Raw genomic sequence first — 72,089 nt, 5'->3', positions numbered from 1 at the left:
TAAGTACAAGAGGACTGACACACTAACTTTCTATAATTTGAACCTCTCCTGTGAGCCCGGTTTTAGTTTCCGATGCTTCACTTCAGGTTTACTGTATCCCTTGGACCTTCTTATTGACGATGAAACACAGAAATTGCATCCGAATTTAATAAAAATGGCACAATGTCGACTTAAGTACAAGAGGACTGACACTCTCACTTTCTATGATTTGAACCTCTCCTGTGAGTCCAGATTTAGATTCTGATGCTTCACTTCAGGTTTACTGTATACCGTGCACCTTCTTATTGACGATGAAACACAGAAATTGCATCCAAATTTAATACAAAGGGCACAATGCCGACTTAAGTTCAAGAGGAATGACATTCTAACTTTCTATGATTTGAACCACTCCTGTGAGTCCAGTTTTAGATTCCGATGCTTCACTTCAGGTTTACCGTCTCCCTTGGACTTTCTTATTGACGATGAAACACAGAAATTGCATCGGAACTTAATACAAAAGGCACAATACCGACTTAAGTAAAAGAGGACTGACACACTAACTTTCTATGAATTGAACCTCTCCTGTGAGTCCAGTTTTAGATTCCGATGCTTCACTTCAGGTTTACTGTATCCCTTGGACCTTCTTATTGACGATGAAACACAGAAATTGCATCGGAATCAAATTCAAAAAACACAATGTCGACTTGAGTACGAGTGGACTGACAGCCTAACTTTCTACGATTTGAACCTTTCCTGTGGGTTCAGTTTTAGATTCCGAAGCTTCACTTCAGAATTACTGTATCCCTTGGACCTTCTAATTGACGATGAAACACAGAGTTTGCATCCGAATTTAATACAAAAAGCAGAATGCCGACTTAAGTACAAGGGGACTGACACTCTAACTTTCTATGATTTCAACCTCTCCTGTGAGTCCAGTTTTAGATTCCGATGCTTCACTTCAAGTTTACTGTATCCCGTGGACCTTCTCATTGTCGATGAAACACAGAGTTCGCATCCGAATTTAATACAAATGGTACAATGCCGACTTAAGTACAAGAGAACTGAAACTCTCACTTTCTATGATTTGAATCTCCCCTGTGAGTCCAGTTTTAGATTCCGATGCTTCACTTCAGGTGTACTGTATCCCTTGCGCCTTCTTTTTGACGATGAAACACAGAAATTGCATCGGAATTAAATTCAAAAGGCACTATGCCGACCTAAATAGAAGTGGACTGACACTCACACTTTCTATGATTTGAACCTCTCCTGTGAGTCCAGTTTTAGATTCCGATGCTTCACTTCAGGTTTACTGTATACCTTGCACCTTCTTATTGACGATGAAACATAGACATAGCATCGGAATTACATTTAAAAGGCACAATGCCGACTTAAGTACAAGAGGACTGACACTCTCACTTTCTATGATTTGAACCTCTATTGTGAGTCCAGTTTTACATTCCGATGCTTCACTTCAAGTTTACTGTATCCCGTGGACCTTCTCATTGTCGATGAAACACTGAGTTCGCATCCGAATTTAATACAAATGGTACAATGGCGACTTAAGTACAAGAGGACTGACACTCTCACTTTCTATGATTTGAACCTCTCCTGTGGATCCAGTTTTAGATTCCGATGCTTCACTTCGGGTTTACTGTATACCTTGCACCTCCTTAATGACGAAGAAACACAGAAATTGCATCGGAATTAAATTCAAAAGCCACAATGCCGACTTCAGTACAAAAGGACTGACACTTTTACTTTCTATGACTTGAACCTCTCCTGTGAGTCCAGTTTTAGATTACGATGCTTCATTTAAGGTTTACTGTATCCCTTGGACCTTCTAATTGACGAGTAAACACAGAGTTTGCATCCGAACTTAATACTAAAGGTACAATTCCGACTTAAGTACAAGAGGACTGACACTCTAACTTTCTATGATTTGAACCTCTCCTGTGAGTCCAGTTTTAGATTCCGATGCTTCACTTCAGGGTTACTGTGTCCTTTGGACCTTCTTATTGAGGATGAAACACAGAAATTGCATCCGAATTTAACACAAATCGCACAATGCCGACTTAAGTACAAGAGGACTGACACACTAACTTTCTATGATTTGAACCTCTCCTGTGAGCCCGGTTTTAGATTCCGATGCTTCACTTCAGGTTTACTGTATCCCTTGGACCTTCTCATTGACGATGAAACACAGAAATTGCATCCGAATTTAATACAAATGGCACAATGTCGACTTAAGTACAAGAGGACTGACACTCTCACTTTCTATGATTTGAACCTCTCCTGTGAGTCCAGATTTAGATTCTGATGCTTCACTTCAGGTTTACTGTATACCTTGCACCTTCTTATTGACGATGTAACACAGAAATTGCATCCAAATTTAATACAAAGGGCACAATGCCGACTTAAGTTCAAGAGGACTGACATTCTAACATTCTATGATTTGAACCACTCCTGTGAGTCCAGTTTTAGATTCCGATGCTTCACTTCAGGTTTACTGTATCCCTTGGACTTTCTTATTGACGATGAAACACAGAAATTGCATCCAAATTTAATATAAATGGCACAATACCGACTTAAGTACAAGAGGAGTAACACTCTAACATTCTATGATTTGTACCTCTCCTGTGAGTCCAGTTTTAGAGTCCGATGCTTCACTTCAGGTTTACTGTATCCCTTGGACCTTCTTATTGACGATGAAACACAGAAATTGCATCGGAATTAAATTCAAAAAGCACAATGTCGACTTGAGTACAAGTGGACTGACAGCCTAACTTTCTATGATTTGAACCTTTCCTGTGAGTTCAGTTTTAGATTCCGATGCTTCACCTCAGGTTTACTGTATCCCTTGGACCTTCTTGTTGACGATGAAACATAGAAATAGCATCGGAATTACATTTAAAAGGCACAATGCGGACTTAAGTACAAGAGTTCTGACACTCTCACTTTCCATGATTTGAACCTCTATTGTGAGTCCAGTTTTAGATTCCAATGCTTCACTACAGGTTCACTTTATACTTTGCACCTTCGTATTGACGATGAAACACAGAAATTGCATCCGAATTTAACACAAATCGCACAATGCCGACTTAAGTACAAGAGGTCTGACACTCTCACTTTCTATGATTTGAACCTCTATTGTGAGCCCGGTTTTAGATTCCGATGCTTCACTTCAGGTTTACTGTATCCCTTGGACCTTCTTATTGACGATGAAACACAGAAATTGCATCCGAATTTAATACAAAAATCACAATGGCGACTTAAGTACAAGAGGACTGACACTCTCACTTTCTATGATTTGAATCTCCCCTGTGAGTCCAGTTTCAGATTCCGATACTTCACTTCAGGTGTCTGTATCCCTTGCACCTTCTTTTTGACGATGAAACACAGAAATTGCATCTTAATTAAATTCAAAAGGCACAATGCCGACCTAAATAGAAGTGGACTGACACTCACACTTTCTATGATTTGAACCTCTCCTGTGAGTCCAGTTTTAGATTCCGATGCTTCACTTCAGGTTTACTGTATACCTTGCACCTTCTTATTGACGATGAAACATAGAAATAGCATCGGAATTACATTTAAAAGGCACAATGCGGACTTAAGTACAAGAGTTCTGACACTCTCACTTTCCATGATTTGAACCTCTATTGTGAGTCCAGTTTTACATTCCGATGCTTCACTTCAAGTTTACTGTATCCCGTGGACCTTCTCAAAGTCGATGAAACACAGAGTTCGCATCCGAATTTAATACAAATGGTACAATGCCGACTTAAGTTCAAGATTACTGACACTCTAACTTTCTATAATTTAAACCTCTCCTTTGAGTCCAGTTTAAGATTCCGATGCTTCACTTCTGGTTTACTGTATCCCTTGGACCTTCTTATTGACGATGAAACACAGAAATTGCATCCGAATTTAATACAAAAATCACAATGGCGACTTAAGTACAAGAGGACTGACACTCTCACTTTCTATGATTTGAACCTCTCCTGTGGGTCCAGTTTTAGATTCCGATGCTTCACTTCAGGTTTACTGTATCCCTTGGAACTTCTTATTGACGATGAAACACAGAAATTGCATCAGAATTTAATACAAATGCCACAATGCCGACTTAAGTACAAGAGGACTGACACTCTCACTTTCTATGATTTGAACCTCTCCTGTAAGTCCAGTTTTAGATTCCAATGCTTCACTACAGGTTCACTTTATACTTTGCACCTTCGTATTGACGATGAAACACAGAAATTGCATCCGAATTTAACACAAATCGCACAATGCCGACTTAAGTACAAGAGGTCTGACACTCTCACTTTCTATGATTTGAACCTCTATTGTGAGCCCGGTTTTAGATTCCGATGCTTCACTTCAGGTTTACTGTATCCCTTGGACCTTCTTATTGACGATGAAACACAGAAATTGCATCCGAATTTAATACAAATGGCACAATGTCGACTTAAGTACAAGAGGACTGACACTCTCACTTTCTATGATTTGAACCTCTCCTGTGAGTCCAGATTTAGATTCTGATGCATCACTTTAGGTTTACTGTATACCTTGCACCTTCTTATTGACGATGAAACACAGAAATTGCATCCAAATTTAATACAAAGGGCACAATGCCGACTTAAGTTCAAGAGGACTGACATTCTAACATTCTATGATTTGAACCACTTCTATGAGTCCAGTTTTAGATTCCGATGCTTCACTTCAGGTTTACTGTATCCCTTGTTCTTTCTTATTGACGATGAAACACAGAAATTGCATCCAAATTCAATACAAATGGCACAATACCGACTTAAGTACAAGAGGGGTAACACTTTAACTTTCTATGATTTGTACCTCTCCTGTGAGTCCAGTTTTAGATTACGATGCTTCACTTCAGGTTTACTGTATACCTTGGACCTTCTTATTGACTATGAAACACAGAAATTGCATCCGAATTTAATACAAATGGCACAATGATGACTTAAGTACAAGAGGACTGACACTCTCACTTTCTATGATTTGAACCTCTCCTTTGAGTCCAGTTTTAGATTCCGATGCTTCACTTCGGGTTTACTGTATACCTTGCACCTTCTTATTGACGATGAATCACAGAAATTTCATCGTAATTAAATTCAAAAGCCACAATGCCGACTTCAGTACAAAAGGACTGACACTTTTAATTTCTATGATTTGAACCTCTCCTGTGAGTCCAGTTTTAGATTCCGATGCTTCATTTCAGGTTTACTGTTTCCCTTGGACCTTCTAATTGACGATTAAACACAGAGTTTGCATCCGAATTTAATACTAAAGGTACAATTCCGACTTAAGTACAAGAGGACTGACACTCTAACTTTCTATGATTTGAACCTCTCCTGTGAGTCCAGGATTAGATTCCGATGCTTCACTTCTGGTTTACTGTATCCCTTGGACCTTCTTATTGACGATGAAACACAGAAATTGCATCCGAATTTAATACAAATGCCACAATGCCGACATAAGTACAAGAGGACTGACACTCTCACTTTCTATGATTTTAACCTCTCCTGTGAGTCCAGTTTTAGATTCCGATGCTTCACTTCAGTTTTTTGTATCCCTTGGACCTTATTATTGACGATGAAACACAGAAATTGCATCGGAAACAAATTCGAAGCGCAAATGCCGACTTAAGTAAAAGATGACTGACACTCTCACATTCTATGATTTGAACCTCTCCTGTGAGTCCAGTTTTAGATTCCGATGCTTCACTTCAGGTTTACTGTATCCCTTGGACCTTCTTATTGACGATGAAACACAGAAATTGCATCGGAATTAAATTCAAAAAGCACAATGTCGACTTGTGTACAAGTGGACTGACAGCCTAACTTTCTATGATTTGAACCTCTATTGTGAGTTCAGTTTTACATTGCGATGCTTGACTTCAAGTTTACCGTATCCCGTGGACCTTCTCATTGTCGATGAAACACTGGGTTCGCATCCGAATTTAATACAAATGGTACAATGCCGACTTAAGTACAAGAAGACTGACACTCTAACTTTCTAGGATTTAAACCTCTCCTGTGAGTCCAGTTTAAGATTCCGATGCTTCACTTCAGGTTTACTGTATCCCTTGGACCTTCTTATTGACGATGAAACACAGAAATTGCATCCGAATTTAATACAAAAACCACAATGGCGACTTAAGTACAAGAGGAATGACACTCTCACTTTCTATGATTTGAACCTCTCCTGTGAGTCCAGTTTTAAATTCCGATGCTTCACTTCAGGTTTACTGTATCCCTTGGACCTTCTTATTGACGATGAAACACAGAAATTGCATCGGAATTTAATACAAATGCCACAATGCCGAATTAAGTACAAGAGGACTGACACTCTCACTTTCTATGATTTGAACCTCTCCTGTGAGTCCAGTTTTAGATTCCTAAGCTTCACTTCAGGTTTACTGTATACCTTGCACCTTCTTATTGACGATGAAACACAGAAATTGCACCCGAATTTAATACAAAAGGCACAATACCGACTCAAGTACAAGGGGACAGACACTCTAACTTTCTATGATTTGAACCTCTCCTGTGAGTCCAGTTTTAGATTCCGATGCTTCACATCAGGTTTACTGTATCCCTTTTACCTTCTTATTGACGATGAAACACAGAAATTGCATCGGAATTAAATTCAAAACGCACTATGCCGACTTAAGTAAAAGAGGACTGAAACTCTCACTTTCCATGATTTGAACCTCTCCTGTGAGTCCAGTTTTAGATTCCGATGCTTCACTTCAGGTTTACTGTATCCCCTGGACCTTCGTATTGACGATGAAACACAGACATTGCATCCGAATTTAATAAAAATGCCACAATGCTGACATAAGCACAAGAGGACTGACACTCTCACTTTCTATTATTTGAACCTCTCCTGTGAGTCCAGTTTTAGATTTCAATGCTTCACTTCAGGTTTACTGTATACCTTGCACCTTCTTATTGACGATGAAACACAGAAATTGCATCCGAATTTAATACAAAATGCACAATGAAGGCTTAAGTACAAGGGGACTGACATTCTAACTTTCTATGATTTGAACCTCTCCTGTGAGTCCAGTTTTAGATTCCGATGCTTCACTTCAGGTTTACTGTATCCCTTGGACCTTCTTATTGACGATGAAACACAGAAATTGCATCCGAATTTAATACAAATGCCGAATTAAGTACAAGAGGACTGACACTCTCACTTTCTATTATTTGAACCTCTAGTGTGAGTCCAGTTTTAGATTCCGATGCTTCACTTAAGGTTTACTGTATCCCTTGGACCTTTTTATTGACGATGAAACACAGAAATTGCACCCGAATTTAATACAAAAGGTACAATACCGACTCAAGTACAAGAGGAGTGACACTCTAATTTTCTATGATTTGAACCTCTCCTTTGAGTCCAGTTTTAGAATCCGATGCTTCACTTCTGGTTTACTGTATCCCTTGGACCTTCTTATTGACGATGAAACACAGAAATTGCACCCGAATTTAATACAAAAGGCACAATACCGACTCAAATACAAGAGTAGTGACACTCTAACTTTCTATGATTTGAACCTCTCCTGTGAGTCCAGTTTTAGTTTCCGATGCTTCACTTCAGGTTTACTGCATCCCTTGGACCTTCTTATTGACGATGAATCACAGAAATAGCATCCGAATTTAATACAAATGCCACAAAGCCGACTTAAGTACAAGAGGACTGACACTCTCACTTTCTATGATTTGAACCTCTCCTGTGAGTCCAGTTTTAGATTCCGAAGCTTCACTTCAGGTTTACTGTATACCTTGCACCTTCTTATTGACGATGAAACACATAAATTGCCCCCGAATTTAATACAAAAGGCACAATACCGACTCAAGTACAAGTGGACAGACACTCTAACTTTCTATGATTTGAACCTCACCTGTGAGTCAAGTTTTAAATTCCGATGCTTCACATCTGGTTTACTGTATCCCTTTTACCTTCTTATTGGCGATCAAACACAGATATTGCATCGGAATTAAATTCAAAACGCACAATGCCGACTTAAATAAAAGAGGACTGACACTCTCACTTTCTATGATTTGAACCTCTCCTGTGAGTCCAGTTTTAGATTCCGATGCTTCATTTCAGGTTAACTGTATCCCTTGGACCTTCGTATTGACGATGAAACACAGAAATTGCATCCGAATTTAATAAAAATGCCACAATGCCCACTTAAGCACAAGAGGACTGACACTCTCACTTTCTATTATTTGAACCTCTACTGTGAGTCCAGTTTTAGATTTCGATGCTTCACTTCAGGTTTACTGTATATCTTGCACCTTCTTATTGACGATGAAACACAGAAATTGCACCCGAATTTAATACAAAAGGCACAATACCGACTCAAGTACAAGTGGACAGACACTCTAACTTTCTATGATTTGAACCACTCCTGTGAGTCCAGTTTTAAATTCCGATGCTTCACATCAGGTTTACTGTATCCCTTTTACCTTCTTATTGGCGATGAAACACAGAAATTGCATCGGAATTAAATTCAAAACGCACAATGCCGACTTAAGTACAAGAGGACTGACACTCTAACTTTCTATGATTTAAACCTCTCCTGTGAGTCCAGTTTAAGATTCCGATGCTTTACTTCAGGTTTACTGTATCCCTTGGACCTTCTTATTGACGATGAAACACAGAAATTGCATCCGAATTTAATACAAAAATCACAATGGCGACTTAAGTACAAGAGGAATGACACTCTCACTTTCTATGATTTGAACCTCTCCTGTGAGTCCAGTTTTAGATTCCGATACTTCACATCAGGTTTACTGTATCCCTTTTACCTTCTTATTGACGATGAAACACAGAAATTGCATCGGAATTAAATTCAAAACGCACAATGCCGACTTAAGTAAAAGAGGACTGAAACTCTCATTTTCTATGATTTGAACCTCTCCTGTGAGTCCAGTTTTAGATTCCGATGCTTCACTTCAGGTTTACTGTATCCCTTGGACCTTCGTATTGACGATGAAACACAGAAATTGCATCCGAATTTAATAAAAATGCCACAATGCCGACTTAAGCACAAGAGGACTGACACTCTCACTTTCTATTATTTGAACCTCTCCTGTGAGTCCAGTTTTAGATTTCAATGCTTCACTTCAGGTATACTGTATACCTTGCACCTTCTTATTGACGATGAAACACAGAAATTGCATCCGAATTTAATACAAAATGCACAATGCCGACTTAAGTACAAGAGGACTGACATTCTAACTTTCTATGATTTGAACCACTCCTGTGAGTCCAGTTTTAGATTTTGATGCTTCACTTCAGGTTTCCTGTATACCTTGCACCTTCTTATTGACGATGAAACACAGAAATTGCATCCGAATTTAACACAAAATGCACAATGCCGACTTAAGTACAAGAGGACTGACACTCTAACTTTCTATGATTTAAACCTCTCCTGTGAGTCCAGTTTAAGATTCCGATGCTTTACTTCAGGTTTACTGTATCCCTTGGACCTTCTTATTGACGATGAAACACAGAAATTGCATCGGAATTTAATACAAATGCCACAATGCCGACTTAAGTACAAGAGGACTGACACTCTCACTTTCTATGATTTGAACCTCTCCTGTAAGTCCAGTTTTAGATTCCAATGCTTCACTACAGGTTTACTTTATACTTTGCACCTTCGTGTTGACGATGAAACACTGAAATTGCACCCGAATTTAATACAATAGGCACAATGCCGTCTTAAGTACAAGAGGACTGACAATCTAACTTTCTATGATTTGAACCTCTCCTGTGAGTCCACTTTTAGATTCCGATTCTTCACCTCAGGTTTACTGTATACCTTGCACCTTCTTATTGATGATGAAACGCAGAAATTCCATCCGAATTTAATACAAAAGGCACAATGCCGACTTAAGTACAAGAGGACTGACATTCTAATTATTCTATGATTTGAACCTCACCTGTGAGTAAAGATTCAGATTCTGATGCTTCACTTCAGGTTTACTGTATCCCTTGGACCTTCTTATTGACGATGAAACACAGAAATTGCACCCGAATTTAATACAAAAGGCACAATACCGACTCAAGTACAAGGGGACAGACACTCTAACTTTCTATGATATGAACCTCTCCTGTGAGTCCAGTTTTAGATTCCGATGCTTCACATCAGGTTCACTGTATCCCTTTTACCTTCTTATTGACGATGAAACACAGAAATTGCATCGGAATTAAATTCAAAACGCACAATGCCGACTTAAGCACAAGAGGACTGACACTCTCACTTTCTATTATTTTAACCTCTCCTGTGAGTCCAGTTTTTGATTTCAATGCTTCACTTCAGGTATACTGTATACCTTGCACCTTCTTATTGACGATGAAACACAGAAATTGCATCCGAATTTAATACAAAATGCACAATGCCAACTTAAGTACAAGAGGACTGACATTCTAACTTTCTATTATTTGAACCTCTCCTGTGAGTCCAGTTTTAGATTCCGATGCTTCACTTCAGGTTTACTGTATCCCTTGGTCCTTCTTATTGACGATGAAACACAGAAATTGCATCCGAATTTAATACAAATGCCGACTTAAGTACAAGAGGACTGACACTCTCACTTTCTATTATTTGAACCTCTAGTGTGAGTCCAGTTTTAGATTCCGATGCTTCACTTAAGGTTTACTGTATCCCTTGGACCTTTTTATTGACGATGAAACACAGAAATTGCACCCGAATTTAATACAAAAGGTATAATACCGACTCAAGTACAAGAGGAGTGACACTCTAATTTTCTATGACTCGAACCTCTCCTTTGAGTCCAGTTTTAGAATCCGATGCTACACTTCTGGTTTACTGTATCCCTTGGACCTTCTTATTGACGATGAAACACAGAAATTGCACCCGAATTTAATACAAAAGGCACAATACCGACTCAAATACAAGAGGAGTGACACTCTAACTTTCTATGATTTGAACCTCTCCTGTGAGTCCAGTTTTAGATTCCGATGCTTTACTTCAGGTTTACTGTAACCCTTGGACCTTCTTATTGACGATGAAACACAGAAATAGCATCCGAATTTAATACAAATGCCACAAAGCCGACTTAAGTACAAGAGGACTGACACTCTCACTTTCTATGATTTGAACCTCTCCTGTGAGTCCAGTTTTAGATTCCGAAGCTTCACTTCAGGTTTACTGTATACCTTGCACCTTTTTATTGACGATGAAACACAGATATTCCATCCGAATTTAATACAAATGGCACAATGCCGACTTAAGTACAAGAGGACTGACATTCTAACTTTCTATGATTTGAACCTTTCCTGTGAGTCCAGTTTTAGATTTCGATGCTTCACATCAGGTTTACTGTATCCCTGTTACCTTCTTATTGGCGATCAAACACAGAAATTGCATCGGAATTAAATTCAAAACGCACAATGCTGACTCAAATACAAGAGGAGTGACACTCTAACTTTCTATGATTTGAACCTCTCCTGTGAGTCCAGTTTTAGATTACGATGCTTCACTTCAGGTTTACTGTATCCCTTGGATTTTCTTATTGACGGTGAAACACAGCAATTTCATCCGAATTTAATACAAATGCCACAATGCCCACTTAAGTACAAGAGGACTGACACTCTCACTTTCTATGATTTGAACCTTTCCTGTGTGTCCAGTTTTAGATTCCGATGCTTCACTTGAGGTTTACTGTATCCCTTGGACCTTCTTATTGACGATGAAACACAGAAATTGCATCCGAATTTAATACAAATGCCGACTTAAGTACAAGAGGACTGACACTCTCACTTTCTATTATTTGAACCACTCCTGTGAGTCCACTTTTAGATTCCGATGCTTCACTTCAGGGTTACTGTACCCCTTGGACCTTATTGTTGAGGATGAAACACAGAAATAGCATCCGAATTTAACACAAGTCGCACAATGCCGACTTAAGTACAAGAGGACTGTCACTCTCACTTTCTATGATTCGAACCTCTCCTGTGAGGTCAGTTTTAGATTCCGATGCTTCACTTCAGGTTTACTGTATACCTTGGACCTTCTTATTGGCGATAAAACACAGAAATTAAATCCGAATTTTATACAAAAGGCACAATGTCGACTTAAGTACAAGAGGACTGACACTCTCAATTTCTATGATTTGAACCTCTCCTGTGAGCCCAGTTTTAGATTCCGATGCTTCACTTCAGGTTTACTGTATCCCTTGGACCTTCTTATTCTCGATGAAACACAGAAATTGCATCCGAATTTATTACAATAGGCACAATGTCGACATAAGTACAAGAGGACTGACACCCTCACTTTCTATGCTTTGAACCTTTCCTGTGAGTCCAGATTTAGATACCTATGCTTCACTTCAGGTTTACTGTATACCTTGCACCTTCTTATTAACGATGAAACACAGAAATCGCATCCGAATTTAATACAAATGGCACAATGCCGACTTACGTACAAGATGACTGACACTCTCACTTTCTATGATTTGAACCTCTCCTGTGAGTCCAGTTTTAGATTCCGAAGCTTCACTTCAGGTTTACTGTATACCTTGCACCTTCTTATTGACGATGAAACACAGAAATTGCCCCCGAATTTAATAAAAATGCTACAATGCCCACTTAAGCACAAGAGGACTGACACTCTCACTTTCTATTATTTGAACCTCTCCTGTGAGTCCAGTTTTAGATTTCGATGCTTCACTTGAGGTTTACTGTATACCTTGCACCTTCTTATTGACGATGAAACACGGAAATTGCACCCGAATTTAATACAAAAGGCACAATACCGACTCAAGTACAAGTGGACAGACACTCTAACTTTCTATGATTTGAACCACTCCTGTGAGTCCAGTTTTAAATTCCGATGCTTCACATCAGGTTTACTGTATCCCTTTTACCTTCTTATTGGCGATGAAACACAGAAATTGCATCGGAATTAATTTCAAAACGCACAATGCCGACTTAAGTGAAAGAGGACTGACACTCTCACTTTCTATGAGTGAACCTCTCCTGTGAGTCCAGTTTTAGATTCCGATGCTTCACTTCAGGTCAACTGTATCCCTTGGACCTTCGTATTGACGATGAAACACAGAAATTGCATCCGAATTTAATAAAAATGCCACAATGCCCACTTAAGCACAAGAGGACTGACACTCTCACTTTCAATTATTTGAACCTCTCCTGTGAGTCCAGTTTTAGATTTTGATGCTTCACTTCAGGTTTACTGTATACCTTGCACCTTCTTATTGACGATGAAACACAGAAATTGCATCCGAATTTAACACAAAATGCACAATGCCGACTTAAGTACAAGAGGACTGACACTCTAACTTTCTATGATTTGAACCTCTCCTGTGAGTCCAGTTTTAAATTCCGATGCTTCACTTCAGGTTTACTGTATACCTTGCACCTTCTTATTAACGATGAAACACAGAAATCGCATCCGAATTTAATACAAATGGCACAATGCCGACTTACGTACAAGATGACTGACACTCTCACTTTCTATGATTTGAACCTCTCCTGTGAGTCCAGTTTTAGATTCCGATGCTTCACTTCAGGTTTACTGTATACCTTGCACCATCTTATTGATGATGAAACGCAGAAATTCCATCCGAATTTAATACAAAAGGCACAATGCCGACTTAAGTACAAGAGGACTGACATTCTAACTTTCTATGATTTGAACCTCTCCTGTGAGTAAAGATTCAGATTCCGATGCTTCACTTCAGGTTTACTGTATCCCTTGGACCTTCTTATTGACGATGAAACACAGAAATTGCACCCGAATTTAATACAAAAGGCACAATACCGACTCAAGTACAAGGGGACAGACACTCTAACTTTCTATGATTTGAACCTCTCCTGTGAGTCCAGTTTTAGATTCCGATGCTTCACATCAGGTTTACCGTATCCCTTTTACCTTCTTATTGACGACGAAACAGAAATTGCATCGGAATTAAATTCAAAACGCACAATGCCGACTTAAGTAAAAGAGGACTGAAACTCTCACTTTCTATGATTTGAACCTCTCCTGTGAGTCCAGTTTTAGATTCCGATGCTTCACTTCAGGTTTACTGTATCCCTTGGACCTTCGTATTGACGATGAAACACAGAAATTGCATCCGAATTTAATAAAAATGCCACAATGCCGACTTAAGCACAAGAGGACTGACACTCTCACTTTCTATTATTTGAACCTCTCCTGTGAGTCCAGTTTTTGATTTCAATGCTTCACTTCAGGTATACTGTATACCTTGCACCTTCTTATTGACGATGAAACACAGAAATTGCATACGAATTTAATACAAAATGCACAATGCCGACTTAAGTACAAGAGGACTGACATTCTAACTTTCTATGATTTGAACCTCTCCTGTGAGTCCAGTTTTAGATTTTGAGGCTTCACTTCAGGTTTACTGTATACCTTGCACCTTCTTATTGACGATGAAACACAGAAATTGCATCCGAATTTAACACAAAATGCACAATGCCGACTTAAGTACAAGAGGACTGACACTCTAACTTTCTATGATTTAAACCTCTCCTGTGAGTCCAGTTTAAGATTCCGATGCTTTACATCAGGTTTACTGTATCCCTTGGACCTTCTTATTGACGATGAAACACAGAAATTGCATCGGAATTTAATACAAATGCCACAATGCCGACTTAAGTACAAGAGGACTGACACTCTCACTTTCTATAATTAGAACCTCTCCTGTATGTCTAGTTTTAGAATCCAATGCTTCACTACAGGTTTACTTTATACTTTGCACCTTCGTGTTGACGATGAAACACAGAAATTGCACCCGAATTTAATACAAAAAGCACAATGCCGTCTTAAGTACAAGAGGACTGACAATCTAACTTTCTATGATTTGAACCTCTCCTGTGAGTCCAGTTTTACATTCCGATGCTTCTCTTCAGGTTTACTGTATCCCTTGGACCTTCTTATTGACGATGAAACACAGATATTGCACCCAAATTTAATACAAATGGCACAATGCCGACTTAAGTACAAGAGGACTGAAATTTTCACTTTCTATGATGCGAACCTCTCCTGTGATTCCAGTTTCAGAATCCGATGTTTCACTTCAGGTTTACTGTATCCCTTGGACCTTCTTATTGACGACGAAACACAGAAATTGCATCCGAATTTAATACAAATGCCACAATGCCGACTTAAGTACAAGAGGACTGACACTCTCACTTTCTATGATTTGAACCTCTCCTGTGAGTCCAGTTTTAGATTCCGATGCTTCATTTCAGGTTTGCTGTATCCCTTGGACCTTCTAATTGACGATGAAACACAGAGTTTGCATCCGAATTTAATACAAATGGCACAATGCCGACTTAAGTACAAGAGGACTGACACACTCACTTTCTATGATTGGAACCTCTCCTGTGAGTCCAGTTTTAGTTCCCGATGCTTCACCTCAGGTTTACTGTATCCCTTGGACCTTCTTATTGACGTTGAAACACAGAAAAAGCATCCGAATTTAATAGGAATTGCACAATGCCGATTTAAGTACAAGAGGACTGACACTCCCACTTTCTATGATTTGAACCTCTCCTGTGAGTCCAGTTTTAGATTCCGATGCTTCACTTCAGGGTTACTGTATCCCTTGGACCTTCTTATTGAGGATGAAACACAGAAATTGCATCCAAATTTAACACAAATCGCACAATGCCGACTTAAGTACAAGTGGACTGACACTCTCACTTTCTATGATTTGAACGTCTCCTGTGAGGTCAGTTTTAGATTCCGATGCTTCACTTCAGGACTACTGTATCCCTTGGACCTTCTTATTGACGATAAAACACAAAAATTGCATCTGAATTTAATACAAAAGGCACAATGTCGACTTAAGTAAAACAGGACTGTCACTCTGACTTTCTATGATTTGAACCTCTCCTACTAGCCCGGTTTTAGATTCCGATGCTTCACGTCAGGTTTACTGAATCCCTTGGACCTTCGTATTGACGATGAAACACAGAAATTGCATCCGAATTTAATACAAATGGCACAATGTCGACTTAAGTACAAGAGGACTTACACTCTCACTTTCTATGATTTGAACCTCTCCTGTGAGTCTAGATTTAGTTTCCGATGCTGCACTTCAGGTTTACTGTATACCTTGCACCTTCTTATTGACGATGCAACACAGAAATTGCATCCGAATTTAATACAAAAGGCAGAATGCCGACTTAAGTACAAGAGGACTGACATTCTAACATTCTATGATTTGAACCACTCCTGTGAGTCCAGTTTTAGATTCCGATGCTTCACTTCAGGTTTACTGTATACCTTGGACCTTCTTATTGACGATGAAACACAGAAATTGCATCCGAATTTAGTACAAATGGCTCAAAGCCGACTTAAGTACAAGAGGAGTAACACTCTAACTTTCTATGATTTGTACCTCTCCAGTGAGTCCAGTCTTAGATTCCGATGCTTCACTTCAGGTTTACTGTATACCTTGGACCTTCTTATTGACTATGAAACACAGAAATTTCATCCGAATTTAATACAAATGGCACAATGCCGACTTAAGTACAAGAGGACTGACACTCTCACTTTCTATGATTTGAACCTCTCCTGTGAGTCCAGTTTTAGATTCCGATGCTTCACCTTGAGTTTACTGTATACCTTGCACCTTCTGATTGACGATGATACACAGAAATTGCATCCGAATTTAATACAAAAGGCACAATGCCGACTTAAGTAAAACAGGACTGACAATCTAACATTCTATGATTTGAACCTCTCCTGCGAGTCCAGTTTCAGATTCCGATGCTTCACTTAAGGTTTACTGTATCCCTTGGACATTCTTATTGACGATGAAACACAGAAATTGCATCCGAATTAATTACAAAAGGCACAATACCGACTTAAGTACAAGAGGAGTGACACTCTAACTTTCTACGATTTGAATATCTCCTGTGAGTCCAGTTTTAGATTCCGATGCTTCACTTCAGGTTTACTGTATCCCTTGGACGATCTTATTGACGATGAAACACAGAAATTGCATCGGAAATAAATTCAAAAGCACAATGCCGACCTAAGTAGAAGAGGACTAACACTCTCACTTTCTATGATTTGAACCTCTCCTGTGAGTCCAGTTTTAGATTCCGAAGCTTCACTTCAGGTTTACTGTCTCCCTTGGACCTTCTTATTGACGATGAAACACAGAAATTGCATCCGAATGTAATACAAATGCCACAATGCCGACTTAAGTACAAGAGGACTGACACTCTCACTTTCTATGATTTGAACCTTTCCTGTGAGTCCAGTTTTACATTCCGATGCTTCTCTTCAGGTTTACTGTATCCCTTGGACCTTCTTATTGACGATGAAACACAGATATTGCACCCGAATTTAATACAAAACGCAGAATGCTGACTTACGTACAAGGGGACTGACACTCTCACTTTCTATGATTTGAACCTCTCCTGTGAGTCCAGTTTTGGATTCCGATGCTTCACTTCAGGTTTACTGTATCCCTTGGGCCTTCTTATTGACGATGAAACACAGAAATTGCTTCCGAATTTAATACAAAATGCACAATGACGACATAAGTACATGAGGACTGACACTCTCACTTTCAATGATTTGAACCTCTCCTGTGAGTCCGGTTTTAGATTCCGATGCATCACTTCAGGTTTACTGTATCCGTTGGACCTTCTTATTGACGATGAAACACAGAAATTGCATCCGAATTTAATACAAATGCCGACTTAAGTACAAGAGGACTGACACTCTCACTTTTTATTATTTGAACCTCTCCTGCGAGTCCAGTTTTAGATTCCGATGCTTCACTTCAGGGTTACTGTATACCTACCACCTTCCTATTGAGGATGAAACACAGAAATTGCATCCGAATATAACACAAATCGCACAGTGCCGACTTAAGTACAAGAGGACTGACACTCTCACTTTCTATGATTCGAACCTCTCCTGTGAGGTCAGTTTTAGATTCCGATGCTTCACTTCAGGTTTACTGTATCCCTTGGACCTTCTTATTGACGATAAAACACAGAAATTGCATCTGAATTTAATACAAAAGGCACAATGTCGACTTAAGTACAAGAGGACTGACACTCCCACTTTCTATGATTTGAACCTCTCCTGTGAGCCCAGTTTTAGATTCCGATGCTTCACTTCAGGTTTACTGTATCCCTTGGACCTTCTTATTGACGATGAAACACATAAATTGCATCCGAAATTAATACAAATGGTACAATGTCGACTTAAGTACAAGAGGACTGACACTCTCGCTTTCTGTGATTTGAACCTCTCCAGTGAGTCCAGATTTAGATTCCGATGCTTCACTTCAGGATTACTGTATACCTTGCACCCTCTTATTGACGATGAAACACAGAAATTGCATCCGAATTTAATACAAAAGGCACAACGCTGACTTAAGTACTAGAGGACTGACATTCTAACATTCTATGATTTGAACTACTCCTGTGAGTCCAGTTTTAGATTCCGATGCTTCACTTCAGGTTTACTGTATCCCTTGGACTTTCTTATTGACGATGACACACAGAAATTGCATCCAAATTTAATACAAATGGCACAATACCGACTTAAGTACAAGAGGAGTAACACTCTAACTTTCTATGATTTGTACCTCTCCTGTGAGTCCAGTTTTAGATTTCGATGCTTCACTTCAGGTTTACTGTATACCTTGGACCTTCTTATTGACTATGAAACACAGAAATTGCATCCGAAATTAATGCAAATGGCAGAATGCCGACTTAAATACAAGAGGAGTGACACTCTCACTTTCTATGATTTGAACCTCTCCTGTGAGTCCAGTTTTAGATTCCGATGCTTTTCTTCAGGTTTACTGTATACCTTGCACCTTCTGATAGACGATGAAACACAGAAATTGCATCCGAATTTAATACAAAAGGCACTATGCCGACTTAAGTAAAAGAGGACAGACACTCTAACTTTCTATGATTTAAACCACTCCTGTGAGTCCAGTTTTTGAATCTGATGCATCACTTCAGGTTTACTGTTTCAGTTGGACCTTCTTATTGACGATGAAACACAGAAATTGCATCCAAATTTAATACAAATGGCACAATACCGACTTAAGTACAAGAGGAGTAACACTCTAACACTCTATGATTTGTACCTCTCCTGTGAGTCCAGTTTTAGATTCTGATGCTTCACTTAGGGTTTACTGTATCCCTTGGTCCTTCTTATTGAGGATGAAACACAGAAATTGCATCCGAATTTAACACAAATCGCACAATTCCGACTTAAGTACAAGAGGACTGACACTCTCACTTTTTATTATTTCAACCTCTCCTGCGAGTCCAGTTTTAGATTCCGATGCTTCACTTCAGGGTTACTGTATACCTTGGACCTTCTTATTGAGGATGAAACACAGAAACTGCATCCGAATATAACACAAATCGCACAATGCCGACTTAAGTACAAGAGGACCGACACTCTCACTTTCTATGATTCGAACCTCTCCTGTGAGGTCAGTTTTAGATTCCGATGCTTCACTTCACGTTTACTGTATCCCTTGGACCTTCTTATTGACGATAAAACACAGAAATTGCATCTGAATTTAATACAAAAGGCGCAATGTCGACTTAAGTACAAGAGGACTGACCCTCCCACTTTCTATGATTTGAACCTCTCCTGTGAGCCCAGTTTTAGATTCCGATGCTTCACTTCAGATTTACTGTATCCCTTGGACCTTCTTATTGCCGATGAAACACAGAAATTGCATCCGAATTTAATACAAATGGTACAATGTCGACTTAAGTACAAGAGGGCTGACACTCTCGCTTTCTATGATTTGAACCTCTCCTGTGAGTCCAGATTTAGATTCCGATGCTTCACTTCAGGTTTACTGTATACCTTGCACTTTCTTATTGACGATGAAACACAGAAATTGCATCCGAATTTAATACAAAAGGCACAACGCCGACTTAAGTACAAGAGGACTGACATTCTAACATTCTATGATTTGAACCACTCCTGTGAGTCCAGTTTTAGATTCCGTTGCTTCACTTCAGGTTTACTGTATCCCTTGGACTTTCTTATTGACGATGAAACACAGAAATTGCATCCAAACTTAATAGAAATGGCACAATACCGACATAAGTACAAGAGGAGTAACACTCTAACTTTCTATGATTCGTAGCTCTCCTGTGAGTCCAGTTTTAGATTCCGTTGCTTCACTCCAGGTTTACTGTATACCTTGGACCTTCTTATTGACTATGAAACACAGAAATTGCATCCGAAATTAATGCAAATGGCACAATGCCGACTTAAGTACAAGTGGACTGACACTCTCACTTTCTATGATTTGAACCTCTCCTGTGAGCCCGGTTTTAGATTCCGATGCTTCACTTCAGGTTTACTGTATACCATGGTCCTTCTTATTGACTATGAAACACAGAAATTGCATCCGAATTTAATGCAAATGGCACAATGCCGACTTAAGTACAAGAGGACTGACACTCTCACTTTCTATGATTTAAACCTCTCCTGTGAGTCCAGTTTTAGAATCTGATGCATCACTTCAGGTTTACTGTATCCCTTGGACCTTCTTATTGACGATGAAACACAGAAATTATATCCGAATTTAATGCAAATGGCACAATGCCGACTTAAGTACAAGAGGACTGACACTCTCACTTTCTATGATTTGAACCTCTCCTGTGAGTCCAGTTTTAGATTCCGATGCTTCACCTTGAGTTTACTGTATACCTTGCACCTTCTGATTGACGATGAAACACAGAAATTGCATCCGAATTTAATACAAAAGGCACAATGCCGACTTAAGTAAAAGAGGACTGACAATCTAACATTCTATGATTTGAACCTCTCCTGCGAGTCCAGTTTCAGATTCCGATGTTTCACTTAAGGTTTACTGTATCCCTTGGACATTCTTATTGACGATGAAACACAGAAATTGCATCCGAATTAATTACAAAAGGCACAATACCGACTTAAGTACAAGAGGCGTGACACTCTAACTTTCTACGATTTGAATATCTCCTGTGAGTCCAGTTTTAGGTTCCGATGCTTCACTTCAGGTTTACTGTATCCCTTGGACGATCTTATTGACGATGAAACACAGAAATTGCATCGGAATTAAATTCAAAAGCACAATGTCGACCTAAGTAGAAGAGGACTAACACTCTCACTTTCTATGATTTCAACCTCTCCTGTGAGTCCAGTTTTAGATTCCGAAGCTTCACTTCAGGTTTACTGTCTCCCTTGGACCTTCTTATTGACGATGAAACACAGAAATTGCATCCGAATGGAATACAAATGCCACAATGCCGACTTAAGTACAAGAGGACTGACACTCTCACTTTCTATGATTTGAACCTTTCCTGTGAGTCCAGTTTTACATTCCGATGCTTCTCTTCAGGTTTACTATATCCCGTGGACCAACTTATTGACGATGAAACACAGATATTGCACCCAAATTTAATACAAATGGCACAATGCCGACTTAAGTACAAGAGGACTGAAACTTTCACTTTCTATGATGCGAACCTCTCCTGTGAGTCCAGTTTTAGATTCCGATGCTTCACTTCAGGTTTACTGAATCCCTTGGACCTTCTTATTGACGATGAAACACAGAAATTGCATTGGAATTAAATTCAAAAAGCACAATGCCGACTTGAGTACAAGTGGACTGACACCCTAACTCTCTATGATTTGAACCTTTCCTGTGAGTTCAGTTTTGGATTCCGATGCTTCACTTCAGGTTTACTGTATCCCTTGGACCTTCTTATTGACGATGAGACACAGCGTTTGCATCCGAATTTAATACAAAACGCAGAATGCCGACTTAAGTACAAGGGGACTGACACTCTCACTTTCTATGATTTGAACCTCTCCTGTGAGTCCAGTTTTAGATTCCGATGCTTCACTTTAGGTTTAGTGCATCCCTTGGGCCTTCTTATTGACGATGAAACACAGAAATTGCTTCCGAATTTAATACAAAAGGCACAATGACGACTTAAGTACAAGAGGACTGACACTCTCACTTCCTATGATTTGAACCTCTCCTGTGAGTCCAGTTTTAGATTCCGATGCTTCACTTCAGGTTTACTGTATCCGTTGGACCTTCTTATTGACGATGAAACACAGAAATTGAATCCGAATTTAATACAAATGACGACTGAAGTACAAGAGGACTGACACTCTCACTTTTTATTATTTGAACCTCTCCTGCGAGTCCAGTTTTAGATTCCGATGCTTCACTTCAGGGTTACTGTATACCTTGGACCTTCTTATTGAGGATGAAACACAGAAATTGCATCCGAATATAACACAAATCGCACAATGCCGACTTAAGTACAAGAGGACTGAGACTCTCACTTTCTATGATTCGAACCTCTCCTGTGAGGTCAGTTTTAGATTCCGATGCTTCACTTCAGGTTTACTGTATCCCTTGGACCTTCTTATTGACGATAAAACACAGAAATTGCAACTGAATTTAATACAAAAGGCACAATGTCGACTTAAGTACAAGAGGACTGACACTCCCACTTTCTATGATTTGAACCTCTCCTGTGAGCCCAGTTTTAGATTCCGATGCTTCACTTCAGGTTTACTGTATCCCTTGGACCTTCTTATTGACGATGAAACACAGAAATTGCATCCGAATTTAATACAAAAGGCACAATGCCGACTTAAGTAAAAGAGGACTGACACTCTAACATTCTATGATTTGAACCTCACCTGCGAGTCCAGTTTCAGATTCCGATGCTTCACTTAAGGTTTACTGTATCCCTTGGACATTCGTATTGAGGATGAAACACAGAAATTGCATCCGAATTTAATACAGAAGGCACAATACCGACTTAAGTACAAGAGGAGTGACACTCTAACTTTCTATGATTTGAATATCTCCTATGAGTTCAGTTTTAGATTCTGATGCTTCACTTCAGGTTTACTGTATCCCTTGGACCTTCTTATTGACGACGAAACACAGAAATTGCATCCGAATTTAATACAAATGCCACAATGCCGACTTAAGTACAAGAGGACTGACACTCTCACTTTCTATGATTTGAACCTCTCCTGTGAGTCCAGTTTTAGATTCCGATGCTTCATTTCAGGTTTGCTGTATCCCTTGGACCTTCTAATTGATGATGAAACACAGAGTTTGCATCCGAATTTAATACAAATGGCACAATGCCGACTTAAGTACAAGAGGACTGACACACTCACTTTCTATGATTGGAACCTCTCCTGTGAGTCCAGTTTTAGTTCCCGATGCTTCACCTCAGGTTTACTGTATCCCTTGGACCTTCTTATTGACGTTGAAACACAGAAAAAGCATCCGAATTTAATAGGAATTGCACAATGCCGATTTAAGTACAAGAGGACTGACACTCCCACTTTCTATGATTTGAACCTCTCCTGTGAGTCCAGTTTTAGATTCCGATGCTTCACTTCAGGGTTACTGTATCCCTTGGACCTTCTTATTGAGGATGAAACACAGAAATTGCATCCAAATTTAACACAAATCGCACAATGCCGACTTAAGTACAAGTGGACTGACAATCTCACTTTCTATGTTTTGAACGTCTCCTGTGAGGTCAGTTTTAGATTCCGATGCTTCACTTCAGGACTACTGTATCCCTTGGACCTTCTTATTGACGATAAAACACAGAAATTGCATCCGAATTTAATACAAAAGGCACAATGTCGACTTAAGTAAAAGAGGACTGACACTCTGACTTTCTATGATTTGAACCTCTCCTGTTAGCCCGGTTTTAGATTCCGATGCTTCACTTCAGGTTTATTGAATCCCTTGGACCTTCGTATTGACGATGAAACACAGAAATTGCATCCGAATTTAATACAAATGGCACAATGTCGACTTAAGTACAAGAGGACTTACACTCTCACTTTCTATGATTTGAACCTCTCCTGTGAGTCTAGATTTAAATTCCGATGCTGCACTTCAGGTTTACTGTATACCTTGCACCTTCTTATTGACGGTGCAACACAGAAATTGCATCCGAATTTAATACAAAAGGCAGAATGCCGACTTAAGTACAAGAGGACTGACATTCTAACATTCTATGATTTGAACCACTCCTGTGAGTCCAGTTTTAGATTCCGATGCTTCACTTCAGGTTTACTGTGTACCTTGGACCTTCTTATTGACGATGAAACACAGAAATTGCCTCCGAATTTAGGACAAATGGCTCAAAGCCGACTTAAGTACAAGAGGAGTAACACTCTAACTTTCTATGATTTGTACCTCTCCAGTGGGTCCAGTCTTAGATTCCGATGCTTCACTTCAGGTTTACTGTATACCTTGGACCTTCTTATTGACTATGAAACACAGAAATTTCATCCGAATTTAATACAAATGGCACAATGCCGACTTAAGTACAAGAGGACTGACACTCTCACTTTCTATGATTTCAACCTCTCCTGAGAGTCCAGTTTTAGATTCCGATGCTTCACCTTGAGTTTACTGTATACCTTGCACCTTCTGATTGACGATGATACACAGAAATTGCATCCGAATTTAATACAAAAGGCACAATGCCGACTTAGGTACAAGAGGACTGACATTCTAACATTCTATGATTTGAACCTCTCCTGTGAGTCCAGTTTTAGATTCCGAAGCTTCACTTCAGGTTTACTGTCTCCCTTGGACCTTCTTATTGACGATGAAACACAGAAATTGCATCCGAATGTTATACAAATGCCACAATGCCGACTTAAGTACAAGAGGACTGACACTCTCACTTTCTATGATTTGAACCTTTCCTGTGAGTCCAGTTTTACATTCCGATGCTTCTCTTCAGGTTTACTGTATCCCTTGGACCTTCTTGTTGACGATGAAACACAGATATTGCACCCGAATTTAATACAAAACGCAGAATGCTGACTTAAGTACAAGGGGACTGACACTCTCACTTTCTATGATTTGAACCCCTCCTGTGAGTCCAGTTTTAGATTCCGATGCTTCACTTCAGGTTTACTGTATCCCTTGGGCCTTCTTATTGACGATGAAACACAGAAATTGCTTCCGAATTTAATACAAAATGCACAATGACGACTTAAGTACAAGAGGACTGACACTCTCACTTTCAATGATTCGAACCTCTCCTGTGAGGTCAGTTTTAGATTCCGATGCTTCACTTCAGGTTTACTGTATCCCTTGGACCTTCTTATTGACGATAAAACACAGAAATTGCATCTGAATTTAATACAAAAGGCACAATGTCGACTTAAGTACAAGAGGACTGACACTCCCACATTCTATGATTTGAACCTCTCCTGTGATCCCAGTTTTAGATTCCGATGCTTCACTTCAGGTTTACTGTATCCCTTGGACCTTCTTATTGACGATGAAACACAGAAATTGCATCCGAAATTAATACAAATGGTACAATGTCGACTTAAGTACAAGAGGACTGACACTCTCGCTTTCTATGATTTGAACCTCTCCTGTGAGTCCAGATTTAGATTCCGATGCTTCACTTCAGGATTACTGTATACCTTGCACCCTCTTATTGACGATGAAACACAGAAATTGCACCCGAATTTAATACAAAAGGCACAACGCCGACTTAAGTACAAGAGGACTGACATTCTAACATTCTATGATTTGAACTACTCCTGTGAGTCCAGTTTTAGATTCCGATGCTTCACTTCAGGTTTACTGTATCCCTTGGACTTTCTTATTGACGATGACACAGAGAAATTGCATCCAAATTTAATACAAATTGCACAATACCGACTTAAGTACAAGAGGAGTAACACTCTAACTTTCTATGATTTGTACCTCTCCTGTGAGTCCAGTTTTAGATTTCGATGCTTCACTTCAGGTTTACTGTATACCTTGGACCTTCTTATTGACTATGAAACACAGAAATTGCATCCGAAATTAATGCAAATGGCACAATGCCGACTTAAGTACAAGAGGACTGACACTCTCACTTTCTATGATTTGAACCTCTCCTGTGAGTCCAGTTTTAGATTCCGATGCTTTTCTTCAGGTTTACTGTATACCTTGCACCTTCTGATAGACGATGAAACACAGAAATTGCATCCGAATTTAATACAAAAAGCACTATGCCGACTTAAGTAAAAGAGGACAGACACTCTAACTTTCTATGATTTAAACCTCTCCTGTGAGTCCAGTTTTTGAATCTGATGCATCACTTCAGGTTTACTGTTTCAGTTGGAGTTTCTTATTGACGATGAAACACAGAAATTGCATCCAAATTTAATACAAATGGCACAATACCGACTTAAGTACAAGAGGAGTTACACTCTAACATTCTATGATTTGTACCTCTCCTGTGAGTCCAGTTTTAGATTCTGATGCTTCACTTCAGGTTTACTGTATCCCTTGGACCTTCTTATTGAGGATAAAACACAGAAATTGCATCCGAATTTAACACAAATCGCACAATGCCGACTTAAGTACAAGAGGACTGACACTCTCACTTTTTATTATTTCAACCTCTCCTGCGAGTCCAGTTTTAGATTTCGATGCTTCACTTCAGGGTTACTGTATACCTTGGACCTTCTTATTGAGGATGAAACACGAAATTGCATCCGAATATAACACAAATCGCACAATGCCGACTTAAGTACAAGAGGACTGACACTCTCACTTTCTATGATTCGAACCTCTCCTGTGAGGTCAGTTTTAGATTCCGATGCTTCACTTCACGTTTACTGTATCCCTTGGACCTTCTTATTGACGATAAAACACAGAAATTGCATCTGAATTTAATACAAAAGGCACAATGTCGACTTAAGTACAAGAGGACTGACACTCCCACTTTCTATGATTTCAACCCCTCCTGTGAGCCCAGTTTTAGATTCCGATGCTTCACTTCAGATTTACTGTATCCCTTGAACCTTCTTATTGCCGATGAAACACAGAAATTGCATCCGAATTTAATACAAATGGTACAATGTCGACTTAAGTACAAGAGGACTGACACTCTCGCTTTCTATGATTTGAACCTCTCCTGTGAGTCCAGATTTAGATTCCGATGCTTCACTTCAGGTTTACTGTATCCCTTGCACCTTCTTATTGGCGATGAAACACAGAAATTGCATCCGAATTTAATACAAAAGGCACAACGCCGACTTAAGTACAAGAGGACTGACATTCTAACATTCTATGATTTGAACCACTAATGTGAGTCCAGTTTTAGATTCCGTTGCTTCACTTCACGTTTACTGTATCCCTTGGACCTTCTTATTGACGATGAAACACAGAAATTGCATCCAAAATTAATACAAATGGCACAATACCGACTTAAGTACAAGAGGACTGACATTCTAACATTCTATGATTTGAACCACTCCTGTGAGTCCAGTTTTAGATTCCGATGCTTCACTTCAGGTTTACTGTATCCCTTGGACTTTCTTATTGACGATGAAACACAGAAATTGCATCCAAATTTAATAAAAATGGCACAATGCCGACTTAAGTACAAGAGGAGTAACATTTTAACTTTCTATGATTTGTACCTCTCCTGTGAGTCCAGTTTTGGATTCCGATGCCTCACTTCAGGTTTACTGTATACCATGGACCTTCTTATTGACTATGAAACACAGAAATTGCATCCGAATTTAATACAAATGGCACAATGCCGACTTAAGTACAAGGGGACTGACACTCTCACTTTCTATGATTTGAACCTCTCCTGTGAGTCCAGTTTTAGATTGCGATGCTTCACTTCGGGTTTACTGTCTACCTTGCACCTTCTGATTGACGATGAAACACAGAAAGTGCATCCGAATTTAATACAAAAGGCACAATGCTGACTTAAGTAAAAGAGGACAGCTACTCTAACTTTCTATGATTTGGACCTCTCCTGCGAGTCCAGTTTTAGATTCCGATGCTTCACTTCAGATTTACTGTAAACCTTGCACCTTCTTATTGACGATGAAACACCGAAAATGCATCGGCATTAAATTCAAAGCCACAATGCCGACTTAAGTACGAGAGGACTGACACTCTCAGTTTCTATGATTTGAACCTCTCCTGTGAGTCCAGTTTTAGATTCCGATGCTTCATTTCAGGTTTACTGTATATCTTGGACCTTCTAATTGACGATTAAACACAGAGTTTGCATCCGAACTTAATCCAAAAGGTACAATTCCGACTTAAGTACAAGAGGACTGACACTCTCACTTTCTATGATTTGAACCTCTCCTGTGGGTCCAGTTTTAGATTCCGATGTTTCACTTCAGGTTTACTGTATCCCTTGGACCTTTTTCATTGACGATGAAACACAGAAATTGCATCCGAATTTAATACAAATGCCACAATGCCGACTTAAATACAAGAGGACTGACACTCTCACTTTCTATGATTTGAACCTTTCCTGTGAGACCAGTTTTACATTCCGATGCTTCACTTCAGGTTTACTGCATCCTTTGGTCCTTCTTATTGACGACGAAACACAGATTTTGCACCCGAATTTAATACAAATGGCACAATGCCGACTTAAGTACAAGAGGACTGACACTCTCACATTCTATGATGTGAACCTCTGCTGTGAGTCCAGTTTTAGATTCCGATGCTTCACTTCAGGTTTACTGTATCCCTTGGACCTTCTTATTGACGATGAAACACAGAAATTGCATCGGAATTAAATTCAAAAAGCACAATGACGACTTGAGTACAAGTGGAGTGACACCCTAACATTCTATGATTTGAACCTTTCCTGTGAGTTCAGTTATAGATTCCGATGCTTCACTTCAGGTTTACTGTATCCCTTTGACCTTCTTATTGACGATGAAACACAGAGTTTGCATCCGAATTTAATACAAAATCAGAATGCCGACTTAAGTACAAGGGGACTGACACTCTAACTTTTTATGATTTGAACCTCTCCTGTGAGTCCAGTTTTAGATTCCGATGCTTCACTTCAGGTTTACTGTATCCCTGGGACCTCCTTATTGACGATAAAAAACAGAAATTGCATCCGAATTTAATACAAATGGCACAATGCCGACTTGAGTACAAGAGGACTGACACTCTCACTTTGTATGATTTGAACCTCTCCTGTGAGTCCAGTTTTAGATTCCGATGCTTCACTTCAGGTTTACTGTATCCCTTGGGCCCTCTTATTGACGATGAAACACAGAAATTGCATCCGAATTTAATACAAAAGGCACAATGACGACTTAAGTACAAGAGGACTGTCACTCTCACTTTCTATGATTTGAACCTCTCCTGTGAGCCCGGTTTTAGATTCCGATGCATCACTTCAGGTTTACTGTATACCATGGACCTTCTTATTGACTATGAAACACAGAAATTGCATCCGAATTTAATACAAATGGCACAATGCCGACTTAAGTACAAGAGGACTGACATTCTAACATTCTATGATTTGAACCACTCCTGTGAGTCCAGTTTTAGATTCCGATGCTTCACTTCGGGTTTACTGTATACCATGGACCTTCTTATTGACTATGAAACACAGAAAATGCATCCGAATTTAATACAAATGGCACAATGCCGACTTAAGTACAAGAGGACTGACACTCTCACTTTCTATGATTTGAACCTTTCCTGTGAGTCCAGTTTTAGATTCCGATGCTTCACATCGGGTTTACTGTATACCTTGCACCTTCTGATTGACGATGAAACACAGAAAGTGCATCCGAATTTAATACAAAAAGCACAATGCTGACTTAAGTAAAAGAGGACAGCTACTCTAACTTTCTATGATTTGGACCTCTCCTGTGAGTCCAGTTTTAGATTCTGATGCTTCACTTCAGGTTTACTGTATCCCTTGTACCTTCTTATTGACGATGAAACACAGAAATTGCATCCGAATTTAATACAAATGGCACAATGCCGATTTAAGTAAAAGAGGACTGACACTCTAACATTCTATGATTTGAACTTCTCCTGCGAGTCCAGTTTTAGATTCCGATGTTTCATTTAAGGTTTACTGTATCCCTTGGACATTTTTATCGACGATGAAACACTGAAATTGCATCCGAAATTAATACAAAAGGCACAATACCGACTTAAGTACAAGAGGAGTGACACTCTAACTTTCTATGATTTGAACATCTCCTGTGAGTCCAGTTTTAGATTCCGATGCTTCACTTCAGGTTTACTGTATCCCTTGGACGATCTTATTGACGATGAAACACAGAAATTGCATCGGAATTAAATTCAAAAGGCACATTGCCGACCTAAGTAGAAGGGGACTAACACTCTCACTTTCTATGATTTGAACCTCTCCTGTGAGTCCAGTTTTAGATTCCGATGCTTCATTTCAGGTTTACTGTATCCCTTGGACCTTCTAATTGACGATTAAGCACAGAGTTTGCATCCGAATTTAATACAAAAGGTACAATTCACACTTAAGTACAAAAGGACTGACACTCTAACTTTCTATGATTTGAACTTCTCCTGTGGGTCCAGTTTTAGATTCCGATGCTTCACTTCAGGTTAACTGTATCCCCTGGACCTTCTCATTGACGATGAAACACAGAAATTGCATCCGAATTTAATACAAAACGCAGAATGCTGACTTAAGTACAAGGGGACTGACACTCTCACTTTCTATGATTTGAACCCCTCCTGTGAGTCCAGTTTTAGATTCCGATGCTTCACTTCAGGTTTACTGTATCCCTTGGGCCTTCTTATTGACGATGAAACACAGAAATTGCTTCCGAATTTAATACAAAATGCACAATGACGACTTAAGTACAAGAGGACTGACACTCTCACTTTCAATGATTCGAACCTCTCCTGTGAGGTCAGTTTTAGATTCCGATGCTTCACTTCAGGTTTACTGTATCCCTTGGACCTTCTTATTGACGATAAAACACAGAAATTGCATCTGAATTTAATACAAAAGGCACAATGTCGACTTAAGTACAAGAGGACTGACACTCCCACATTCTATGATTTGAACCTCTCCTGTGATCCCAGTTTTAGATTCCGATGCTTCACTTCAGGTTTACTGTATCCCTTGGACCTTCTTATTGACGATGAAACACAGAAATTGCATCCGAAATTAATACAAATGGTACAATGTCGACTTAAGTACACGAGGACTGACACTCTCGCTTTCTATGATTTGAACCTCTCCTGTGAGTCCAGATTTAGATTCCGATGCTTCACTTCAGGATTACTGTATACCTTGCACCCTCTTATTGACGATGAAACACAGAAATTGCACCCGAATTTAATACAAAAGGCACAACGCCGACTTAAGTACAAGAGGACTGACATTCTAACATTCTATGATTTGAACTACTCCTGTGAGTCCAGTTTTAGATTCCGATGCTTCACTTCAGGTTTACTGTATCCCTTGGACTTTCTTATTGACGATGACACAGAGAAATTGCATCCAAATTTAATACAAATTGCACAATACCGACTTAAGTACAAGAGGAGTAACACTCTAACTTTCTATGATTTGTACCTCTCCTGTGAGTCCAGTTTTAGATTTCGATGCTTCACTTCAGGTTTACTGTATACCTTGGACCTTCTTATTGACTATGAAACACAGAAATTGCATCCGAAATTAATGCAAATGGCACAATGCCGACTTAAGTACAAGAGGACTGACACTCTCACTTTCTATGATTTGAACCTCTCCTGTGAGTCCAGTTTTAGATTCCGATGCTTTTCTTCAGGTTTACTGTATACCTTGCACCTTCTGATAGACGATGAAACACAGAAATTGCATCCGAATTTAATACAAAAAGCACTATGCCGACTTAAGTAAAAGAGGACAGACACTCTAACTTTCTATGATTTAAACCTCTCCTGTGAGTCCAGTTTTTGAATCTGATGCATCACTTCAGGTTTACTGTTTCAGTTGGAGTTTCTTATTGACGATGAAACACAGAAATTGCATCCAAATTTAATACAAATGGCACAATACCGACTTAAGTACAAGAGGAGTTACACTCTAACATTCTATGATTTGTACCTCTCCTGTGAGTCCAGTTTTAGATTCTGATGCTTCACTTCAGGTTTACTGTATCCCTTGGACCTTCTTATTGAGGATAAAACACAGAAATTGCATCCGAATTTAACACAAATCGCACAATGCCGACTTAAGTACAAGAGGACTGACACTCTCACTTTTTATTATTTCAACCTCTCCTGCGAGTCCAGTTTTAGATTTCGATGCTTCACTTCAGGGTTACTGTATACCTTGGACCTTCTTATTGAGGATGAAACACGAAATTGCATCCGAATATAACACAAATCGCACAATGCCGACTTAAGTACAAGAGGACTGACACTCTCACTTTCTATGATTCGAACCTCTCCTGTGAGGTCAGTTTTAGATTCCGATGCTTCACTTCACGTTTACTGTATCCCTTGGACCTTCTTATTGACGATAAAACACAGAAATTGCATCTGAATTTAATACAAAAGGCACAATGTCGACTTAAGTACAAGAGGACTGACACTCCCACTTTCTATGATTTCAACCCCTCCTGTGAGCCCAGTTTTAGATTCCGATGCTTCACTTCAGATTTACTGTATCCCTTGAACCTTCTTATTGCCGATGAAACACAGAAATTGCATCCGAATTTAATACAAATGGTACAATGTCGACTTAAGTACAAGAGGACTGACACTCTCGCTTTCTATGATTTGAACCTCTCCTGTGAGTCCAGATTTAGATTCCGATGCTTCACTTCAGGTTTACTGTATCCCTTGCACCTTCTTATTGGCGATGAAACACAGAAATTGCATCCGAATTTAATACAAAAGGCACAACGCCGACTTAAGTACAAGAGGACTGACATTCTAACATTCTATGATTTGAACCACTAATGTGAGTCCAGTTTTAGATTCCGTTGCTTCACTTCACGTTTACTGTATCCCTTGGACCTTCTTATTGACGATGAAACACAGAAATTGCATCCAAAATTAATACAAATGGCACAATACCGACTTAAGTACAAGAGGACTGACATTCTAACATTCTATGATTTGAACCACTCCTGTGAGTCCAGTTTTAGATTCCGATGCTTCACTTCAGGTTTACTGTATCCCTTGGACTTTCTTATTGACGATGAAACACAGAAATTGCATCCAAATTTAATAAAAATGGCACAATGCCGACTTAAGTACAAGAGGAGTAACATTTTAACTTTCTATGATTTGTACCTCTCCTGTGAGTCCAGTTTTGGATTCCGATGCCTCACTTCAGGTTTACTGTATACCATGGACCTTCTTATTGACTATGAAACACAGAAATTGCATCCGAATTTAATACAAATGGCACAATGCCGACTTAAGTACAAGGGGACTGACACTCTCACTTTCTATGATTTGAACCTCTCCTGTGAGTCCAGTTTTAGATTGCGATGCTTCACTTCGGGTTTACTGTCTACCTTGCACCTTCTGATTGACGATGAAACACAGAAAGTGCATCCGAATTTAATACAAAAGGCACAATGCTGACTTAAGTAAAAGAGGACAGCTACTCTAACTTTCTATGATTTGGACCTCTCCTGCGAGTCCAGTTTTAGATTCCGATGCTTCACTTCAGATTTACTGTAAACCTTGCACCTTCTTATTGACGATGAAACACCGAAAATGCATCGGCATTAAATTCAAAGCCACAATGCCGACTTAAGTACGAGAGGACTGACACTCTCAGTTTCTATGATTTGAACCTCTCCTGTGAGTCCAGTTTTAGATTCCGATGCTTCATTTCAGGTTTACTGTATATCTTGGACCTTCTAATTGACGATTAAACACAGAGTTTGCATCCGAACTTAATCCAAAAGGTACAATTCCGACTTAAGTACAAGAGGACTGACACTCTCACTTTCTATGATTTGAACCTCTCCTGTGGGTCCAGTTTTAGATTCCGATGTTTCACTTCAGGTTTACTGTATCCCTTGGACCTTTTTCATTGACGATGAAACACAGAAATTGCATCCGAATTTAATACAAATGCCACAATGCCGACTTAAATACAAGAGGACTGACACTCTCACTTTCTATGATTTGAACCTTTCCTGTGAGACCAGTTTTACATTCCGATGCTTCACTTCAGGTTTACTGCATCCTTTGGTCCTTCTTATTGACGACGAAACACAGATTTTGCACCCGAATTTAATACAAATGGCACAATGCCGACTTAAGTACAAGAGGACTGACACTCTCACATTCTATGATGTGAACCTCTGCTGTGAGTCCAGTTTTAGATTCCGATGCTTCACTTCAGGTTTACTGTATCCCTTGGACCTTCTTATTGACGATGAAACACAGAAATTGCATCGGAATTAAATTCAAAAAGCACAATGACGACTTGAGTACAAGTGGAGTGACACCCTAACATTCTATGATTTGAACCTTTCCTGTGAGTTCAGTTATAGATTCCGATGCTTCACTTCAGGTTTACTGTATCCCTTTGACCTTCTTATTGACGATGAAACACAGAGTTTGCATCCGAATTTAATACAAAATCAGAATGCCGACTTAAGTACAAGGGGACTGACACTCTAACTTTTTATGATTTGAACCTCTCCTGTGAGTCCAGTTTTAGATTCCGATGCTTCACTTCAGGTTTACTGTATCCCTGGGACCTCCTTATTGACGATAAAAAACAGAAATTGCATCCGAATTTAATACAAATAGCACAATGCCGACTTGAGTACAAGAGGACTGACACTCTCACTTTGTATGATTTGAACCTCTCCTGTGAGTCCAGTTTTAGATTCCGATGCTTCACTTCAGGTTTACTGTATCCCTTGGGCCCTCTTATTGACGATGAAACACAGAAATTGCATCCGAATTTAATACAAAAGGCACAATGACGACTTAAGTACAAGAGGACTGTCACTCTCACTTTCTATGATTTGAACCTCTCCTGTGAGCCCGGTTTTAGATTCCGATGCATCACTTCAGGTTTACTGTATACCATGGACCTTCTTATTGACTATGAAACACAGAAATTGCATCCGAATTTAATACAAATGGCACAATGCCGACTTAAGTACAAGAGGACTGACATTCTAACATTCTATGATTTGAACCACTCCTGTGAGTCCAGTTTTAGATTCCGATGCTTCACTTCGGGTTTACTGTATACCATGGACCTTCTTATTGACTATGAAACACAGAAAATGCATCCGAATTTAATACAAATGGCACAATGCCGACTTAAGTACAAGAGGACTGACACTCTCACTTTCTATGATTTGAACCTTTCCTGTGAGTCCAGTTTTAGATTCCGATGCTTCACATCGGGTTTACTGTATACCTTGCACCTTCTGATTGACGATGAAACACAGAAAGTGCATCCGAATTTAATACAAAAAGCACAATGCTGACTTAAGTAAAAGAGGACAGCTACTCTAACTTTCTATGATTTGGACCTCTCCTGTGAGTCCAGTTTTAGATTCTGATGCTTCACTTCAGGTTTACTGTATCCCTTGTACCTTCTTATTGACGATGAAACACAGAAATTGCATCCGAATTTAATACAAATGGCACAATGCCGATTTAAGTAAAAGAGGACTGACACTCTAACATTCTATGATTTGAACTTCTCCTGCGAGTCCAGTTTTAGATTCCGATGTTTCATTTAAGGTTTACTGTATCCCTTGGACATTTTTATCGACGATGAAACACTGAAATTGCATCCGAAATTAATACAAAAGGCACAATACCGACTTAAGTACAAGAGGAGTGACACTCTAACTTTCTATGATTTGAACATCTCCTGTGAGTCCAGTTTTAGATTCCGATGCTTCACTTCAGGTTTACTGTATCCCTTGGACGATCTTATTGACGATGAAACACAGAAATTGCATCGGAATTAAATTCAAAAGGCACATTGCCGACCTAAGTAGAAGGGGACTAACACTCTCACTTTCTATGATTTGAACCTCTCCTGTGAGTCCAGTTTTAGATTCCGATGCTTCATTTCAGGTTTACTGTATCCCTTGGACCTTCTAATTGACGATTAAGCACAGAGTTTGCATCCGAATTTAATACAAAAGGTACAATTCACACTTAAGTACAAAAGGACTGACACTCTAACTTTCTATGATTTGAACTTCTCCTGTGGGTCCAGTTTTAGATTCCGATGCTTCACTTCAGGTTAACTGTATCCCCTGGACCTTCTCATTGACGATGAAACACAGAAATTGCATCCGAATTTAATACAAATGCCACAATGCCGACTTAAGTACAAGAGGACTGGCACTCTCACTTTCTATGATTTGAACCTTTCCTGTGAGACCAGTTTTACATTCCGATGCTTCACTTCAGGTTTACTGCATCCTTTGGTCCTTCTTATTGACGACGAAACACAGATTTTGCACCCGAATTTAATACAAATGGCACAATGCCGACTTAAGTACAAGAGGACTGACACTCACACATTCTATAACGTGAACCCCTGCTGTGAGTCCAGTTTTAGATTCCGATGCTTCACTTTAGTTTTTTGTATCCCTTGGACCTTCTTATTGACAATGAAACACAGAAATTGCATCGGAATTAAATTCCAAACGCACAATGCCGACTTAAGTAAAGGATGACTGACACTCTCACATCCTATGTTTTGAACATCTCCTGTGAGTCCAGTTTTAGATTCCGATGCTTCACTTCAGGTTTACTGTATCCCTTGGACCTTCTTATTGAAGATGAAACACAGAAATTACATCAGAATTAAATTCAAAAAGCACAATGACGACTTGAGTACAAGTGGACTGACACCCTAACTTTCTATGATTTGAACCTTTCCTGTGAGTTCAGTTATAGATTCCGATGCTTCACTTCAGGTTTACTGTATCCCTTGGTCCTTCTAATTGACGATGAAACACAGAGTTTGCATCTGAATTTAATACAAAGGCAGAATGCCGACTTAAGTACAAGGGGACTGACACTCTAACTTTCAATGATTTGAACCTCTCCTGTGAGTCCAGTTTTAGATTCCGATGCTTCACTTCAGGTTTACTGTATCCCTTGGACCTCCTTATTGACGATAAAACACAGAAATTGCATCCGAATTTAATACAAATGGCACAATGCCGACTTGAGTACAAGAGGACTGACACTCTCACTTTCTATGATTTGAACCTCTCTTGTGAGTCCAGTTTTAGATTCTGATGCTTCACTTCAGGTTTACTGTATCCCTTGGTCCTTCTTATTGATGATGAAACACAGAGTTTGCATCTGAATTTAATACAAAAGGCAGAATGCCGACTTAAGTACAAGGGGACTGACACTCTAACTTTCTATGATTTGAACCTCTCCTGTGAGTCCAGTTTTAGATTCCGATGCTTCACTTCAGGTTAACTGTATCCCTTGGACTTTCTTATTGACGATGAAACACAGAAATTGCATCCGAATGTAATACATATGGCACAATATCGACTTAATTACAAGAGGAGTGACACTCTAACTTTCTATGATTTGAATCTCCCCTGTGAGTCCTGTTTTAGATTCCGATGCTTCACTTCAGGTTTACTGTATCCCTTGGACCTTTTATTGACGATGAAACACAGAAATTGCAGCGGAAATAAATTCAAAAGGCACAATGCTGACCTAAGTAGAAGAGCACTGACTCTCCCACTTTCTATGATTTGAACCTCTCCTGTGAGTCCAGTTTTAGATTCCGATGCTTCACTTCAGGTTTACTGTATCCCTTGGACCTTCTTATTGACGATAAAACACAGAAATTGCATCCGAATTTAATACAAAAGGCACAATGTCGACTTAAGTACAAGAGGACTGCAACTCTCACTTTCTATGATTTGAACCTCTCCTGTGAGCCCGGTTTTAGACTCCGATGCTTCACTTCAGGTTTACTGTATCCCTTGGACCTTCTTATTGACGATGAAACACAGAAATTGCATCGGAATTAAATTCAAAAAGCACAATGACTACTTGAGTACAAGTGGACTGACACACTAAATTTCTATGATTTGAACTTTTCCTATGAGTTCAGTAATAGATTCCGATGCTTCACTTTAGGTTTACGGTATCCCTTGGACCTTCTTATTGACGATGAAACACTGAGTTTGCATCCGAATTTAATACAAAAGGCATAATGCCGATTTAAGTACAAGGGGACTGACACTCTAACTTTCTATGATTTGAACCTCTCCTGTGAGTCCAGTTTTAGATTCCGATGCTTCACTACTGGTTTACTGTATCCCTTGGACCTTTTTATTGACGATGAAACACAGAAATTGCATCGGAATTAAATTCAAAAGGCACAATGCCGACCTAAGTAGAAGAGGACTGACACTCTCACTTTCTATGATTTGAACCTCTCCTGTGAGCCCGGTTTTAGATTCCGATGCTTCACTTCAGGTTTACTGTATCCCTTGGACCTTCTTATTGACGATGAAACACAGAAATTGCATTCAAATTTAATACAAATGGCACAATGCCGACTTAAGTACATGAGGAGTAACACATTAACTTTCTATGATTTGTACGTCTCCTGTGAGTCCAGTTTTAGATTCCGATGCTTCACTTCAGGTTTACTGTATACCATGGACCTTCTTATTGACTATCAAACACAGAAATTGCATCCACATTTAATACAAATGACACAATGCCGACTTAAGTACAAGAGGACTGACACTCTCACTTTCTATGATTTGAACATCTCCTGTGAGTCCAGTTATAGATTCCGATGCTTCACTTCGGGCTTACTGTATTCCTTGCACCTTCTGATTGACGATGAAACACAGAAAGTGCATCCGAATTTAATACAAAAGGCACAATGCCGACTTAAGTAAAAGAGGACAGCTACTCTAACTTTCTATGATTTGAACCTCTCCTGTGAGTCCAGATTTAGATTCTGATGCTTCATTTCAGGTTTACTGTATCCCTTGGACCTTCTAATTGACGATTTAACACAGAGTTTGCATCCGAATTTAATACAAAAGGTACAATTCCGACTTAAGTACAAGAGGACTGACACTCTAACTTTCTATGATTTGAACCTCTCCTGTGAGTCCAGTTATAGATTCCGATGCTTCACTTTAGGTTTACTGTATCCCTTGGACCTTCTTATTGACCATTAAACACAGAAATTGCATCCGAATTTAATACAAATGCCACAATGCCGACTTAAGTAAAAGAGGACTGACACTCTCACTTTCTATGATTTGAACCTTTCCTGTGAGACCAGTTTTACATTCCGATGCTTCACTTCAGGTTTACTGTATCCTTTGGTCCTTCTTATTGACGATGAAACACAGATATTGCACCCGAATTTAATACAAATGGCACAATGCCGACTTAAGTACAAGAGGACTGACACTCTCACTTTGTATGACTTGAACCTCTGCTGTGAGTCCAGTCTTAGATTCCGATGCTTCACTTCAGTTTTTTGTATCCCTTGGACCTTCTTATTGACGATGAAACACAGAAATTGCATCGGAATTAAATTCAAAACGCACAATGCCGACTTAAGTAAAAGATGACTGACACTCTCACATTCTATGATTTGAACCTCTCCTGTGAGTCTAATTTCAGATTCCGATGCTTCACTTTAGGTTTACTGTATCCCTTGGACCTTCTTATTGACGATGAAACACAGAAATAGCATCGGAATTACATTCAAAAAGCACAATGACGACTTGAGTACAAGTGGACTGACACCCTAACTTTCTATGATTTGAACCTTTCCTGTGAGTTCAGTTATAGATTCCGATGCTTAACTTCAAGTTTACTGTATCCCTTGGACCTTCTTATTGACGATGAAACACAGAGTTTGCATCCGAATTTAATACAAAAGGCAGAATGCCGACTTAAGTACAAGGGGACTGACACTCTAACTTTCTGTGATTTGAACCTCTCCTGTGAGTCCAGTTTTAGATTCCGATGCTTCACTTCAGGTTTACTGTGTCCCTTGGACCTCCTTATTGACGATAAAACACAGAAATTGCATCCGAATTTGATACAAATGGCACAATGCCGACTTAAGTACAAGTGGACTGACACTCTCACTTTCTATGCTTTGAACCTCTCCTGTGAGTCCAGTTATAGATTCCGATGCTTCACTTCAGGTTTACTGTATCCCTTGGGCCTTCTTATTGACGATGAAACACAGAAATTGCATCCGAATTCAATATAAAAGGCACAATGACGACTTAAGTACAAGAGGACTGACACTCTCACTTTCGATGATTCGAACCTCTCCTGTGAGTCCAGTTTTAGATTCCGATGCTTCACTTCAGGTTTACTGTATCCCTTGGACTTTCCTATTGACGATGAAACACAGAAAAAGCATCCGAATATAATACAAATGGCACAATACCGACTTAATTACAAGAGGAGTGACACTCTAACTTTCTATGATTTGAATCTCCCTTGTGAGTCCAGTTTTAGATTCCGATGCTTCACTTCAGGTTTACTGTATCCCTTGGACCTTTTTATTGACGATGAAACACAGAAATTGCATCGGAATTAAATTCAAAATGCACAATGCCGACCTAAGTACAAGAGGACTGTCACTCACACTTTCTATGATTTGAACCTCTCCTGTGAGCCCGGTTTTAGATTCCGATGCTTCACTTCAGGTTTACTGTATCCCTTGGACCTTCTTATTGACGATGAAACACAGAAATTGCATTCAAATTTAATACAAATGGCACAACGCCGACTTAAGTACAAGAGGAGTAACACATTAACTTTCTATGATTTGTACCTCTCCTGTGAGTCCAATTTTAGATTCCGATGCTTCACTTCAGGTTAACTGTATACCATGGACCTTCTTATTGACTATCAAACACAGAAATTGCATCCGAATTTAATACAAATGGCACAATGCCGACTTAAGTACAAGAGGACTGACACTCTCACTTTCTATGATTTGAACCTCTCCTGTGAGTCCAGTTTTAGATTCCGATGCTTCACTTCGGGCTTACTGTATACCTTGCACCTTCTGATTGACGATGAAACACAGAAAGTGCATCCGAATTTAGTACAAAAGGCACAATGCCGACTTAAGTAAAAGAGGACAGCTACTCTAACTTTCTATGATTTGAACCTCTCCTGTGAGTCCAGTTTTAGATTCTGATGCTTCACTTCAGGTTTACTGTATTCCTTGGACCTTCTTATTGACGATGAAACACAGAAATTGCATATGAATTTAATACAAAAGCCACAATGCCGATTTAAGTAAAAGAGGACTGACACTCTAACATTCTATGATTTGAACCACTCCTGCGAGTCCAGTTTCAGATTCCGATGCTTCACTTAAGGTTTACTGTATCCCTCGGACATTCTTATCGACGATGAAACACAGAAATTGCATCCGAATTTAATACAAAAGGCACAATACCGACTGAAGTACAAGAGGAGCGACACTCTAACTTTCTATGATTTGAACCTCTCCTGTGAGTCCAGTTTTAGATTCCGATGCTTCACTTCAGGTTTACTGTATACCTTGCACCTTCTTATTGTCGATGAAACACCGAAAATGCATCGGAATTAAATTCAAAACGCACAATGCCGACTTAAGTAAAAGATGACTGACACTCTCACATTCTATGATTTGAACCTCTCCTGTGAGTCTAATTTCAGATTCCGATGCTTCACTTCAGGTTTACTGTATCCCTTGGACCTTCTTATTGACGATGAAACACAGAAATAGCATCGGAATTACATTCAAAAAGCACAATGGCGACTTGAGTACAAGTGGACTGACACCCTAACTTTCTATGATTTGAACCTTTCCTGTGAGTTCAGTTATAGATTCCCATGCTTCACTTCAAGTTTACTGTATCCCTTGGACCTTCTTATTGACGATGAAACACAGAGTTTGCATCCGAATTTAATACAAAAGGCAGAATGCCGACTTAAGTACAAGGGGACTGACACTCTCACTTTGTATGACTTGAACCTCTGCTGTGAGTCCAGTTTTAGATTCCGATGCCTCACTTCAGTTTTCTGTATCCCTTGGACCTTCTTATTGACGATGAAACACAGAAATTGCATCGGAATTAAATTCAAAACGCACAATGCCGACTTAAGTAAAAGATGACTGACACTCTCTCATTCTATGATTTGAACCTCTCCTGTGAGTCCAATTTTAGATTCCGATGCTTCACTTCAGGTTTACTGTATACCTTGGACCTTCTTATTGACGATGAAACACAGAGTTTGCATCCGAATTTAATACAAAAGGCAGAATGCCGACTTAAGTACAAGGGGACTGACACTCTAACTTTCTGTGATTTGAACCTCTCCTGTGAGTCCAGTTTTAGATTCCGATGCTTCACTTCAGGTTTACTATGTCCCTTGGACCTCCTTATTGACGATAAAACACAGAAATTGCATCCGAATTTGATACAAATGGCACAATGCCGACTTAAGTACAAGTGGACTGACACTCTCACTTTCTATGCTTTAAACCTCTCCTGTGAGTCCAGTTATAGATTCCGATGCTTCACTTCAGGTTTACTGTATCCCTTGGGCCTTCTTATTGACGATGAAACACAGAAATTGCATCCGAATTTAATACAAAAGGCACAATGACGACTTAAGTACAAGAGGACTGACACTCTCACTTTCGATGATTTGAACCTCTCCTGTGAGTCCAGTTTTAGATTCCGATGCTTCACTTCAGGTTTACTGTATCCCCTGGACTTTCTTATTGACGATGAAACACAGAAAAAGCATCCGAATGTAATACAAATGGCACAATACCGACTTAATTACAAGAGGAGTGACACTCTAACTTTCTATGATTTGAATCTCCCCTGTGAGTCCAGTTTTAGATTCCGATGCTTCACTTCAGATTTACTGTATTTCTTGCACCTTCTTATTGACGATGAAACACAGAAATAGCATCGGAATGAAATTTAAATGGCACAATGCCGACTTAAGTACAAGACGACTGACACTCTCACTTTCTATGGTTTGAACCTCTATTGTGAGTCCAGTTTTAGATTCCGATGCTTCACTTCAAGTTTACTGTATCCCGTGGACCTTCTCATTGACGATGAAACACAGAGTTTGCATCCGAATCTAATACAAAAGGGACAATGCCGACTTAAGTACAAGAGGACTGACACTCTAACTTTCTATGATTTGAACCTCTCCTGTGAGTCCAGGTAAAGATTCCGATGCTTCACTTCAGGTTTACTGTATCCCTTGGACGTTCTTACTGACGATGAAACACACAAATTGCATCCGAATTTAATACAAAAATCACAATGGCGACTTAAGTACAAGAGGACTGACACTCTCACTTTCTATGATTTGAACCTCTCCTGTGAGTCCAGTTTTAGATTCCGATGTTTCACTTCAGGTTTACTGTATCCCTTGGACCTTCTTATTGACGATGAAACACAGAAATTGCATCCGAAATTAATACAAATGCCACAATGCCGACTTAAGTGCAAGAGGACTGACACTCTCACTTTCTATGATTTGAACCTCTCCTGTCAGTCCAGTATTAGATTCCGATGCTTCACTTCAGTTTTTTGTATTCCTTGTACCTTCTTATTGACGATGAAACACAGAAATCGCATCGGAATTAAATTCAAAACGCACAATGCCGACTTAAGTAAAAGATGACTGACACTCTCACTATCTATGATTTGAACCTCTCCTGTGAGTCCAGTTTTAGATTCCGATGCTTCACTTCAGTTTTACTGTATCCCTTGGACCTTCTTATTGATGATGAAATACAGAAACTCCATCGGAATTAAATTCAAAAACCACAATGCCGACTTGAGTACAAGTGGACTGACACTCTCACTTTCTATGATTTGAACCTCTATTGTGATTCCAGTTTTAGATTCCGATGCTTCACTTCAAGTTTACTGTATCCCGTGGACCTTCTCATTGACGATGAAACACAGAGTTTGCATCCGAATTTAATACAAAAGGTAAAATGCCGACTTAAGTACAAGGGGATTGACACTCTCACTTTCTATGATTTGAACCTCTCCTGTGAGTCCAGTTTTAGATTCCGATGCTTCACTTAAGGTTTACTGTATCCCTTGGACCTTCTTATTGGCGATGAAACACAGAAATTGCATCCGAATTTAATACAAATGATACACTGCCGACGTAAGTACAAGAGGACTGACTCTCTCACTTTATATGATTTGAACCTTTCCTGTGAGTCCAGTTTTAGATTCCGATGCTTCACTTCAGGTTTACTGTATCCCTTGGACCTTCTTATTGACGATGAAACACAGAAACTCCATCCGAATTTAATACAAATGCCGACTTAAGTACAAGAGGACTGACACTCTGACTTTCTATTATTTGAACCTCTCCTGTGAGTTCAGTTTTAGATTCCGATGCTTCACTTCAGGGTTACTGTATAACTTGGACCTTCTTATTGACGATGAAACACAGAAATTGCATCCAAACTTAATACAAATGCCACAATAACGACTTAAGTTCAAGAGGACTGACACTCTCACTTTCTATGATTTGAACCTCTCCTGTAAGTCCAGTATTAGATTCCGATACTTCACTTCCGTTTTTTGTATCCCTTGTACCTTCTTATTGACGATGAAACACAGAAATTGCATCGGAATTAAATTCAAAACGCACAATGCCGACTTAAGTAAAAGATGACTGACACTCTCAATATCTATGATTTGAACCTCTCCTGTGAGTCCAGTTTTAGATTCCGATGCTTCACTTCAGGTTTACTGTATCCCTTGGACCTTCTTATTGACGATGAAATACAGAAATTCCATCGGAATTAAATTCAAAAACCACAATGCCGACTTGAGTACAAGTGGACTGACACTCTCACCTTCTAAGATTTGAACCTCTATTGTGATACCAAGCTTTAGATTCCGATGCTTCACTTCAAGTTTACTGTATCCCGTGGACCTTCTCATTGACGATGAAACACAGAGTTTGCATCCGAATTTAATAGAAAAGGTACAATGACGACTTAAGTACAAGAGGACTGACACTCACACTTTCTATGATTTGAACCTCTCCTCTGAGTCCAGTTTTAGATTCCGATGCTTCACTTAAGGTTTACTGTATCCCTTGGACCTTCTTATTGACGATGAAACACAGAAATTGCATCCGAATTTAATACAAATGTTACAATGCCGACTTAAGTACAAAAGGACTGACTCTCTCACTTTCTATGATTTGAACCTTTCCTGTGAGTCCAGTTTTAGATTCCGATGCTTCACTTCAGGTTTACTGTATTCCTTGGAACTTCTTATTGACGATGAAACACAGAAATTGCAGCCGAATTTAATACAAATGGCACAATGTCGACTTAAGTAAAAGAGGACTGACACTCTCACTTTCTATGATTTGAACCTCTCCTGTGAGTCCAGTTTTAGATTCCGATGCTTCACTTCAAGTTTACTGTATCCCTTGGACCTTCTTATTGAGGATGAAACACAGAAATTGCATCCGAATTTAACGCAAATAGCACAATGCCGACTTAAGTACAAGAGGACTGACACTCTAACTTTCTATGATTCGAACCTCTCCTGTGAGGTCAGTTTTAGATTCCGATGCTTCACTTCAGGTTCACTGTATCCCTTGGACCTTCTTATTGACGATAAAACACAGAAATTGCATCCGAATTCAATACAAAGGGCACAATGTCGACTTAAGTACAAGAGGACTGACACTCTCACTTTCTATGATTTGAACCTCCCCTGTGACCCCAGTTTTAAATTCCGATGCTTCACTTCAGGTTTATTGAATCCCTTGGACCTTCTTATTGACGATGAAACACAGAAATTGCATCCGAATTTAATACAAAAGGCACAATGCCGACTTAAGTACAAGAGGACTGACATTCTAACATTCTATGATTTGAACCACTTCTGTGAGTCCAGTTTTAGTTTCCGATACTTTACGTCAGATTTACAGTAACCCTTGGACTTTCTTATTGACGATGAAACACAGAAATTGCATACAAATTTAATACAAATGGCACAATACCGACTTAAGTACAAGAGGAGTAACACTCTAGCTTTCTATGATTTGTACCTCTCCTGTGAGTCCAGTTTTAGATTCCGATGATTCACTTCAGGTTTACTGTATACCTTGGACCTTCTTATTGACTATGAAACACAGAAATTGCATCCGAATTTAATACAAATGGCACAATGTCGACTTAAGTACAAGAGGACTGACACACTCACTTTCTATGATTTGAACCTCTCCTGTAAGTCCAGACTTAGATTCCAATGCTTCACTTCAGGTTTACTGTATATCTTGCACCTTCTTAATGACGATGAAAAACAGGAATTGCATCCGAATTTAATACAAAAATCACAATGCCGACTTAAGTACAAGAGGACTGACATTCTAACATTCGATGATTTGAACCACTCCTGTGAGTCCAGTTTTACATTCCGATGCTTCACTTCAGGTTTACTGTATCCTTTGGTCCTTCTTATTGACGATGAAACACAGATATTGCACCCGAATTTAATACAAATGGCACAATGCCGACTTAAGTAGAAGAGGACTGACACTCTCACTTTGTATGACTTGAACCTCTGCTGTGAGTCCAGTCTTAGATTCCGATGCTTCACTTCAGTTTTTTGTATCCCGTGGACCTTCTTATTGACGATGAAACACAGAAATTGCATCGGAATTAAATTCAAAACGCACAATGCCGACTTAAGTAAAAGATGACTGACACTCTCACATTCTATGATTTGAACCTCTCCTGTGAGTCTAATTTCAGATTCCGATGCTTCACTTCAGGTTTACTGTATCCCTTGGACCTTCTTATTGACGATGAAACACAGAAATAGCATCGGAATTACATTCAAAAAGCACAATGACGACTTGAGTACAAGTGGACTGACACCCTAACTTTCTATGATTTGAACCTTTCCTGTGAGTTCAGTTATAGATTCCGATGCTTCACTTCAAGTTTACTGTATCCCTTGGACCTTCTTATTGACGATGAAACACAGAGTTTGCATCCGAATTTAATACAAAAGGCAGAATGCCGACTTAAGTACAAGGGGACTGACACTCTAACTTTCTGTGATTTGAACCTCTCCTGTGAGTCCAGTTTTAGATTCCGATGCTTCACTTCAGGTTTACTGTGTCCCTTGGACCTCCTTATTGACGATAAAACACAGAAATTGCATCCGAATTTGATACAAATGGCACAATGCCGACTTAAGTACAAGTGGACTGACACTCTCACTTTCTATGCTTTGAACCTCTCCTGTGAGTCCAGTTATAGATTCCGATGCTTCACTTCAGGTTTACTGTATCCCTTGGGCCTTCTTATTGACGATGAAACACAGAAATTGCATCCGAATTCAATATAAAAGGCACAATGACGACTTAAGTACAAGAGGACTGACACTCTCACTTTCGATGATTTGAACCTCTCCTGTGAGTCCAGTTTTAGATTCCGATGCTTCACTTCAGGTTTACTGTATCCCTTGGACCTTTTTATTGACGATGAAACACAGAAATTGCATCGGAATTAAATTCAAAATGCACAATGCCGACCTAAGTACAAGAGGACTGTCACTCACACTTTCTATGATTTGAACCTCTCCTGTGAGCCCGGTTTTAGATTCCGATGCTTCACTTCAGGTTTACTGTATCCCTTGGACCTTCTTATTGACGATGAAACACAGAAATTGCATATGAATTTAATACAAAAGCCACAATGCCGATTTAAGTAAAAGAGGACTGACACTCTAACATTCTATGATTTGAACCACTCCTGCGAGTCCAGTTTCAGATTCCGATGCTTCACTTAAGGTTTGCTGTATCCCTCGGACATTCTTATCGACGATGAAACACAGAAATTGCATCCGAATTTAATACAAAAGGCACAATACCGACTGAAGTACAAGAGGAGCGACACTCTAACTTTCTATGATTTGAACCTCTCCTGTGAGTCCAGTTTTAGATTCCGATGCTTCACTTCAGGTTTATTGTATACCTTGCACCTTCTTATTGTCGATGAAACACCGAAAATGCATCGGAATTAAATTCAAAAGCCACAATGCCGACTTAAGTACAAGAGGACTGACACTCTCACTTTCTATGATTTGAACCTCTCCTGTGAGTCCAGTTTTAGATTCCGATGCTTCACTTCAGTTTTTTGTATCCCTTGGACCTTCTTATTGACGATGAAACACAGAAATTGCATCGGAATTAAATTCAAAACGCACAATGCCGACTTATGTAAAAGATGACTGACACTCTCACATTCTATGATTTGAACCTCTCCTGTGAGTCTAATTTCAGATTCCGATGCTTCACTTCAGGTTTACTGTATCCCTTGGACCTTCTTATTGACGATGAAACACAGAAATAGCATCGGAATTACATTCAAAAAGCACAATGACGACTTGAGTACAAGTGGACTGACACCCTAACTTTCTATGATTTGAACCTTTCCTGTGAGTTCAGTTATAGATTCCGATGCTTCACTTCAAGTTTACTGTATCCCTTGGACCTTCTTATTGACGATGAAACACAGAGTTTGCATCCGAATTTAATACAAAAGGCAGAATGCCGACTTAAGTACAAGGGGACTGACACTCTCACTTTGTATGACTTGAACCTCTGCTGTGAGTCCAGTTTTAGATTCCGATGCCTCACTTCAGTTTTTTGTATCCCTTGGACCTTCTTATTGACGATGAAACACAGAAATTGCATCGGAATTAAATTCAAAACGCACAATGCCGACTTAAGTAAAAGATGACTGACACTCTCTCATTCTATGATTTGAACCTCTCCTGTGAGTCCAATTTTAGATTCCGATGCTTCACTTCAGGTTTACTGTATACCTTGGACCTTCTTATTGACGATGAAACACAGAGTTTGCATCCGAATTTAATACAAAAGGCAGAATGCCGACTTAAGTACAAGGGGACTGACACTCTAACTTTCTGTGATTTGAACCTCTCCTGTGAGTCCAGTTTTAGATTCCGATGCTTCACTTCAGGTTTACTATGTCCCTTGGACCTCCTTATTGACGATAAAACACAGAAATTGCATCCGAATTTGATACAAATGGCACAATGCCGACTTAAGTACAAGTGGACTGACACTCTCACTTTCTATGCTTTAAACCTCTCCTGTGAGTCCAGTTATAGATTCCGATGCTTCACTTCAGGTTTACTGTATCCCTTGGGCCTTCTTATTGACGATGAAACACAGAAATTGCATCCGAATTTAATACAAAAGGCACAATGACGACTTAAGTACAAGAGGACTGACACTCTCACTTTCGATGATTTGAACCTCTCCTGTGAGTCCAGTTTTAGATTCCGATGCTTCACTTCAGGTTTACTGTATCCCCTGGACTTTCTTATTGACGATGAAACACAGAAAAAGCATCCGAATGTAATACAAATGGCACAATACCGACTTAATTACAAGAGGAGTGACACTCTAACTTTCTATGATTTGAATCTCCCCTGTGAGTCCAGTTTTAGATTCCGATGCTTCACTTCAGATTTACTGTATTTCTTGCACCTTCTTATTGACGATGAAACACAGAAATAGCATCGGAATGAAATTTAAATGGCACAATGCCGACTTAAGTACAAGACGACTGACACTCTCACTTTCTATGGTTTGAACCTCTATTGTGAGACCAGTTTTAGATTCCGATGCTTCACTTCAAGTTTACTGTATCCCGTGGACCTTCTCATTGACGATGAAACACAGAGTTTGCATCCGAATCTAATACAAAAGGGACAATGCCGACTTAAGTACAAGAGGACTGACACTCTAACTTTCTATGATTTGAACCTCTCCTGTGAGTCCAGGTAAAGATTCCGATGCTTCACTTCAGGTTTACTGTATCCCTTGGACGTTCTTACTGACGATGAAACACACAAATTGCATCCGAATTTAATACAAAAATCACAATGGCGACTTAAGTACAAGAGGACTGACACTCTCACTTTCTATGATTTGAACCTCTCCTGCGAGTCCAGTTTTAGATTCCGATGTTTCACTTCAGGTTTACTGTATCCCTTGGACCTTCTTATTGACGATGAAACACAGAAATTGCATCCGAAATTAATACAAATGCCACAATGCCGACTTAAGTGCAAGAGGACTGACACTCTCACTTTCTATGATTTGAACCTCTCCTGTAAGTCCAGTATTAGATTCCGATGCTTCACTTCAGTTTTTTGTATTCCTTGTACCTTCTTATTGACGATGAAACACAGAAATTGCATCGGAATTAAATTCAAAACGCACAATGCCGACTTAAGTAAAAGAAGACTGACACTCTCACTATCTATGATTTGAACCTCTCCTGTGAGTCCAGTTTTAGATTCCGATGCTTCACTTCAGTTTTACTGTATCCCTTGGACCTTCTTATTGATGATGAAATACAGAAACTCCATCGGAATTAAATTCAAAAACCACAATGCCGACTTGAGTACAAGTGGACTGACACTCTCACTTTCTATGATTTGAACCTCTATTGTGATTCCAGTTTTAGATTCCGATGCTTCACTTCAAGTTTACTGTATCCCGTGGACCTTCTCATTGACGATGAAACACAGAGTTTGCATCCGAATTTAATACAAAAGGTAAAATGCCGACTTAAGTACAAGGGGATTGACACTCTCACTTTCTATGATTTGAACCTCTCCTGTGAGTCCAGTTTTAGATTCCGATGCTTCACTTAAGGTTTACTGTATCCCTTGGACCTTCTTATTGGCGATGAAACACAGAAATTGCATCCGAATTTAATACAAATGATACACTGCCGACGTAAGTACAAGAGGACTGACTCTCTCACTTTATATGATTTGAACCTTTCCTGTGAGTCCAGTTTTAGATTCCGATGCTTCACTTCAGGTTTACTGTATCCCTTGGACCTTCTTATTGACGATGAAACACAGAAACTCCATCCGAATTTAATACAAATGATGACTTAAGTACAAGAGGACTGACACTCTGACTTTCTATTATTTGAACCTCTCCTGTGAGTTCAGTTTTAGATTCCGATGCTTCACTTCAGGGTTACTGTATAACTTGGACCTTCTTATTGACGATGAAACACAGAAATTGCATCCAAACTTAATACAAATGCCACAATAACGACTTAAGTTCAAGAGGACTGACACTCTCACTTTCTATGATTTGAACCTCTCCTGTAAGTCCAGTATTAGATTCCGATACTTCACTTCCGTTTTTTGTATCCCTTGTACCTTCTTATTGACGATGAAACACAGAAATTGCATCGGAATTAAATTCAAAACGCACAATGCCGACTTAAGTAAAAGATGACTGACACTCTCAATATCTATGACTTGAACCTCTCCTGTGAGTCCAGTTTTAGATTCCGATGCTTCACTTCAGGTTTACTGTATCCCTTGGACCTTCTTATTGACGATGAAATACAGAAATTCCATCGGAATTAAATTCAAAAACCACAATGCCGACTTGAGTACAAGTGGACTGACACTCTCACCTTCTAAGATTTGAACCTCTATTGTGATACCAAGCTTTAGATTCCGATGCTTCACTTCAAGTTTACTGTATCCCGTGGACCTTCTCATTGACGATGAAACACAGAGTTTGCATCCGAATTTAATAGAAAAGGTACAATGACGACTTAAGTACAAGAGGACTGACACTCACACTTTCTATGATTTGAACCTCTCCTCTGAGTCCAGTTTTAGATTCCGATGCTTCACTTAAGGTTTACTGTATCCCTTGGACCTTCTTATTGACGATGAAACACAGAAATTGCATCCGAATTTAATACAAATGTTACAATGCCGACTTAAGTACAAAAGGACTGACTCTCTCACTTTCTATGATTTGAACCTTTCCTGTGAGTCCAGTTTTAGATTCCGATGCTTCACTTCAGGTTTACTGTATTCCTTGGAACTTCTTATTGACGATGAAACACAGAAATTGCAGCCGAATTTAATACAAATGGCACAATGTCGACTTAAGTAAAAGAGGACTGACACTCTCACTTTCTATGATTTGAACCTCTCCTGTGAGTCCAGTTTTAGATTCCGATGCTTCACTTCAAGTTTACTGTATCCCTTGGACCTTCTTATTGAGGATGAAACACAGAAATTGCATCCGAATTTAACGCAAATAGCACAATGCCGACTTAAGTACAAGAGGACTGACACTCTAACTTTCTATGATTCGAACCTCTCCTGTGAGGTCAGTTTTAGATTCCGATGCTTCACTTCAGGTTCACTGTATCCCTTGGACCTTCTTATTGACGATAAAACACAGAAATTGCATCCGAATTCAATACAAAGGGCACAATGTCGACTTAAGTACAAGAGGACTGACACTCTCACTTTCTATGATTTGAACCTCCCCTGTGACCCCAGTTTTAAATTCCGATGCTTCACTTCAGGTTTATTGAATCCCTTGGACCTTCGTATTGACGATGAAACACAGAAATTGCATCCGAATTTAATACAAAAGGCACAATGCCGACTTAAGTACAAGAGGACTGACATTCTAACATTCTATGATTTGAACCACTTCTGTGAGTCCAGTTTTAGTTTCCGATACTTTACGTCAGATTTACAGTATCCCTTGGACTTTCTTATTGACGATGAAACACAGAAATTGCATACAAATTTAATACAAATGGCACAATACCGACTTAAGTACAAGAGGAGTAACACTCTAGCTTTCTATGATTTGTACCTCTCCTGTGAGTCCAGTTTTAGATTCCGATGATTCACTTCAGGTTTACTGTATACCTTGGACCTTCTTATTGACTATGAAACACAGAAATTGCATCCGAATTTAATACAAATGGCACAATGTCGACTTAAGTACAAGAGGACTGACACACTCACTTTCTATGATTTGAACCTCTCCTGTAAGTCCAGACTTAGATTCCAATGCTTCACTTCAGGTTTACTGTATATCTTGCACCTTCTTAATGACGATGAAAAACAGGAATTGCATCCGAATTTAATACAAAAATCACAATGCCGACTTAAGTACAAGAGGACTGACATTCTAACATTCGATGATTTGAACCACTCCTGTGAGTCCAGTTTTAGATTCCGATGCTTCACTTCAGGTTTACTGTATCCCTTGGACTTTCTTATTGACGATGAAACACAGAAATTGCATTCAAATTTAATACAAATGGCACAATACCGACTTAAGTACAAGAGGAGATACACTCTAACTTTCTATGATTGGAATATCTCCTGTGAGTCCAGTTTTAGATTCCGATGCTTCACTTCAGGTTTACTGTAACCCTTGGACGATCTTATTGACGATGAAACACAGGAATTGCATCGGAATTTAATTCAAAAGGCACAATGCCGACCCAATTAGAAAAGGACTAACACTCTCACTTTCTATGATTTGAACCTCTCCTGTGAGTCCAGTTTTAGATTCCGATGCTTCACTTCAGGTTTACAATATACCTTGCACCTTCTTATTGACGATGAAACACAGAAATTGCATCGGAATTAAATTCAAAAGCCACAATGCCGACTTAAGTACAAGAGGACTGACACTCTAACTTTCTATGATTTGAACCTCTCCTGTGAGTCCAGTTTCAGATTCCGATGTTTCATTTCAGGTTTACTGCATCCCTTTGACCTTCTAATTGACGATGAAACACAGAGTTTGCATCCGAATTTAATACAAAAGGTACAATGCCGACTTAAGTACAAGAGGACTGACACTCTCACTTTCTATGATTTGAACCTCTCCTGTGAGTCCAGTTTTAGATTCCGATGCTTCACTTCAAGTTTACTGTATCCGTTGGACCTTCTTATTGACGATGAAACACAGAAATTGCATCCGAATTTAATACAAATGGCACAATGCCGACTTAAGTACAAGAGGACTAACACTCTCAATTTCTATGATTTGAACCTCTCCTGTGAGTCCAGTTTTAGATTCCGATGCTTCACTTCGGGTTTACTGTATACCTTGTACCTTCTTATAGACGATGAAACACAGAAATAGCATCCGAATTTAATACAAAAGGCACAATACCGACTTAAGTACAAGAGGAGTGACACTCTAACTTTCTATGATTGGAATATCTCCTGTGAGTCCAGTTTTAGATTCCGATGCTTCACTTCAGGTTTACTGTAACCCTTGGACGATCTTATTGACGATGAAACACAGGAATTGCATCGGAATTAAATTCAAAAGGCACAATGCCGACCCAATTAGAAAAGGACTAACACTCTCACTTTCTATGATTTGAACCTCTCCTGTGAGTCCAGTTTTAGATTCCGATGCTTCACTTCAGGTTTACAATATACCTTGCACCTTCTTATTGACGATGAAACACAGAAATTGCATCGGAATTAAATTCAAAAGCCACAATGCCGACTTAAGTACAAGAGGACTGACACTCTAACTTTCTATGATTTGAACCTCTCCGGTGAGTCCAGTTTCAGATTCCGATGTTTCATTTCAGGTTTACTGCATCCCTTTGACCTTCTAATTGACGATGAAACACAGAGTTTGCATCCGAATTTAATACAAAAGGTACAATGCCGACTTAAGTACAAGAGGACTGACACTCTAACTTTCTATGATTTGAACCTCTCCTGTGAGTCCAGTTATAGATTCCGATGCTTCACTTCAGGATTACTGTATCCCTTGGACTTTCTTATTGACGATGAAACACAGAAATTGCATCCGAATTTAATACAAATGCCACAATGCCGACTTAAGTACAAGAGGACTGACACTCTCACTTTCTATGATTTGAACCTTCCTGTGAGTTCAGTTTTAGATTCCGACGCTTCACTTCAGGTGTACTGTATCCCTTGGACCTTCTTATTGACAATGAAACACAGAGTTTGCACCCGAATTTAATTCAATAGGCACAATGCCGACTTAAGTACAAGGGGACAGACACTCTAACTTTCTATGATTACAACCTCTTGTGTGAGTTCAATTTTAGATTCCGATGCTTCACTTCAGGTTTACTGTATCCCTTGGACCTCCTTATTGACGATAAAACACAGAAATTGCATCCGAATTAAATACAAATGGCACAATCCTGACTTAGGTACAAGAGGACTGATACTCTCACTTTCTATGACTTGAACCTCTCCTGTGAGTCCAGTTTTAGATTCCGATGCTTCACTTCAGGTTTACTGTATCCCTTGGACCTTCTTATTTACGATGAAACACAGAAATTGCATCCGAATTTAATACAAAAGGCAAAATTAAGACATATGTACAAGATAACTGACACTCTCACTTTCTATGATTTGAACCTCTCCTGTGAGTCTAGTTTTAGATTCCGATTCTTCACTTCAGGTTTACTATATCCCTTGGCCTTTCTTATTGACGATGAAACACAGAAATTGCATCCGAATGTAATACAAATGGTATAATACCGACTTAAGTACAAGAGGACCGACACTCTCACTTTCTATGATTTGAACCTCTCCTGTGAGTCCACTTTTAGATTCCGATGCTTCACTTTGGGTTTACTGTATACCTTGTACCTTCTGATAGACGATGAAACACAGAGTTTGCATCCGAATTTAATACAATAGGCACAATGCCGACTTAAGTACAAGGGGACTGACACTCTAACTTTCTATGATTACAACCATTTGTGTGAGTTCAGTTTTAGATTCCGATGCTTCACTTCAGGTTTACTCTATACCTTGGACCTTCTTATTGACTATGAAACACAGAAATTGCATTCCGAATTTAATACAAATGGCACAATGCCGACTTAAGTACAAGAGGACTGACACTCTTACTTTCTATGATTTGAACCTCTCCTGTGAGTCCAGTTTTAGACTCCGATGCTTCACTTTGGGTTTACTGTATACCTTGTACCTTCTGATAGACGATGAAACACAGAAATTGCATCCGAATTTAATCCAAAAGGAACAATGCCGACTTAAGTAAAAGAGGACAGACACTCCAACTTTCTATGATTTGAACCGCTCCTGTGAGTCCAGTTTTAGATTCTGATGCTTCACTTCAGGTTTACTGTATCCCTTGGACCTTCTTATTGATGATGAAACACAGAAATTGCATGCGAATTTAACACAAAAGTCACAATGCCGACTTAAATAAAAGAGGACTAACACTCTAACATTCTATGATTTGGACCTCTCCTGCGAGTCCAGTTTCAGATTCCGATGCTTCACTTAAGGTTTACTGTATCCCTTGGACATTCTTATTGACGATGAAACACAGAATTTGCATCCCAATTTTATACAGAAAGCACAATACCGACTTAAGTACAAGGGGAGTGACACTCTAACTTTCTATGATTTGAATATCTCATGTGAGTCCAGTTTTAGATTCCGATGCTTCACTTGAGGTTTACTGTATCCCTTGGACGATCTTATTGACGATGAAACACAGGAATTGCATCGGAATTTAATTCAAAAGGCACAATGCCGACCCAATTAGAAAAGGACTAACACTCTCATTTTCTATGATTTAAACCTCTCCTGTGAGACCAGTTTTAGATTCCAAAGCTTCACTTCAGGTTTACAATATACCTTGCACCTTCTTATTGACGATGAAACACAGAAATTGCATCGGAATTAAATTCAAAATCAACAATGCCGACTTAAGGACAAGAGGACTGACACTCTCACTTTCTATGATTTGAACCTCTCCTGTGAGTCCAGTTTCAGATTCCGATGCTTCATTTCAGGTTTACTGCATCCCTTGGACATTCTAATTGACGATGAAACACAGAGTTTAAATCCGAATTTAATACAAAAGGTACAATGCCGACTTAAGTACAAGAGGACTGACACACTAACTTTCTATGATGTGAACCTCTCCTGTGAGTCCAGTTTTAGAATCCGATGCTTCACTTCAGGTTTACTGTATCCCTCGGACCACCTTAGTGACGATAAAACACAGAAATTGCATCCGAATTAAATACAAATGGCACAATGCCGACTTAAGTACAAGAGGACTGACACTCTTACTTTCTATGATTTGAACCTCTCCTGTGAGTCCAGTTTTAGATTCCGATGCTTCACTTCAGGTTTACTGTTTCCCTTGGACCTTCTTATTGACGATGAAACACAGAAATTGCATCCGAATTTAATACAAAAATTACAATTAAGACCTATGTACAAGAGGACTGACAGTCTCACTTTCTATGATTTGAACCTCTCCTGTGAGTCCAGTTTTAGATTCCGATTCTTCACTTCAGGTTTACTATAACCCTTGGACATTCTTATTGACGATGAAACACAGATATTGCATCCGAATGTAATACAAATGGCATAATGCCGACTTAAGCACAAGAGGACTGACACTCTCACTATCTATGATTCGAACCTCTCCTGTGAGGTCAGTTTTAGATTCCGATGCTTCACTTCAGGTTTACTGTATCCCTTGGACCTTCTTATTGACGATAATACACAGAAATTGCATCCGAATTTAATACAAAAGGCACAATGTCGACTTAAGTACAAGAGGACTGACACTCTCACTTTCTATGACTTGAACCTCTCCTGTGAGCCCAGTTTTAGATTCCGATGCTTCACTTCAGGTTTACTGTATCTCTTGGACCTTCTTATTGACGATGTAACACAGAAATTGCATCCGAATTTAATACAAATGTCACAATGTCGACTTAAGTACAAGAGGACTGACTCTCTCACTTTCTATGATTTGAACCTTTCCTGTGAGACCAGTTTTAGATTCCGATGCTTCACTTCAGGTTTACTGTATACCTTGGACCTTCTTATTGACTATGAAACACAGAAAGTGCATCCGAATATCATACAAATGGCACAATGCCGACTTAAGTACAAGAGGACTGACACCCTCACTTTCTATGATTTGGACCTCTCCTGTGAGTCCAGTTTTAGAATCCGATGCTTCACTTCGGGTTTACTGTATACCTTGTACCTTCTGATAGACGATGAAACACAGAAATTGCATCCGAATTTAATACAAAAGGCACAATGCCGACTTAAGTAAAAAGGACAGACACCCTAACTTTCTATGATTTGAACCTCTCCTGTGAGTCCAGTTTTAGAATCTGATGCTTCACTTCAGGTTTACTGTATCCCTTGGACCTTCTTATTGACGATGAAACACCGAAATTGCATCCGAATTTAATACAAAAGTCACAATGCCGACTTAAGTAAAAGAGGACTAACACTCTAACATTCTATGATTTGAACCTCTCCTGCGAGTCCAGTTTTGGATTCCGATGCTTTACTTCAGCTTTACTGTATCCCTTGGACGATTTTATTGACGAAGAAACACAGGAATTGCATCGGAATTAAATTCAGAAGGCACCATGCCGACCCAATTAGAAAAGGACTAACACTCTCACTTTCTATGATTTGAACCTCTCCTGTGAGTCCCGTTTTAGATTCCGTTGCTTCACTTCAGGTTTACAATATACCTTGCACCTTCTTATTGACGATGAAACACAGGAATTGCGTCGGAATTACATTCAAAAGCCACAATGCCGACTTAAGTACAAGAGGACTGACACTCTAACTTTCTATGATTTGAACCTCTCCTGTGAGTCCAGTTATAGATTCCGATGCTTCACCTCAGGTTTACTGTATCCCTTGGACCTTCTTATTGACGATGAAACACAGAAATTGCATCCGAATTTAATACAAAAGTCACAATGCCGACTTAAGTAAAAGAGGACTAACACTCTAACATTCTATGATTTGAACCTCTCCTGCGAGTCCAGTTTTGGTTTCCGATGCTTCACTTCAGGTTTACTGTATCCCTTGGACGATTTTATTGACGAAGAAACACAGGAATTGCATCGGAAATAAATTCAGAGGGCACCATGCCGACCCAATTAGAAAAGGACTAACACTCTCACTTTCTATGATTTGAACCTCTCCTGTGAGTCCCGTTTTAGATTCCGATGCTTCACTTCAGGTTTACAATATACCTTGCACCTTCTTATTGACGATGAAACACAGAAATTGGATCCGAATTTAATACAAATGCCACAATGCCGACTTAAGTACAAGAGGACTGACACTCACACTTTCTATGATTTGAACCTTTCCTGTGAGTCCAGTTTTACATTCCGATGCTTCACTTCAGGTTTACTGTATCCCTTCGACCTTCTTATTGACGATGAAACACAGATATTGCACCCGAATTAAATACAAATCGCACAATGCCGACTTAAGTACAAGGGGACTGACACTCTAACTTTCTATGATTTGAACCTTTCCTGTGAGTTCAGTTTTAGATTCCGATGCTTCACTTCAGGTTTACTGTAGCCCTTGGACCTTCGTATTGACGATGAAACACAGAGTTTGCATCCGAATTTAATACAAAAGGCACAATGCCGACTTAAGTACAAGGATACTGACACTCTAACTTTCTATGATTACAACATCTCGTGTGAGTTCAGTTTTAGATTCCGATGCTTCACTTCAGGTTTACTGTATCCCTTGGACCTCCTTATTGACGATAAAACACCGAAATTGCATCCGAATTACATACAAATGGCACAATGCCCACTTAAGTACAAGAGGACTGACACTCTCACTTTCTATGACTTGAACCTCTCCTGTGAGACCAGTTTTAGATTCCGATGCTACACTTCACGTTTACTGTATCCCTTGGACCTTCTTATTGACGATGAAACACAGAAATTGCATCCAAATTTAATACAAAAGGCACAATTAAGACTTATGAACAAGAGGACTGACACTCTCACTTTCTATGATTTGAACCTCTCCTGTGAGTCCAGTTTTAGATTCCGATGCTTCACTTCAGGTTTACTGTATACCTTGGACCTTCGTATTGACGATGAAACACAGTAATTGCAACGGAATTAAATTCAAAAGGCACAATGCCGACCTAAGTAGAAGAGGACTGACACTCTCACTATCTATGATTTGAACCTCTCCTGTGAGTCCAGTTTTAGATTCCGATGCTTCACTTCAGTTTTACTGTATCCCTTGGACCTACTTTTTGACGTTGAAGCACAGAAATAGCATCCGAATTCAGTAGAAATGGCACAATGCCGACTTAAGTACAAGAGGAATGACACTCTCACTTTTTATGATTTGAACCTCTCCTGTGAGTCCAGTTTTAGATTCCGATGCTTCACTTCAGGGTAACTGTATCCCTTGGACCTTCTTATTGAGGATGAAACACAGACATTGCAACCGAATTTAACACAAATCGCACAATGCCGACTTAAGTACAAGAGGACTGACACTCTCACTTTCTATGATTCGAACCTCTCCTGTGAGGTCAGTTTTAGGTTCCGATGCTTCACTTCAGGTTTACTGTATCCCTTGGACCTTCTTATTGACGATAAAACACAGAAATTGCATCCGAATTTAATACAAAAGGCACAATGTCGACTTAAGTACAAGAGGACTGGCACACTCACATTCTATGCCTTGAAACTCTCCTATGAGCCAAGTTTTAGATTACGATGCTTCACTTCAGGTTTACTGTATCCCTTGGACCTTCTTATTGACGATGAAACACAGAAATTGCATCCGAATTTAATACAAATGTCACAATGTCGACTTAAGTACAAGAGGACTGACACTCTCACTTTCTATGATTTGAACCTCTCCTGTGAGTCCAGATTTAGATTCAGATGCCTCACTTCAGGTTTACTGTATACCTTGCACCTTCTAATTGACGATGAAACACAGAAATTGCATCCTAATTTAATACAAAAGGCACAATGCCGATTAAGTACAAGAGGACTGACATTCTAACATTCTATGACTTGAACGACTCCTGTGAGTCCAGTTTTAGATTCCGATGCTTCACTTCAGGTTTACTGTATACCTTGCACCTTCTTATTGACGATGAAACACAGAACTTGCATCGGAATTAAATTCAAAAGCCACAATGCCGACTTAAGTACGAGAGGACTGACACTCTCAGTTTCTATGATTTGAACCTCTCCTGTGAGTCCAGTTTTAGATTCCGATGCTTCATTTCAGGTTTACTGTATCCCTTGGACCTTCTTATTGACGATGAAACACAGAGTTTGCATCCGAATTTAATACAAAAGGCACAATTCCGAATTAAGTACAAGGGGACTGACACTCTAACTTTCTATGATTTCAACCTCTCCTGTGAGTCCAGTTGTAGATTCCCATGCTTGACTTCAAGTTTACTGTATCCCTTGGACCTCCTTATTGACGATAAAACACAGAAATTGCATCCAAATTTAATACAAATGGCACAATTCCGACTTAAGAACAAGAGGACTGACACTCTCACTTTCAATGATTTGAACCTCTCCTGTGAGTCCAGTTTTAGATTCCGATGCTTCACTTCGGTTTTTTTGTATCCCTTGGACCTTCTTATTGACGATGAAACACAGAAATTGCATCGGAATTAAATTGAAAAAGCAAAAAGCCGACTTAAGTAAAAGGTGACTGACACTCTCACTTTCTATGATTTGAACCTCTCCTGTGAGTCCAGTTTTAGATTCCGATGCTTCCCTTCAGGTTTACTGTATCCCTTGGACCTTCTTATTGACGATGAAACACAGATATTGCATCGGAATTAAATTCAAAAGGCACAATGCCGACTTGAGTACAAGTGGACTGACACTGTAACTTTCTATGATTTGAACCTTTCCTGTGAGTTCAGTTTTAGATTCCGATGCTTCACTTCAGGTTTACTGTATCCCTTGGTCCTTCTTATTGACGATGAAACACAGAGTTTGCATCCGAATTTAATACAAATGGCACAATTCCGACTTAAGACCAAGAGGACTGACACTCTCACTTTCTATGATTTGAACCTCTCCTGTGAGTCCAGTTTTAGATTCCGATGCTTCACTTCAGGTTTACTGTATCCCTTGGACCTTCTTATTGACGATGAAACACAGAAATTGCATCGGAATTAAATTCAAAAGGCACAATGCCGACCTAAGTGGAAGAGGACTGACACTCTCACTTTCTATGATTTGAACCTCTCCTGTGAGTCCAGTTTTAGGTTCCGATGCTACACTTCAGGTTTACTGTATCCCTTGGACCTTCTCATTGACGATGAAACACAGAGTTTGCATCCGAAATTAATACAAAAGGTACAATGCCGACTTAAGTACAAGAGGAGTGACACTCTAACTTTCTATGATTTGAGCCTCTCCGGTGAGTCCAGCTTTTGAATACGATGCTTCACTTCAGGTTTACTGTATCCCTTGGACCCTCTTATTGACGATGAAACACAGAAATGGTATCCTAATGTAATACAAATGCCACAATGCCGACTTACGTACAAGAGGACTGACACTCTCACTTTCTATGATCTGAACCTCTCCTGTGAGTCCAGTTTTAGATTCCGCTGCTTCACTTCAGGTTTACTGTATACCTTGCACCATCTTATTGACGATGAAACACAGAAATTCATTCCGAATTTAATACAAAAGGCACTATAACGACTTAAGTACAAGAGGACTGACATCCTAACTTTCTATGATTTGAACCTCTCCTGTGAGTCCAGTTTTAGATTCCGATACTTCACTTCCGGTTTACTGTATCCCTTGGACCTTCTTATTGACGATGAAACACAGAAATTGCACCCGAATTTAATACAAAAGGCACAATACCGACTCAAGTACAAGTGGACAGACACACTAACTTTCTATGATTTGAACCTCTCCTGTGAGTCCAGTTTTAGATCCCGATGCTTCACTTCAGGTTTACTGTATCCCTTGGACCTTCTTATTGACGATGAAACACAGAAATTGCTTCCGAATTTAATACAAATGTTACAATCCCGACTTAAGTACAAGAGGACTGACCCTCTCAATTGCTATGATTTGAACCTTTCCTGTCAGTCCAGTTTTAGATTCCGATGCTTCACATCAGGTTTACGGTATCCTTTGGACCTTCTAATTGACGATGAAACACAGATATTGCACTCGAATTTAATACAAATGGCACAATGCCGACTTAAGCACAAGAGGACTGACACTCTCACTTTCTATTATTTGAACCTCTCCTGTGGGTCCAGTTTTAGATTTCGATGCTTCACTTCAGGTTTACTGTATACCTGGCACCTTCTTATTGACGATGAAACACAGAAATTGCATCCGAATTTAATACAAAAGGCACAATGCCGACTTAAGTACAAGAGGACTGACATTCTAACTTTCTATGATTTGAACCTCTCCTGTGAGTCCAGTTTTAGATTCCGATGCTTCACATCAGGTTTACTGTATACCTTGCACCTTCTTATTGACGATGAAACACAGAAATTGCATCCGAATTTAATACAAAAGGCACAATGCCGACCTAAGGACAAGAGGTGTGATACTCTAATTTTCTATAATTTGAACCTCTCCGGTGAGTCCAGTTTTAGAATCCGATGCTTCACTTCACGTGTACTGTATCCCTTGGACCTTCTTATTGACGATGAAACACAGAAATTGCATCCGAATTTAATACAAATGCCACAATGCCGTCTTACGTACAAGAGGACTGACACTCTCTCTTTCTATGATTTGAACCTTTCCTGTGAGTCCAGTTTTAGATACCAATGCTTCACTTCAGGTTTACTGTATCCCTTGGACCTTCTTGTTGACGATGAAGCACAGAAATTGCATCCGAATTTAATACAATTGCCACAATGCCGACGTAAGTACAAGAGGACTGACACTCTCACTTTCTATGATTTGAACCTCTCCTGTGAGTCCAGTTTTAGATTCTGATGCTTCACTTCAGGTTTACTGTATACCTTGCACCTTCTTATTGACGATGGAACACAGAAATTGCATTCGAATTTAATACAAAAGGCACAATGCCGACTTAAGAACAAGAGGACTGACATTCTAATTTTCTACGATTTGAACCTCTCCTGTGAGTCCAGTTTTAGATTCCGAAGCTTCACTTCGGGTTTACTGTATCCCTTGGACCTTCTTATTGACGATGAAACACAGAGCTTGCATCCGAATTTCATACAAAGGGCATAATGCCGACTTAAGTAAAAGGGGACTGACACTCTAACTTTCTATGATTTCAACCTCTCCTGTGAGTCCAGTTTTAGATACCTATGCTTCACTTCAGGTTTACTGTATCCCTTGGACCTCCTTATTGGCGATAAAACACAGAAATTGCATTCGAATTTAATACAAATGGCACAATGCCGTCTTAAGTACATGAGGATTGACACTCTCACTTTCTATGATTTGAACCTTTCCTGTGAGTCCAGTTTTACATTCCGATGGTTCACTTCAGGTTTACTGTATCCCTTGGACCTTCTTATTGACGGTGAAACACAGATATTGCACCCGAATTTAATAGAAATGGCACAATGCCGACTTATGTACAAGAGGACTGACACTCTCACTTTCTATGATGTGAACCTTTCCTGTGAGTCCAGTATTAGATTCCGATGCTTCACTTCAGTATATTGTATCCCTTGGACCTTCTTATTGACGATGAAACACAGAAATTGCATCGGAATTAAATTCAAAACGCACAGTGCCGACCTGAGTACAAGTGGACTGACACTCTAACTTTCTATGTGTTGAACCTCTCCTGTGAGTCCAGTTTTTGATTCCGATGCTTCACTTCAGATTCACTGTAACCTTTGGACATTCTTATTGACGATGAAACACAGAGTTTGCATCCGAATTTAATACAAAAGGCACAATGCCGACTTAAGTAAAAGGGGACTGACACTCTAACTTTCTATGATTTCATCCTCTCCTGTGAGTCCAGTTTTAGATTCCGATGGTTCACTTCAGATTTACTGTATCCCTAGGACCTCCTTATTGACGATAAAACACAGAAACTGCATCCGAATTTAATACAAATTGCACAATGTCGACTTAAGTACAAGAGAACTGACACTCTCACTTTCTCTGATTTGAACCTCTCCTGTGAGTCCAGTTTTAGATTCCGATGCTTCACTTCAGGTTTACTGTATCTCTTGCACTTTGTTATTGACGATGAAACACAGAAATTGGATCCGAAATTAATACAATTGCCACAATGCCGACTTAAGTACAGGAGGACTGACACTCTCACTGTCTATGATTTGAACCTCTCCTGTGAGTCCAGTTTTAGATTCCGTTGCTTTACTAAAGGTTTACTTTATACCTTGTACCTTCTTATTGACGATGAATCACAGAAATTGGATCCGAATTTAATACAAAAGGCACAATGCCGACTTACGTAAAACGGGACTGACACTCTAACTTTCTATGATTCCAACCTCTCCTGTGAGTCCAGTTTTAGATTCCGATGTTTCACTTCAGGTTTACTGTATCCCTTGGACCTCCTTATTGACGATAAAACACAGAAATTGCATCCGAATTTAATACAAATGGCACAATGCCGACTTATGTACAAGAGGACTGACACTCTCACTTTCTATGATTTGAACCTCTCCTGTGAGTCCAGTTTTAGATTCCGATGCTTCACTTCAGGTTTACTGTATCCCTTGGACCTTCTTATTGACGATGAAACACAGAAATTGCATCCGAATTTATCACAAAAGGCACAGTGACGACTTAAGTACTAGAGGACTGACACTCTCACTTTCTATGATTTGAACCTCTCCTGTGAGTCCAGTTTTAGATTCCGATGCTTCACTTCAGGTTTACTGTATCCCTTGGACTTTCTTATTGACGATGAAACACAGAAATAGCATCCGAATGTAATACAAATGGCACAATACCGACTCAAGTACAAGAGGAGTGACACTCTAACTTTCTATGATATGAATCTCCCCTGTGAGTCCAGTTTCAGATTCCGATGCTTCACTTCAGGTTTACTGTATCCCTTGGACCTTCTTATTGATGATGAAACACAGAAATTGCATCGGAATTAAATTCGAAAGGCACAATGCCGACCTAAGTAGAAGAGGACTGACACTCTCACTTTCTATGATTTGAACCTCTCCTGTGAGTCCTGTGTTAGATTCCGATGCTTCAGTTCCGGTTTACTGTATACCTTGCACCTTGTTATTGACAATGAAACACAGAAATAGCATCGGAATTGAATTTAAAAGGCACAATGCCGACTTAAGTACAAGAGGACTGACACTCTCACTTTCTATGATTTGAACCTCTCCTGTGAGTCCAGTTTTAGATTACGATGCTTCACTTCAAGTTTGCTGTATCCCGTGGACCTTCTCATTGACGATGAAACACAGAGTTTGCGTCCGAATTTAATACAAAAGGTACCATGCCGTCTTAAGTACAAGAGGACTGACACTCTAACTTTCTATGATTTGAACCTCTCCTGTGAGTCCAGTTTATGATTCCGATGCTTCACATTAGGTTTACTGTATCCCTTGGACATTCATATTAACGATGAAACACAGATATTGCATCCGAATTTAATACAAAAATCACAATGGCAACCTAAGTACAAGCGGACTAACACTCTTACTTTCTATGAATTAAACCGCTCCTGTGAGTCCAGTTTTAGATTCCGATGCTTCACTTCAGGTTTACTGCATCCCTTGGACCTTCTTATTGACGATGAAACACAGAAAATGCATCCGAATTTAATACACATGCCACAATGCCGACTTAAGTACAAGTGGACTGACCCTCTCACTTTCTATGATTTGAACCTCTCCTGTGAGTCCAGTTTTAGATTCCGATGCTTCACTACAGGTTTACTGCATACCTTGCACCTTCTTATTGACGATGAAACACAGAAATTGCATCCGAATTTAATAAAGATGCCACAATGCCGACTTACGTACAAGAGGACTGACACTCTCACTTTCTATGTTTTGAACCTTTCCTGTGAGTCCAGTTTTAGATTCCAATGCTTCACATCAGGTTTACTGTATCCCTTGGACCTTCTTATTGACGATGAAACACAGAAATTGCATCCGAATTTAATACAAATGCCACAATGCCGACTTAAGTACAAGAGGAGTGACACTCTAACTCTCTATGATTTGAACCTCTCTTGTTAGTCCAGTTTTAGATTCTGATGCTTCACTTCTGGTTTACTGTATCCCTTGGCCCTTCTTATTGACGATGAAACACAGGAATTGCATCGGAATTAAATTTAAAAGGCACAATGCCGACTTAAGTACAAGAGGACTGACACTCTCACTTTCTATGATTTGAACCTCTCCTGTGAGTCCAGTTTTAGATTCCGATGCTTCACTTAAGGTTTACTGTATTCCTTGGACATTCTTATTGACGACGAAACACAGAGTTTGCATCCGAATGTAATACAAAAGGTACAATGCCGATTTAAGTCAAGAGGACTGACACTCTAATTTTCTGTGATTTGAACCTCTCCTGTGAGTCCAGTTTAAGATTCCGATGCTTCACATCTGGTTTACTGTATCCCTTGGACCTTCTTATTGACGATGAAACACAGAAATTGCATCCGAATGAAATACAAAAATCACAATGGCGAATTAAGTACAAGAGGACTGACACTGCCACTTTCTATGATTGGAACCTCTCCTGTGAGTCCAGTTTTAGATTCCGATGCTTCACTTCAGTTTTATTGTATCCCTTGGACCTTCTTATTGACGATGAAACACAGAAATTGCATCCGAATGTGATACAAATGCCACAATGCCGACTTAAGTACAAGAGGACTGACACTCTCACTTTCTATGTTTTGAACCTTTCCTGTGAGTCCAGTTTTAGATTCCAATGCTTCACATCAGGTTTACTGTATCCCTTGGACCTTCTTATTGACGATGAAACACAGAAATTGCATCCGAATGTGATACAAATGCCACAATGCCGACTTAAGTACAAGTGGACTGACACTCTCACTTTCTATGATTTGAACCTCTCCTGTGAGTCCAGTTTTAGATTCCGATGCTTCACTACAGGTTTACTTCATACCTTGCACCTTCTTATTGACGATGAAACACAGAAATTGCATCCGAATTTAATACAAAAGGCACAATGCCGACCTAAGGACAAGAGGAGTGATACTCTAATTTTCTATAATTTGAACCTCTCCGGTGAGTCCAGTTTTAAAATCCGATGCTTCACTTCAGGTTTACTGTATCCCTTGGACCTTCTTATTGACGATGAAACACAGAAATTGCATCCGAATTTAATAAAGATGCCACAATGCCGACTTACGTACAAGAGGACTGACACTCTCACTTTCTATGTTTTGAACCTTTCCTGTGAGTCCAGTTTTAGATTCCAATGCTTCACATCATTTTTACTGTATCCCTTGGACCTTCTTATTGACGATGAAACACAGAAATTGCATCCGAATTTAATACAAATGCCACAATGCCGACTTAAGTACAAGAGGAGTGACACTCTAAGTCTCTATGATTTGAACCTCTCTTGTTAGTCCAGTTTTAGATTCTGATGCTTCACTTCTGGTTTACTGTATCCCTTGGCCCTTCTTATTGACGATGAAACACAGGAATTGCATCGGAATTAAATTTAAAAGGCACAATGCCGACTTAAGTACAAGAGGACTGACACTCTCACTTTCTATGATTTGAACCTCGCCTTGAGTCCAGTTTTAGATTCCGATGCTTCACTTTAGGTTTACTGTATCCCTTGGACCTTCTTATTGACGATGAAACACAGAAATTGCATCGGAATTAAATTCAAACGGCACAAATCCGACTTAAGTACAAGAGGACTGACACTCTCACTTTCTATGATTTGAACTTCTCCTGTGAGTCCAGTTTTAGATTCCGATGCTTCACTTAGGGTTTACTGTATCCCTTGGACCTTCTTATTACGATGAAACACAGAAATTGCAACCGAATTTAATACAAATGCCACAATGCCAACTTACGTACAAGAGGACTGACACTCTCACTTTCTATGTTTTGAACCTTTCCTGTGAGTCCAGTTTTAGATTCCAATGCTTCACTTCAGGTTTACTGTATCCCTTGGACCTTCTTATTAACGATGAAACACAGAAATTGCATCCGAATTTAATACAAATGCCACAATGCCGACTTAAGTACAGGAGGAGTGACACTCTAAGTCTCTATGATTTGAACCTCTCTTGTAAGTCCAGTTTTAGTTTCTGATGCTTCACTTCAGGTCTACTGTATCCCTTGGCCCTTCTTATTGACGATGAAACACAGAAATTGCATCGGAATTAAATTTAAAAGGCACAATGCCGACTTAAGTACAAGAGGACTGACACTCTCACTTTCTATGATTTGAACCTCTCCTGTGAGTCCAGTTTTAGATTCCGATGCTTCACTTAAGGTTTTCTGTATCCCTTGGACCTTCTTATTGACGATGAAACACAGAGTTTGCATCCGAATTTAATACAAAAGGTACAATGCCGACTTAAGTACAAGAGGACTGACACTCTCTCTTTCTAAGATTTGAACCTCTCCTGTGAGTCCAGTTTAAGATTCCGATGCTTCACATCTGGTTTACTGTATCCCTTGGACCTTCTTATTGACGATGAAACACAGAAATTGCATGTGAATTAAATACAAAAATCACAATGGCGACTTAAATACAAGGGGACTGACACTCTCACTTTCTATGATTTGAACCTCTCCTGTGAGTCCAGTTTTAGATTCCGATGCTTCACTTAAGGTTTACTGCATCCCTTGGACCTTCTTATTGACGATGAAACACAGAAATTGCACCCGAATTTAATACAAAAGGCCCAATACCGTCTCAAGTACAAGAGGAGTGACACTCTAACTTTCTATGATTTGCGCCTCTCCTGTGAATCCAGTTTTAGATTCCGATGCTTGAATTCAGGTTTACTGAATCCCTTGGACCTTCTTATTGACGATGAAACAGAGAGATTGCATCCGAATTTAATACAAATGCCACAATGCCGACTTACGTACAAGAGGACTGACACTCTCACTTTCTATGATTTGAACTTTTCCTGTGAGTCCAGTTTTAGATTCCGATGCTTCACTTCAGGTTTACTGTATAGCTTGGACCTTCTTATTGACGATGAAACATGGAAATAGCATCGGAATTAAATTCAAAAGGCACAATGCCGACTTATGTAAAAGAGGACTGACACTCTCACTTTCTATGATTTGAACTTCTCCTGTGAGTCCAGTTTTAGATTCCGATGCTTCACTTTAGGTTTACTGTATCCCTTGGACCTTCTTATTGACGATGAAACACAGAAATTGCATCGGAATTAAATTTAATAGGCACAATGCCGACTTAAGTACAAGAGGACTGACACTCTCACTTTCTATGATTTGAACCTCTCCTGTGAGTCCAGTTTTAGATTCCGATGCTTCACTTCAGGTTTACTGTATCCCTTGGAACTTCTTATTGACGATGAAACACAGAATCTGCATCCGAATTTAATACAAAAGGTACAATGCCGACTTAAGTACAAGAGGACTGACACTATAACTTTCTATGATTTGAACCTCTCCTGTGAGTCCAGATTAAGATTCCGATGCTTCACTTCAGGTTTACTGTATCCCTTGGACCGTATTATTGACGATGAAACACAGAAATTGCATCCGAATTTAATACAAAAATCACAATGGCGACTTAAGTACAAGAGGACTGACACTCTCACTTTCTATGATTTGAACCTTTCCTGTGAGTCCAGATTAAGATTCCGATGCTTCACTTCAGGTTTACTGTATACCTTGCACCTTCTTATTGACGATGAAACACAGAAATTGCATCGGAATTAAATTTAATAGGCACAATGCCGACTTAAGTACAAGAGGACTGACACTCTCACTTTCTATGATTTGAACCTCTCCTGTGAGTGCAGTTTTAGATTCCGATGCTTCACTTAAGGTTTACTGCAACCCTTGGACCTTCTTATTGACGATGAAACACAGAAATTGCACCCGAATTTAATACAAAAGGCCCAATACCGTCTCAAGTACAAGAGGAGTGACACTCTAACTTTCTATGATTTGCGCCTCTCCTGTGAATCCAGTTTTAGATTCCGATGCTTGAAGTCAGGTTTACTGAATCCCTTGGATATTCTTATTGACGATGAAACAGAGAGATTGAATCCGAATTTAATACAAATGCCACAATGCCGACTTACGTACAAGAGGACTGACACTCTCACTTTCTATGATTTGAACTTTCCCTGTGAGTCCAGTTTTAGATTCCGATGCTTCACTTCAGGTTTACTGTATCGCTTGGACCTTCTTATTGACGATGAAACATGGAAATAGCATCGGAATTAAATTCAAAAGGCACAATGCCGACTTATGTAAAAGAGGACTGACACTCTCACTTTCTATGATTTGAACTTCTCCTGTGAGTCCAGTTTTAGATTCCGATGCTTCACTTTAGGTTTACTGTATCCCTTGGACCTTCTTATTGACGATGAAACACAGAAATTGCATCGGAATTAAATTTAATAGGCACAATGCCGACTTAAGTACAAGAGGACTGACACTCTCACTTTCTATGATTTGAACCTCTCCTGTGAGTCCAGTTTTAGATTCCGATGCTTCACTTCAGGTTTACTGTATCCCTTGGAACTTCTTATTGACGATGAAACACAGAATCTGCATCCGAATTTAATACAAAAGGTACAATGCTGACTTAAGTACAAGAGGACTGACACTATAACTTTCTATGATTTGAACCTCTCCTGTGAGTCCAGATTAAGATTCCGATGCTTCACTTCAGGTTTACTGTATCCCTTGGACCGTATTATTGACGATGAAACACAGAAATTGCATCCGAATTTAATACAAAAATCACAATGGCGACTTAAGTACAAGAGGACTGACACTCTCACTTTCTATGATTTGAACCTTTCCTGTGAGTCCAGATTAAGATTCCGATGCTTCACTTCAGGTTTACTGTATACCTTGCACCTTCTTATTGACGATGAAACACAGAAATTGCATCGGAATTAAATTTAATAGGCACAATGCCGACTTAAGTACAAGAGGACTGACACTCTCACTTTCTATGATTTGAACCTCTCCTGTGAGTCCAGTTTTAGATTCCGATGCTTCACTTCAGGTTTATTGTATCCCTTGGACCTTCTTATTGACGATGAAACACAGAAATTGCACACGAATTTAATACAAAAGGCAAAATACCGACTCAAATACAAGAGGAGAGACACTCTAACTTTCTATGATTTGAACCTCTCCCGTGAGACCAGATTTAGATTCCGATGCTTCACTTCAGGTTTACAGTATCCCTTGGATTTTCTTATTGACGATGAAACACTGAAATTGCATCCGAATGTAATACAAATGCCACAATGCCCACTTAAGTACAAG

The sequence above is a fragment of the Schistocerca serialis genome, unplaced genomic scaffold (genome assembly GCF_023864345.2).
Source record: "Schistocerca serialis cubense isolate TAMUIC-IGC-003099 unplaced genomic scaffold, iqSchSeri2.2 HiC_scaffold_871, whole genome shotgun sequence".
Lineage (NCBI taxonomy): Eukaryota > Metazoa > Arthropoda > Insecta > Orthoptera > Acrididae > Schistocerca > Schistocerca serialis.
Note: the sequence above shows the minus strand (reverse complement) of the source record.